We start from the raw sequence: 72089 nt of genomic DNA on the forward strand, positions 1-72089 counted from the left end.
ACAGCAATTCACTGAATTCTATATGGGATGCTTTTCTCAGATCTCCAAACTTACATCTGAGCATTTTCTGTCCAACCTACCAAACCTGGAATTTTGCAGTGGAAATCATTTTGATGTGTGTAAAATGTTTACAACAAAGCAAATAAGCTAGGTCCGAAGAATAACAGATCACTGAGGAAGACACCTAAGATTGTCTTTATTCTGAATATAACTGGACCATGTCAGTAAGCAAGTTTAAGATACAGTTTTAAAAGTACATGTTGTGTTTATGATCAGCTTCTCTTAAAGAATCAAATCTTCTTCTTGTACTCTTGTCAGATTGGTAAATTCTCAGCAATTTTGTCAAGAAATGTAGTATTTTTGTAGAGCAGTATGCCAGTTTATACACCTAGAATGACACACTTCTGCAGAAATCTAATATTGTTATTGGATCTTGGCAAAATCCAACAATTTCAGCCCAAGCTTTGTTCTCAATTAAAAAAAAAAAAAAAGAAAGAAAGAAAAGAAACAAAACAAGGCCAGCTCTTGATTTTAGATGACTTAAGCGAGGGCCTTTCCTCTAGAATTCCACCAACATAAGTATATTCAAGGATACAAGTTATACCACTAATACTAGACTAGTGATAGATTTTCAGAGCAAAAACCTTTTCATTTTCTCTAACTGAACTCAAGAATCACTCTGTTGTGATTTAGCTCCAGTCAGCAACTAACCACTACGCAGCCACTCGCTCACTCCTCCCCCCGCAGCAGGATGAAGAGGAGAAAATGTAACAAAAGGGCTGAGGGTCAAGATAAGAACAGAGAGAGACCACCCACCGACCATGGCCAGGGGCAAAACAGACTTGGTTTGGTGAGAGCACAGTTTAATTTGTCACATTCAGAGAGGATAACGAAAAACAGCCAGATCTTAAAAACACCTTCCCCCCTCTCCTTTCTGGCTCTACCTTCTCCTTCCCAGCAGTGCAGGGGGATGGGGAATGAGGGTTCCAGTCAGTTCACCACACTCTGTTTCTGTTGCTCCTTCCTCCTCTTCTGGGCGGAGGACTCTTCACATTCTTCCCTTGCTTCAACGTGATGTCCCTTTCCATGTCAGACAGTTCTGCACAAACTTCTCCAATGTGAGCCCTTCCTGAAGGATGCAATCCTTACCCACCGGATTGCTCCAGCACAGGATTTTCCCACAGAGTCATGGCTTTTTAAGGCACAGCCACCTGCTCCGCCATGGGGTCCCTTCCCACAGGAGATGGTCCTCCACAAACTCCTTCAGTCACAGGCGTCTCTGCTCCAGTGTGGGGTCCTCCACTGCAGCCATGCCAGGTCCAGATGCCCAATGAACCTCGGCAGTCCCAGCAGGATGAACTCAGAGCAGCAGGTGCACCAAGAGCGGGTCGCTTCAGAGCTCTCCAAGCTGCACTGCAGTGGCCACCTCCAGTCAAGTGGCTGTGGCCCAGCATAGGCAGCCACCCATGCAGGAGGCCAGGGGCATTTCATTTTTGCCGTGAACTGACACCAAAATGGCGCCTGTAGCTGGTATCCACACAGAACATGCACAGTTTCATAAATACAGCTGCATGTGGCCAGCTCTTGCAAATAAGCATATCTGCTCTCAGCTTGGTCAGGGCAGCACAGAAGACTGCACTAATCTACTGAAACAACATGAATTGGTCTCAGTTGAATTTGGATCATGACCCAATCTATGGGACTCATAGTGCAGCGGCGCTATCAGATTCCCTTCCCTGTAATCACAGGTAATTTTGTTATGATCTGTTCTTCTCAGAAATACTTCTTTAAGGCTTTTTCATGCAGTAACAGGCAACCAGGTGCTTCAAATCCTTCTGATCATAGGTGTCTAATTAGCATGTACCACACCGAGAATAGGGCAGGTTCCACTCTTTTCAGCTCCAGCTTACTTCCACTGCATGCTCATCCTGGAAAACATTCTCTCATTCTAGATCTAGTATCTTTATTTAGCAAGGCATAAAAAATTGGTTTCAATTCATGCTGTTAACTTTATTGGAACTTAAGCACATGCATACATCTTGCTGAACAAAGTCAAAGGCTAAGTGGATTAGGTTCTGACCACCAGTAGCAAAATTTTCAAATTCTAAAAGAACAAACTTAGTTCCACAGCACTGGATCATCCAGCCTCCCCTGTCAACTTCCTGAAAAAAGCAGATTGTTTAAAAGCTATTTTATAGACCACAGAAAGCAGTCTCTTCCATGTTTTCTTAGATTAAAAAAAGTGGGGAAAGAATCAGATATGCACATATTTTTTTAAAAAACCCAGAAGCCAGGAAAACAATAAGGGGGGGCCTTTGCCTAAGTCATCTATACATATTATAATTTTCTGCCAAATCATGTTTACATACTGATTTCTTGAAAATGCTGATTTTAAAATGGAAGCACAGTCAACTCCTAAACAGGACCGCAGCAGCAGGAGCTCATATAAATTCCAGTGAAGAAAGACTCCAGGGACTGGTTCTACAACTTGCTGTACATTTGCTAGATAGATGTTTTCCATGACAAGATTTAATTACTTCATAGAAGTCTAATTCATTAAAATACATCTATGAACAATCAGCCATAGTTCACGTTTGAAGTACAGGCAGGTTCGATTCTTCCACAAAAAGAATATAATAATAATAATAGAAAGCTGCTTCTGGAGCTGAGTCATTTATATTTATTATTGAAAATAAAGAGTCCTGTGCAACGATGCCAAATTTAGTACGGTGTGTTCAGCACATCAATACCAGACAATTATTTTTCTCTGCAGTCCAACACAGCAGTGATGCAATATATTGTGTGGGCCACTCTGGCTACATTTTAATTCAGGAGGCTGCTGGTCTGCAGACTGAGTAGGTACAAATTGGAAATTGGCCGAGGAGGCAGGAGGGACAGACCATTGCTGGTGACTGAAAACCACTTCCAGGCCCTGCCCTTGTCACTGATGTCCTCTGGCTGCTGCACCAGAAGGAGCATCTGCAGCTCAGACCGGCAAGCCCCACCGCCATGCATCCTCGCCAGCCCGTGGCTGCCCCGGCACGAGCGGCACTGGTTTGCTTGCCCCTCAGGAAAGAAAAGGGTAAGGAGGCCACCTCGGAGGGGAGCTAATCCGGGCAGAGGGAAGGAGAGTATTTTCAGTGGAGGATGAAGAGGCTGTGGATGGACACAGGTGCTGAGACTGCTGTGGTGCTCTGTGGGGTAGGGGAGAAATGTTCGTCAGAGACCTCATTTGGGAAACAAAACAGATACTACGACACACCAAGTCTAAACTTCTCGGGCCACGGTGGCTATAGGCAGCTTCCAGTGCCTGAGAGTATGTTCCCCATGCTGGTCTGGTCCACTTGCTCTTAAACCGCTTATAATATACCCAAGAGTTTTATAATGCAAACTAACAGATGAAAGCAGAAGGATACTAACAAATATATGTGACTTACAAAATTATCTTCAAGTGGTATCTTGTTTTCTCATTAGATGGTAGGTCAAAAATATCTGTTGCCTCCTGGCAATGTAAGAAGAGTACCACCAGTTAGATGCTATCAACGTGCTCTTTCCCCACCACCTCCCCTCTTCCCCATGTGGAGCTTCCTGATCAATTTATCACATATGGTTTATCATTAAAATCTGGCAATCTTCAGTGCATTTACATTTTTGCATCTCAAGCCTCCTTAACTCCCTGAGAAACTATAATGCTCACACTTAGCTCTCACATCATTGCTATTACCAATATAGCACGTGCTCCTTTTCTAACAGCGTTAGCTAGCACAGAATTTTATTCCCAGTGGGGGTCAAATAATTTACCGTGTGAAATTACCAAAAATTATTTAATACCATGAGATGGCAGAGTTGCTGAAAATGTTTTCTGGCCTAAAAAAGATAAAGGCAGAAAACATTATGAGTTAACATGGCTGCAAATCTTTGCTGCCTTGCAGCCGACGAGGTTCCCTTTGTTTAAAGATCCAAAGATTTTAAATGGGTGATGCACTCCTCTACTTTAAAAACAAATCCTGGACAGATTTTAATCTATGAACACATAACAAGAATCAGCTAACATATTGCAGACAGCATACAGAGCATTATTAAAAAATGACTAGGTACACAAACTTGTCATTACCAGAACGACTGACTCTTGTGATATTTCCTCTTTTCCCCGCAGCCCCAGGAGCCGCCACTGGACTGTATCAGAACTCAACTTTCAATTTCAAAAAGTAATAAAAAAAAGGAAATTGTTACAGTTGTGATTGACATTTATGGGAGAAAAATGGAAAAGTTAGCACCTTGAACACAAGGATGACTAAAAAAAATTCAATAGCTGTTCTATAAATCTTAAGTGATTATAAATCTCAAGAGCCTTCACTGGGGAGATATGTCCACCTCTTCTCACTCTGCCATCTCCTGTTGAAATGAATCGCATTTTCCTACTGACCAATGGGTCTTGGATTAGGTATCCAAGCACGAAGTGGGCTGCTAAAGAGACCATGGGTTCTTGTTTAAGCACTACAGACTTTCTTCTGCTATTATTATTAGTAAGTCATTTTTAACACCAGCTTCACGAGTGAGTAGGTTTTTTGAATTCAATATCACAGATGATGCTTGACCTCCAGCTCCACTATATCCTACATCAGATTTTCCTCCTCTTTCTCAGACACTATCTTAGCAACGGTGAAGTCATTAGCTTTTGCAAAGTGATCCAATTCCTTCACATAGCTATAAAGTGCCATAAAAATATCATTCTTAAAGCACGATGATACTTACAACAGTGGAAGAATATCTGCACTTTTTAAGACTAAGAAATTGGTCCTGAAAAGACTGACCACATCTCCACTGAAGTGAGGGACCTTTGTCCCTAAGGCTGTCCTTGACTGGAGATAGTAAAGGCGGGGAAGCTGCACAGTGATTCAGTGCTGTGAGTAAATATACAACGAGAACTTGTCTTAATCATCAGAAGTTCCAGATGTAAAGGGGAAATGGGTAGGGTGACAGCAAGCTGTTGCTGTAAGGCCCAGGACCTTCAGAGCAGATGGGGTAGCAGGAGAGCTACCCACCACCTTGTGTGTCAAGAAGGAGTGAAGCTTATGGAAAGTCATTTTAGCAGATGGCTTAAGAACTGGATGTGATTTTTAACACCTGACTTCTACTGAACAAAGCACTTTCAGACCAGTGCTGCTTGTAGATACCTTCTTTCAACAACACCACATCTACTAACTGCTACCTGCTACTACATGGCTACCACCTTTGCCTGCTGTCTGGGTATCATCTATGATCCTGATCTCCCTGGCTACAAAACGGACTGTGTCTAAGTCTTGCAGATTCTTCCCAGATAGTATTTTTGAATACCTTTTCTCCTACCTATCCATGTAACCCGAACTCTTCATACCTCAATTAATTCAAGTTTGGGCTTCAACAAATGCAATGTAGCCCTACTCAGAATGGTGCTGGTAGAAATCATGTCCCTCCCAGTCTGCTGTTTGTTTATATAACACCTCTAGTTCAAGTTGTCAAACATAAAAATTACTTGTTTGTGTTTCTGAGTCCCTTCAGAGCCTATGATCACACTGCTTGCACCTCGCATTCACCATGAGGATAACAATTCCCCCATTCACTAGACAGGGCCAGCCACTGGCATTCCCTTGTTACCGTTTCTGTAGAATTTCAGCATTCTTTCATGTTCTGCCCACATGCATGTGATGGCAGTCTTTTAACTACCTGCCGTCAGAAGATTATTTCACTGTCCATGATGCAAAAGGCCAAACATTGAAATCGTTCAGGAATCTTAATATGCCTAAATTCGACACTTATGATCAAGAGATGCCAATATAAATTTGTAGCAAACCATATGCTTGTCTGGTTTGAGACAGGTCCAGTGATGTTTCCACCAGTTCCTGTAATAGAAATTCCTGGCAAATGTTTTTTCTCCACAACACACTCAATCTGAAACAATCTAGGTTATTGGGAAAAGAAGGAGACTTGGGAGGCGTTCAAACTACTCAATCATTCTGACAGTTATGGGAGGCCAACTGCTGGAAAGATTTTGTGAGAGCTAAATGAAACTGTTCTAACAAGACATGTATAAGCACAATATGATACTCCTGCACAGAGCAGGCCGCAACCTTTAGATGCCAAAGTATTACTTGCATGTTGAGCAGGATGTTCCCTTCTAGTCTGCCACTTTGTTTTGCTCATTTTTTAAAAATTCCCTTGAATTCCTGGTAACACTAACACACTGAGCATTGCTTCACTGATGAAGGAACTCAAGAATACATTACTGATTTATTTATAGGCACTGAGAGATGGTGACAGATCTGAGAACAGAACTTACAATTTTCTGTTCCAGTTTTGCAAGCAACACAAGAAAATTCCACTTTTCCACAATCCCACTCTTAACTGCAAGTTATAACTTCTTTTAACTTTGCTCCTTCTTGTGATCCTTGCTTAGTGTATTTGTCCTTACAGGAGTGGAACTGATTATGGGAATCAGAAAGACTTTAGGCAGCTCAAACCACTAAACAGATAAAAAGATCAGACAAGAGTAGCCTGAAGTGCTATTAAGAACAAGTACCCTTAATGGGAACAAATACAGGCCATACTCTGTAATTTTCATTAGCTCTGGGTCAGCACAGAATCTAGTATAATAAATGTCACATATAATTTTTCAATACCCAGCATTCACTTTACAGCACTTGAACATTAACATTGAATATGATTTTCAAAGTTTGTATGGAGTTCCAGAGAAGTTATTGGGTTCTTAAATACTGTAAGCGATCTCATTAAATAATAAAACATTTAAATGTGTATGCAAAAGAGAACACAATAAACTATTTATATTCTCGGTGATTTTTCTACCTGTTTAGGTGTTAAACACCAAGTCATAGTCTGCAACATAGGTGCTCCAAAAAAACAGTCCCTGGCCAAACACGCTCCACCAGCTGCCAGCCAGCTCCTTTATAGTGAAGGAAAGAGTGCTTTGATCATGACATCCCAAATGGGGCTCCTAATTTTCACTCTAATGGTTCCATACGCTACAAAGAACCTGCAAAAGCACAGTCTCTGTCTTTTAGCCTGCACAACTTGAAGACCTGTCCTCTTGGGCCAGGATCTCATCCAAAGCATTGTTTACTATAAAACTTCCAAGGAAAACCAATGTTATTGTGAAATGGTCTTCCCTGCAATGAAATTAAATGGAGACTTTGGAGTTTGACAAGCTAGGGCTTATTACTGACTAAATGCTGATACATTCTGAAAGAGCTTTTTTTTTTTTTTATTCCAGAAAAGGTACTTGTTAGTTCATGAAGTATCTGAAAACAACAATTTAAGTTTGTTGCCTGAAGCTTGTCTCTCATTTGCTGCTTTGTGAATGTTTTTTTTAAGATACACTTGAAAAACAGGATAGGGATTCCAAAAGGTTTGCCTGTATTTTCTTTCCAGACTAATACACCGCCAGCTAACTAAGACGATGATGCAGCCAGTGACTTACTCTCTCATGTTTACAGTTATCCCAAGCTGCCTACAGCTCAAGAAATAATCAGGCTCCATGGTTGTTTATCAAAGCATTCAAAACATGAGGTCATATGAAAAATATTTTTAATTTTCTAAATACAAGTGCCTACACTGGTCAGTGTTTTTAGATACCTGTAACTACACTGCTTAGATAGAAATTTTTCCTTCTCATTAAAAGGTCATCTTTGCAACTGTTTCCTTTTTAATTTTACCCAAACTAAAACCCTAGAAAATCAAGAAGTGGAGGAGGATAAAGAAAGATTAGTTGTTTTCTGCTTTTTTCAGTGAAAAAACTAAAGGTAATAAGAAAGTGTTAGCAAGCAGTCAGCCTCAAAGCAAGCAAGAGGAGGTAGCTGTGAGCAGGTAAGCTGTGGAACTCCTTGACATGGGATACTGCAGACACCAAAAATGTAGACGGATTCAAAAGAAACTAGGCAGATTTATGAAAGACAAATCCTCTGTTCAGTATCCCAGAACAGTTAGAAACCATCTTTGCCTCAGATAGTCCATTAATTTCAAATCGGTAAGGGCTGAGAAAGTATTTCAGAGGAAGTATCAGATATGCTTTCTGTGTTTCACTTTTTCTTGGCATCTGCTTTTGGCCACTTTGGTCAGATCTAACACAGCCATTATTATTGTTACATAGAAGTTTCACATTTATTATCTCAGTATAAAGCAAAACTTAGACAGCAGGTCAGGTTAAAATATGATCTTACTGGAGTGATTTTTTATACAGGTTATTTTCCTAAATGACTTTTCTGTTCATCACAACACAGAAAACCTTTGGCCAAGAAAATCTGCTGCTGTGTGTGCACTTCTGAAGACTGATGGATTTGACTCACAGTAAGCCATTTGCGCAGCTAATTAGTTGGTTACTAATTTTTTATGTGTATGTCCTGAAGTCGGCCAAGTTTGGAACTCTGTATGGTGCCTTGCTACGGCCTAAGAGTTGCAATGAATTCTGGCATGGGGTTTCTGATGCCATGTGGTCCATGCATGATTGAAATTACATGCAACTAAAACCAGAAACTCAGGGGAAATGTTAGGCCACTTTAATAATGCATCACACTCCTAGAGACACAGATAATGAGTATCCTGAAAACCCAGCACACTAAAAATCAGGCATATGATAAAAGCGTATCTTCTCACCTTTTTGTTGCTCTTCCATGTATGTTTACAACACATCATTATATGAATTTCAGGAATATGACTTGTGGCCTCTAAAGCAAATAAGCAGGGCCCCACAGCACAGGAAGGGAAGTAAATGGACAGCTACACTTCATCTTCAGCTCTTTGTCCCCATCATTTAAATGCAAACTTCCTTCTCGTCATATGAAAAAGAGTATAAAATGGCTGAGGGACAGGGTCACATCCTTTACCATCACTTTGGCTATCTAGATAGTAATCACAGGGGAAGAGAGGGGACAGCTTTTAACAACATTATGACATTAACAACATTAGATTTGTCAGCACTCACATGACAACACAATGACTCATGTGACTGAAGTGATTTGAATTCACAGAGCAATTCCTCATTTGTTGCATTTCTGAGTAGAATCAAACCTAGAGGTTGCTGTCTATCTGCCTATGAATATGAACGTTATTACATAAGCTGGTCTTACTGGGAGCCAGACTTGACTATTTAGTATTGTTTTATTTCTGTGAGATAGGTATTGGCTTGAGTTGAAGTAGAGTAGGGCTGTAAGCATTTAACTGGATGGGTAACTCATTCTGCATAATGGTGTTATATCACCCTGTTTTCCCTATAAACCCAGAAGTGCTGTTTGGAGTAAAGACAGGTGAGAACTGAAGACTTTTGCCAGAGATGGAGAAGATAGGTTGAGTTATTACGAACTCCTAGGTAAAATGCTTCAGCAGAGATCTTCACAAAACCACAATTGGTCAGATCTCAAAACCATAAGTCACAAGACGAAAAGTAAAAGTTGAGGTTTGCTTTTGTCCAGCTTGCCATGAATGCAAAAAGCTTGATTTTCATCACGCCTCTTCCACCACCCTCAACTTTCTCAAGACAAAACTAATACTGAGCTGTAGGACAAGGAGCCAAGAATTGGAATTTCTCTGTGCTATTTCTGGTCGTTCTACTGACTTGTTAGAGGATGAGGTCATTGAGCAACAATGGAGGTATCAAGACTGCATGATGAAAAAAGCAAGAGATAGCAAGTTAGCACCAAACTATTTAGGCCTGGAAGCCACAGCTGAGAGCCCAGCCGCTAGCTAAAACTCCTACATGGCAACATACCAATATTTCTACATGGCACTATGCTACATAGTGCATTTCCCTATATGTCACACGGTTCTGGCAACACTTAACCTATATTCATGTGTTGCTGTCAAGCTAAATTTATCAAAATCAAGCGCTTTAAGTCTTTGGATGAAAGGACCTCCCATTGAGCAAGTGGAAATCATTACCAACATTATAAAATGAGTCGATGCTGCTTAGACTGAGAATTAAGTCCTCATAACGTGGTTGCTAACGAAATAACAATGGGAAAAGAAGCACTTGCCTTTCAAGTTAGTCTCTTATAGGAATAGAAAGACTGTAAAAAAGTATAATTGCTACAGTTTGAATCCTAGAGTGGACATTAATGAGATTAATGGAACAAATAAGATTTTTCCTTTATCTTAGTACAATCTGAGGAGCAATCCTGTCATTTTAGTAAGACATTCTCCCTTTTATTTAAAGGAGAAAAGCAGAACTAAGCAATGTAAAGAGAGAATCTTGTTTAGAAATATGGAACATAGATGAGAAAATGCTGCATTGACCAGATGTGTCTACAATGTTTTATTTAGCTCTTAAAATTTCTGTAGATGGTATATGGAAGCAGTGGGGTGAATACTGCAAGAACAGTTTCATGGAAATTGAGAGAGAGTTGGCAGAAATAATTAGGTCATCAACTAATGCCAGTAAACCTTTGTTTTTCTGGTTTGGGAAGGATAATAGTTACAGCTAAGAAAATTATCTTGAGAGTGTCTTTTGGGAAAAAAATGTAAAAGCTGTTTGGAAAATGAGAAAAATTATACAATTCTGTTAATCACAGAATTTTTATATTTTATTAGATTTAAAATCTGGTTTCATTTTTCTGTTGCTCTCTATACGTATTTCCAATACCTAGTTGGGTTAATATCTGCCAGAGGCAAAACGCCTGTGGCCATCTAGACTCATTTAAACAGAACAACAGAGACTGGAACATCATTCAAAACTGTCAGCTGTCCTTTTCTATTTAAAGGCAATGGATTATTTCATTTAATATTCTCCAATCCACATAAACCAGTTACTTAGCTTTTCTGAATGTAGTTCTCAACCCTGATTAATGAAGATTCAAGGACTTTATTTAGCAATCTTGTCCTTATAAGCTTTGCAAAAACAGTCTCTTATTTAAAGCTTTTACCTCAATCCCCTTTCAAAATAACATACTGTTTTATTATGGAAAGACAGCAGAAAATTCATATGGCTTACTATAAAAAATAATTGTTTTTCCTGTTATTACAGCACACTGTCTTGTAGCATAGGAGCCTGTTTCTTGTCAGTGGCTAGATATGCACTGTAGATATCTCTGATCAACAGGAATCTGTCATTTTAATTGACAGTTCACTTAGGGCTATCAGTTATTAAAAGCAGAGAGATAACATAGCTTAATAGTAACCTAGATCACAGCATCTTTTTTAGGATTGTTACCAGAATTTAAAACAGTATTTAAATCAGAAGAATAAAAAATCTGGACTAATATATAAAACTGTACTTCAGAAGGGCTGTTGTAAACACCCTCTTGCTCATAGAACACATCGAGATGGTGAGAATATTCTGCCACCACAGTCTGGGTTTGACTCCTTCTCCGCCATCAGCGTTCAGCTTAACATCGACACTTCACTCCTAGGCACCAGCCCACAGCTCTTGCTAGATTAATTCAAATGAGTTTAGATTCGTCTTTTCTGAACCATTTTCATGTGACCTCACAGTCAGTGCATTATGTTTCTACTTAGGCTGACCAGGCATATAAAGGAGCTCATGGTCCATGTTTAAGTTGTGTATCAACCTACAGGGCCAACTTTTGCTATCTCAGAACTCCGTCTGTGTTTCTTAGTCCAAAGACTTACGTGGAGTTGGGGTGATAAAGGTGGGTTACCTTTATTGGTAATGTCTGTAATGACCTGGGGCTGCAGGATTTCCTCCTCCAACACATCAAGATGATAAATAAGCTGAGGAATGAGTATCTGAGCTGTGCTGTGGTCCTGCTTGAAAAAATTTATGAGATTATTCAAATCCTATCTTTTCAGCATGAAATGGCATGTGCCAGAAGAACAGCACCTTCTCATTCGTGTTGAAATAGTGTTTTATATGTGTACACTATAATCAAGGCTTAGTCTTTAACTGCCAGTCACTGGGCTCCATTAAGAAATATTCTCATACACATGGAGCAAGGTATCTAACATGGACAAACTTCCATTAGCACATACTGGTTTCAGTATCATTATCCCTTAATATTAAAGTTTACTTCATTATTTTACCCCTAATATTTCATTCATTTTTTCTTTCATTTTGGCAATTTCAGTATTTTCTTTCTTTACAAAGTAGATCAATAGCACTCTTGTAAAGTAGGTTAACAAATTTCTCACAGAAACAGATTCTTTCATGAAAAAATAAATCTTACCTTAACCTTCTATTTTGTAAGCACAAATCTGTCCAGGTCTCGACAATCCTTAGAACATTCAGTATATCTCACTATGAGGTGTCTGCTGAGGAAAAATCGGTACATTTTCCACATAATTTTATCCAGTAAATACTTTGACAATGTCTCTGTATTTGCCCACTACATCATTTCTTTCTGTCACTCTTTAAGGTCTTTGACATTGGCATTCACAACACACAGACATTGATCTCAATTTATGTAGAAAACCAGCTACAGTTCTCTGAGGGCTGAATTCCAGTATTGGCTCCTCCATTTATGAAGAAATCATTCCTGTCTGGTCCCCACAGAAGGCCAGGACACATCTTGCAACTTGCATGTTATCAAGCATACAATATCGTGAGTGTTAAAACTTTACCCAGCTGGGGCCACTTTTGGACTCTGTGACTCTGTCTAAGCAGAACTGCTCATGGGAACTATGCAAGGTACAAAGGCAAGATCCTGCAGTCACCTTGTTGTAAAGAAAAAGAGGGCTCCTTTGGCACGGCCACAATGCTCCCACTGCTAGGCAGGGAAGAGGAGGAACACGTGGATGCCTGTCTCTTCCCACTACAGGCTTTCAGCAATAGATCCTTGCTTCCCTGCAGGTTCACTGCTATTCACTTCACTGACTCCCATTCCTCCCGTGTAAAAAGAGGCTATGTTCCTCTCTTCCAAGCAGATTTTTTTTGTTTTAACTCATGCTCTGGTATTCAGGTATCTGCTCTGATATTTTCATGAATTACTGTGGGAGATGCTACAAAGGGGACAGCATCACTAGAGCGGATATTCTGTCCTGGGTCAAGTAACACTGCACTGGGGTCCACACTCTTCCTGAGGGACTGTCAGTCTTTATTACTTCCGACTGCACAGGTTCTTTACACCAACTCAGGCATTTTCCTTGCTAAGGAGTGAAATTTCATCACAGTAAGTCCCCAGCTCCTGAAAACATATATCCCAGCCTGTTTCTTTGACAATTTTGAGATTCTTACTGTCTCCAAGCTTAAGCATCAGAGTCTTACTCCAGAAATACATTTCTAGACGCTACCTTTTCCCTAAGACAACAGCACTGTGTCTCTTTCTCAGCTGGCTACGTGCTTTTACAGTCTCTCTTAACAGCGTTTCTCGGACCTCTCACCATTCCCAGACTAAGTGCCTTGTACTCTAGGAAGAGGGTCTTTGCACAAGCATAAATTGTCTTCCCAAATGGTTATAAAATAGTCAGGCTGTATAAAAAGAAGAAAGATCTGTAGCTGCAGCAGGGGACATACTGCAGTGGTGAAACACGAGAATGGAATCTCCAGGGATAAAAGGCAAGAACTTGCAAAACGGTCAAATGTGTTGTGGCACCCACCAATTTTAGAGTATTTTTTCTTATTAGTCATTCACTTGAAATAGTTTGAACTCTTTTGGCAGTCTAATTCTTCTGTGCCTCATTGCAAATTTCTCAAATGCCACTAGTATTATTCAACATTGCTGCATCTAATTAATTGAGCTTCTTTGCTATGGGATATTTAACAAAATAATAATGCAGTAGGCATAATTATAACATGACTAAATTAATTTCTGTAATGTCAATTATACTGGATTACTGCAAATGTAATTCACACCTCTATGCTAGAGACCCAATATCACCCATAAGCCTGCTCACAGCATAAAAGGTACATGACACACAGAATGCAATGAACAAGCATGAACATTTGCAAACTTAAGTTGACAGCATGTCTGTTAACTTTAACAGTAGCAATTTGCAATGTTTAATAACAGACTACCACGTAATTATATACTATTATACTTGCACGGAATTTTATCTTTAAATTCATGGCTCTTCCTTTGTCCACCTAACCTGTTTCATCCTAGAAGGCAAGGAGCTTGGTCAAGAATGATTTGCCCTCATGAAGTCTCTGCTGGTTATTCTTCATCATCTTGCCTTGTGTCCTGGAGAAAGCACATGCAGTACATGCAGCCCATGCTCATGAATGTTTTGGAGACTGAGGTAAGTTTGATTAACCAATAGTTCTCTGGATCCTCTACTTCACATTTTTTTAAAATGAGCACAACAGCCTCAATCCAGTTGTCAGGGACTTCCTTGGTCACAATGCTCTTATGCATTGGATATAAGGATATAAGGTGATTTTGATTTTGTAGAAATGGAATTCTTCAAAGAGAACTGGGCACTTATCCCTCACCCTTTCATCAACCCAAAGTAATGGGCAAATATAAAGGTTAATCTCAAATGTGAACAACCAGCTGCACAGCCCTGCGTGATCAAACCTTAAATTCAACAGAAAACGTAACCCAACACACTCTGAGATCACACTTACCTGGGCTTTAACTTTGCCCCATGTGACCGGAAGGGACATGTTGCATTACAACAGACTGATGACTTTTTCTTTCCAGCCATGCCGAAGAGACACTAACATTTCCAAAGCAGTAAGGAACATCAGTGGTTTTATGAGAGGAATGTCATAATGACTTCTCTAATGAGTTAAGTTTACAAAATCCTTTTCAGACACGTGAACCTGAATAACTCTGAAGGAGTCTGAGGTGCCAACAGATGAGATGAGTTGTTAAATTCAGGTCTTATTCTGAGACAAACATTGGGCAACTCAAGGATCAGTAAGTGCCAGATGTTCAGCTACATAGCTCTAAGGCAGCTAGCAACTTGGCTACAGGCTAATGCAGATTGAAGGAATCCTCTGGACCTAATTTAAGTATGTAAGTTTCTTTTTGTTTCCATAGCCTTTACAAACATAGCAACTTAGTGAGGATTCTACAAATACTTTATTTTATTCTACCTTATTCTGATTTATTCTACGGGTGATTTCAGGTAACTGTCAATCAAGGTGGTCTGATCCTTCATGGGGATGTCCCTTAACTTTGACATACTCTAACACTAACAGAGTCAGCCCATCAGTCCTTTTAACACACTGGAGAGTCCAGGCAATAGATCATACCACCACTTAGCCAAATGGACTCTTTTCCCAGAGACTGCCTCCATAACGCGCAATAGAGCATCAGAGACCTCACTGGAGCCTTCTGGGGAACATGTAACTGCCAGGATAGAAAGATCTTAGTTATTTTGTCTTTCATTTTTCTTTCCTCAATTTGTAACTGCTTTATAACAAACATAGGTGCTAGGGATATTTAATGACAGCAATTTTTCCTGCTCGAACACAAACTGCAAACCCATCGAAAAAGTAAAGCAGATTCCTTGCACTGACATCAAGTAAGGCACTGATTGGATTCCTCATCTCTAAGAAGGCAAACTATTTTTTTAAAAAGATGATTTTTAATTAAACAGGTAATTCTTAAGAAGCAGAAGTTTTACAACTGGTGATGTTCTGAAAAGACTCATACTCTAACATAACACACTCAGGAAGCACCTGCCGATGCCAACAGTCCAAAGGGTAAAGTACTTATATATTGGTGATCTTTAAACAATGCTAAGCTCCTTGAACACAGCTCATCAACAGCGTTCAAATATGTCAACAAACACTTTGGCTTTTCTACTTCACAGATGAGTATCTTCCAGTTCCCTTACTCTGGGACAATGACACCTGCATTATGACAATTTGCACAGGTTTGAGACCTTTGAGACCTACCTCTTCTTTTGAAGACGCAAGAGTTAAATTTGAAACATACAAAGCGTTCAAGTGCTTCAAGTCAGTGGTATATGCCGGCTGCTGAACAAACATTTGCATCTTTTACTCTCCCTTCACATTTGCATGTTTTTCCTCACAATACCTCTATTTTTACTTGAATGAAAAAGGAAAGATTGCAGTGAAGGTTTATGGCTCAGAGAAGAGAAACCTTCACTGTTCAGAGCTTGAATACAGCCAGCAACCAATTTAGGGAACAAGGTCCATCAAACTGGTTTGGTGTCAAAACAACGGAGTACCACATCACTCTGGATTTGGTCAAAAGAAAATAGTTGAAGTATCAAGACCTAACTTGACAGGACTGCTGTGTACAGGAGCTGTTATGAAGACCAGCTATGCTCAGAAGCCAAAAATGCAGAGAAAGTCATGGTGAAAATGGAGTACAGGAACACAGGCAAGTAACTGACTTGAGAAGAAGCTGGGAGGAGTGCTGTCACACACAGGAACATGGAGAAGCGTAACAGCAAGCTGCTAGTCAGAGCAAGCCTAAAACGTGCTTGGCATTGTACAAGAATGGTAAAACCTTCAGTAGTTATCCTGCTTCAAAGAAAACCTAGGGTTAACAACAACTAGTTCGCTTAATCAAGCTAATGATTTTTCCCACATCTCATTGCATGTGTCATTACAATGCCAATAGGCTAGTGAGTTCTCACGGGTAATGCAAAGCCCAATCTACCAAATTCAACTGTAATGTGTCTTAACACTTGTAATCAACAACTTTTGACTAATATGACAAGATATTGTCCTTGATGTCTCAGGTGAAAGAATAATACAGGAAGTAGCAGGTGAAAGTATCAACTTGCATCAATTAGCAAGTGAAAATTATTTTTATTTCTGGAGATAACTAATGGCAAAAAGTTGTTTACCATTTTGATGCAGGTAACAAAAAAAAGAAAAAAAGATAAAATAAAAGGCTAAGAACAAGAAGCAATCAGAGCTATTGGTGTAAGATTGAAACCAGCTTTAAGGATAGTCTAACACTCCTGAAATAGCAGTGAGGACGAGGAATGCTGAGGAAAAGACAGAAGAATAAAGGAGGTAGGATATCACTAACATCTAAAGACTATTTTCTGGAGGAAATGATTGAAGCGTTCCAGGTAGACTTAAGCCACATCTGTGCATGATATAAGAAACGGCATCAACACATTTAATGAGATCATCCAGATTGCAAATATGTCAACTGTGTTACACACAAATCATTCACAAAAATTAGCTTACTGGTTCTGCTTTAAGAAGAATGGCCTGTTTGGCAAAAAGTATGTCTTTTTTCTCCTAATCACATCAAGTAGTCCAGAAACAAAAAAAAAGAAAAAAAAAACCACACCAACCAACAACTCCTCTACAAATCTTACAAGTTTTGTAGACAAATCTTGTGCATACAGATTTAAACATCTGTGCTCAAAAAAAGGTTCTTGTATGTCAGTGAAAATACACATGTGCACACTGAGTAAAATGAAGTTATCTCCACAAGCAGAAACCATTTCACAACTGCTCCATGGCTGAGAGGCAGGGAAGCATGAAGACTGGAGCTCAACTGTTGTTTCTCACATTCAAGAAGTAGGAGGGGCATACATTAGAAGATAGTAGGTCTGGAGTACACAAACAGAAATACATTATTTCCCTTAGTATCTAATTAAATTGTTGGTCCCATTACTACAGGATGCTGTGAAAGATAAATGGGTTCCACGACATTAGATGAACTCAGAGAACAAACAGGTCTGTCCCAGAATATTAAACATAACTGTTAGAATACAGCTGAGTCATGAAGTATCTAAATAGCTGTCTGCTGAAAGCTTGTGTGATATGCTTGAGAAAGGACCACTTCATACATGACCTGTTTGCTAGATCCTTTGCATCTATTTCTTGCTCCAGCTGGAGACAGGACACTAGGCTTGACAGACCTTTGCTCTGATCCAAGACGAAAGTTCTTTATCCACTATTCCTTCTTCTGGTGAGGCAGATCTGCAACTACTAACTTACTCATCTTCTAATATTCTAATGTCTTGGTTCAAAACATGACTCTAAAGATCGTCTAAATTAGTTACAGTAACACCTATAAGCTCAGAGGTCTATTATATATTTATTCTATTGAAGTCTGAGGGATTTGGGACTTCTTCAGATCCCTTCAATAAATAGGGAGTAATGGGTTCTTAAGAACCAGATCACCAGAAGTTAACCATTCTATGGTACAAAGGATTTTCTTAAGTCTCAGCAGTAACACTTACAAAAAAACTTCAGCTGTACTTCATTCCCATGGACTCCGCGTTCTCAGTCCTAACTGAGTAGAATGCCACAGTCTGTAAACTTCCATAGTATTTCTCTGTTCTCTTCAAGCTTTAATGTGAGTCAAACTTACAGATAAAAAAGAGCAAGAACAACACAGAGAAGCTGTAAAAGCCAACTTCCCATCACCTCTGCATTCCTTTGATAACCCTGACAACTTTTCTTGCAAATCTGCGCAGCCAAAAGGATGCTGATCTCATGACGTACGTGGAATTGTCCCTTGTTTCAGGCAGTATTCCATACTCTACACTGCGTGCATGTTTGTAGATAATTTGTTCCAGGATATATTACTAAAAAGAGTTCCATAATGTGATGGTGTTGAAAAAAAATAAATCACATATACAGAACAACTCAACCACACTACCGGTTCGGTCTTAGGCCAAATGCAATGAACCCATCTTTTAAGTTTTCTCATCAAAATTGCGTACATTTGTATTAGTTACTCAGTCTGTGTCTGTAGCTGGAGCATGTGAAATACAGCAAAGGCCTTGTTCAGGAGATTCTTCTGCTGTGAAGCAGTACTCTCAAAAAGTAAAGTTTAAGTTTTAAGACAATCCCATTCATGACTTCCCAAATTCTGCCCAAGCCTTATTATTTGAAACCCAAATATAAATTCATAAAAATAACATCTGATTAAATTAAAAATTCCTCACAACTCAAAGCTTTTATTCTGATAATCTTTATCTCCTTAAGAAAAGGATTCTAATTTTTCTAAGAAACTGAGCCTCCAAAATTTGAGCAAGAAATCTGGTTATAAAAAAAAATGAGTGTTTTTTTCCTCATTTAGTTTTCCTTTTTTTTTCAAGTTTCATTGTTTGTAGTGAAGCTAGAAATCTTTGCTTTCAGGAACAGGTGTCTGAGGCAAAATAGTGAACACAGCTTGCCAAAGTGAGAAGAAAATTAATTTTTAAAAACTTTATAGGAGAAGTGCCTGATTGCAGAGAAATGCAATTTTTATATTCATTTGCTTTAAACTAGTGTTAGTAAATTGTTAATAATACAGATTCTGTTCTATTTTTGCATCAATAATAACTGTTTATTAAGCAAAATACAGGTTTTGGTCAGAAATTACATTCCCCCCCTTTTTTTCTGAGAAAGTAATTTCCTCATTCTGATTTATGTTTTTGGTCATGAAAGCATAAGGTAACTAGTTACATTACCTATAGCTGTCCAACTATTTGCTCCTTGACAGAACAAACTAATAAAACATGAATATTTAAGCTGCACATATTAATTTTTGCTGTGACTGAAGTGAATAAAAAACACTCATTTATGCATGTTCTAAAATACCTTGCCATACACAGATATAGAAAATACAGCATCAGATGTCCCAGTACAATTCTTGGAATCCAGTATTTTTGGTAATAAATTGTATATTATTCCAAGGGGAATTTTATGCAGACAAAATCCTTGAAGTATTTTACAGCAAAGCACTTTTCATATATGTTAACACACACAGGCTCTGATTGAAGAGAGTCCGCAAATGAATCCAAGTTTCCTCGAGTTGCGTTGACAATCTGGATACCTCTTCCAATAGCTTTGGCTCTGATGAGAGAATCTTAAGATGCAACTGAAAATGAAAACATGCAGTCAGTGAAACAAATACAGATAACAAAAAAAATAAAGGATCAGTTTCTTCATTCAATTGCTACACTTTGCTTTCAGGAATGTCCCAAGTAAGGGAAGGACTCTTTTCCTTCAATTAATTCCCTCCATTTAATGCTGTTTCCCTTTTGCTAGTCTTTTACAAGCCGTTTTACTCCCACATATGTATTAGATGGGATAAAGCAGCAAAATGTATTAGATATGTTATTGCTTTACTAGAACTTCTTCTGCCACTGCTACCGAATCTATTCTAATCACACACTTCTCTAGAGGATAACTTTCTCCTCTTTTCAACTTGCATCACAAATTCCTCTTTAGGCTAGAAAGACTAAACGGATGCCCTGAGGTCAATCAGGATTATTATTTTAATTACTACCTGTGTTGCATAAAGCAAGAGGAATGATGCCAGCACACTCTATACTGATAGAGGGAGATTATATCTCTCCTTGGTAAAGCATAAAGAAAAGGAATCTCTCAATCTTGTAGGGAGGCAGTACATTATTACCACTTAATGAATGGAACAGTTATTTTCCTGGCTATGACTTAAATCGAGGAGTCTTGCTAAGCTCAGAGCCATTTTACTTGGAACACACACCAAAACATATTGGTGTTCACGTGTCACAGGCTGTTTATATTACCCTATTGTAGTTCAGATCAGGAGTACATTTCTGAGGTAAGCTACCTAGCTGTCCCTAACCTACCCTGCAAGAGCTAAATTTCTTTTGTATGAAACTAAAGCAGAAAGATTAATTCTAATATCAAATACTGTAACTATTAATCATATCCAGTCCACAGGACCAGAGTAATAAAAAACAGACTAATAACAAATAGACATGATAAAAAGCCCCTGGTGAACGAATATCAAGACCTCAACCCTAAAAGTTTCACCTGACAGATCTACTCCTATTTGTCTGTGCTACTCATTCTTGTGGAAGCTGCCCCATGTGTTCCATTTAACTTCAACAAAAGGAAATGAGCAAGTCATATTTGTGCAGCATTACACCTCATCTTTAAAAACAATCCTCGCAATATTGCTCTTAAGAGATACTTAGTTTAATAGACGCTATTACATGTGTCTGAATGTTTATAACGACTTTTTCCCTAGTAAACTGTAATCAATTGCTTTCCACAGTTTCATAAATCAGAGTATCTCGACGAGGTAAGCATTTGTACATCAGAAGGATTTCAATATTCTGTAGAACCACTTTCTCTCTGAGAGTGACTGCTACTGTATTTTATCACAATAACTTTCTAATTTACACACACCTGGCAATAATTTCATTAGTTCTGTGATGCTTAACAGGCAACAGAAGAAAGGCGGCCAACTGACATGGAAAGCAGAAGTCAGGCTCGCAGTGTCTAGCAGTAAGTCCAACAAAATGCCTGTTTTACTTCCCCAAACATTGTGTGTCGAATTCTTTTCTTACTTAGAACATAGCATATCTTAGTATAGCAATTAACAGCTACGAAGAAGTTAGGTACCCTAGAAAAATTACAAACAATTCTAAGTCACGAATACTAGAATAAAAACTGTCTGTTATGGTTCCCTTCACAGTATCTGGTTTTTACAAGTTTTTCTTGACTGTGACCAGATGAGTTGTCAAATTATTCAATACATTCAGTTAGTCATTTCAAAACCATCCCCAACAAAACTAGCTTCACATAATTCTTTCAAGAAGACAATTTACATCATTTTACTGGACAGCCACAATTTTAAACAAGACTAATGTAACATTTTACGAGAGAATTGCTACCTTTAAAAATAGTGCAAGGTATGCCTGAGCAAGTTCAAAGTTGTACTTCTTGTTCAGCATCATCCCAATCATTCTCAAAAAGCTTAGCATCACTTCCATTGAGCCACCACCTTCAGGGGACAAACCCCTTAGTTCTATCTCAATATTGGAAGGTCCCAAGCTCTTCAGTAAATTAAGTGGAGCTGTATCTGCGTTAAAGAGTTGAGGGATACATTATTAGTAACACGTGCAGAAAAATAATCTTACAGATCCTACATGTTTACAGCTTTATTCCAAAATTCTTAACCAGTGACTGTATGTTTCAAGTTATTGTTTTTTACTTTCTTGTTTTCCACAAAATGCTATCCTGCCTTTAATTTACTGTCTCATCATATACTTACAGAGAAGTACATCTCTAAGACAGCTGCATATTATTTGTTAAGTTCACCTTGAAAAATACGAGCAACATCTTTGTGTTTGTGCCACTTTTTTTCCCATTTCTGTCTTTTATGCCGAACAAAATTTCTTACTAACCACATAAGACTGTCATTTTACATCTCTTGGCAAAAAGAACGTATATACTAGGGACTTCAAGCTGTTACTGCAAACATATCCTAGAAGAGACTACTTTTACTAGGTTACCTTTACAGTGTTTACTCTTATTGACATTTAGGTAAATCAAGGATCATCTGATGCATCTAAGGTTATTATTACTTCTGTTAATTAACTCTTCCTGCTCTTCCTGGGACCTGGAGGGTGGTGGGGGAAATCTTTTCCCTGGTAGAAAAACATACAACCTACAAACTCCTTACTCCTCTTCATAAACGTTTTTCCCCAGGATTTCTACAATTGTAGCTGTCTTTGAGAATTCCACCTATTCGCTTTAAAAATGCAGAAATAAAAGTATGCATGGTTGTAAACACAGCTGTTGGTAAAAACATTTTTTAAAATATCTTCTAGTTAATATTTCTTTTGCTAAGAGGCTGCTAAGAAGGGCAACCTCTTATTCTCTTATATCATGGTAACTAATGGTATCAGACACTGGCATCTATCCTTAGGTGGTATAAATCTGTTTCTATCTGTATTTGATTTCTATGAAAACCATTAGCTAGTATAAAACGTAATCGTGATAGTAACAGTACTAAACAGATGCATTAACTCATTTTTGTGCTAGGACATTAAAAAAACAAGCATGGAACATACTATGAAGTTGGTACACATACAGTACGGAAAAGGTGTCCAGCTCCATCTATATTCCACAGTCCTGATCTGAGTTACAAAACCCTGTGTCCATCCCAATGGTAAGCCAGGACATCTTCTAGCATAATACTATTAATCTGCACAGCCTAGTCACCTTTAGAAGAGGTGCCTGTAAACTAGCAAGCACAGAGCCATGTTACACACCAGCAGCTTCCTGACTCAAGATCAACAGGCTCCCTGGATTGGGATTGGGCACAGACCCTGGAGCACACCTGCCTTACAGCAAGGAAGTGGCCTGAGGGAGGCCCACAGGAACACTACTGTATTGCAGCATGGAGTGCGCTTGATTCCTGGTACAACCAGCCTCTTAAGTGCTCAGTTGGGTTTCTAAATATTCACCTGATGTTCCACTCTTCTCTGAGCAGCTCTGAAGCAGCTTAATAGAATACTATCAATTGAACTACTGGAAACACAGCATAAAAACACACTGTGTTTGTGACAGACAATAAAGTTCTGCACACAAAATGTTTTCCTTGCAGTTGAGTAAGCTGGTCATCTCAGAAGAGTTTAAGAAGCGGTAGAAAAATCCCCAGAACTGCCTTGTGGACAAGCTACCAGTGACTGTCCACGTAGGTTTCCAAGCCAGCTGTATTAGCAATCATTTCCAAAAATCTAAAATTCAATGATTCCGTAGCAGCACAAGTTAAACAAAGAAAACAGCACGTACATTCCACAGGCAATTTAAGTGACTGAATTTCAAAATGAATTAAATGTTAAAAGAAATCCAACAGCTTATTTTTCTATCAATTGTTTCTTCTTAAGCTTTAGATGATCACTTAAAGCGATCACTTAAAGCTCTAAGTTTGCTGAATGTTTAGTGAAGTAGCCCTTGAAAACAGAACTTTCTAGGCAAATTATGTTTTCATGTTTCAGTGAACCACCAGACTATTCCTCATCAGATCATTCTCTTCCTTTCTTACCCTACAAATAACACACAGTACCTTTTCTGCGTGAGATCATCACAATCTCCAAAAAAGTGTAACAACCTTAGGAACATTATCTTCTTTATATGGGTTTTAGCCAGAACGGGGCTCCACACTGCAGAAATGCTTGAGTATCAATGGATCTTTGATCTAGGTTGGCTATCTATGTATTAGGCAGCTTTATACATAACAGGTCATTCTCTTCGCCTTTGTTACTCTACTATGCATATTTTTTTTTCTCACACAGGTTACAATTCTGGCATTAGAAATCAAATGTATAACAATGTTATTAGCATCTACTTTTTTTAGTGAAATATCTTGTTAACTTACATTCATTAGTGCTCAGGGCTTCTTCTAGATGAATGTAGAAATCGGATTTCTGTGCCAGTACTCCAAGGTTTACTACCTTTGACTAGACCATGAAAGTATAAGAGTGTAGATGAATATGCAAACATATTTTTACATCTCAATTAGATTCTTTTCCTACTTACATAATAAAAGTCTTTAAGAAAGAAAGCATTAATGTAAATGCATTAAAACTGGTACCTTAAAGTCTTTAGCAAGATTTTACTCAGCACTAAAAAGCATTTAAGATTTTCTTTTAAAATACGCTAGATAAACATTACTATACTGATTCTTGTTTTTACCTGTGTATCACTTTCTTCCTCTGGAGCACTGTATCGAGGTATAAGACCAGGAACTGTTGGGATGAAGAAAGGGGCTGACTTGGGAACTTTTGGTGGCTCTCTTGGTTTATTTTTTTTCTGTTAATTAGATAATGGAATTAACATCATCATCATAGTAAGAACATGTAGGAATTTTCTTTGTCAGAGCTTTATTTTTAAAATACTCGAAAAATCTAAGGACTAACTGAAAAGTAAGTACATAGGTAAAATGTTTACTACTAAACAAGAAGCTACTATTTAGAAGAAAAACAGCCCTCTCTCAAATCCTAGAAATTGTGAAAAGGACCATATAGTCTTCTACTGCAAAATCTTGAAAAATACCTGACAAGTGCAATCAAATTTTCTGATCAGGTAAATGTAGCTCATACAACAAGTGCAAATACATCTGGGCTGCATACTACTTTTTTTGTACATTCCCTCTTTTTCTGTTTATAGGAATGCCCAACATTTGGAGTGATTGGGAGGCATAACCTAGAACAGCTTTACAGGCTCTTATTAGCTGCATTGACGTGGAAATGTCTGCCCTCAGACAGTCATTTTGCATGTTGCAGAAATATTAATGGCAAAAATTATGAAACAGTTCTTTTTTCTCAAGATTTCTTGAACATCCAAGAGACTGGTTAAGACAACTGGCATTACAGGAGAAACAGCCCTTATTTTACCACTTCCTTAAAAAATACAATCCAGGTACTACAGTAGGTAAGAAATCGTGTGCCTAATATCATTACCTTGATAACATCGAGACTGAGGAGATTTTTCCACCTTGATTCAGGTAATGAGGAAAGGGTCACCAGCTGCTCTCCCAATTGCTCAGGTGAGACATATTCTATCATTTCATCACATGCTGCTTCATCTCCTGCCACATCCACATCTTTCAAGAACAGGTATCTTTTATGAGCATACATACTTCACATTTTCACGCGCAGCAAGTGAATTAAAGCGTTCAGCTAGAATCAGTTTATAGGACTAAAACGTTCCAAGTTTTGGGATGAAATCCTGTCTCCCTATCTAAAATAAGTACGTGCTTAATAAAGCAGTCATCATTAAGTATGTTCCTCACTCTTTTATGCGGTCCATAGCTAGGTGAGTTTCTCCTCCAGATGGAGATCTAAATGTAAGCACTGCTAAACTTGGACGTACAAGATCTCCATCTAGAGGCCTTCAGAAGCACAACTCTCTATTAAATGTATCAAAAATGCAATTCAGGCCTTTCTTTCACTGGGAATCTAGAACAGGAACATGGTAAGTCAGCTGAACCCAATTCTCTCGCCAACAAGACAATATACAGCAGAGAAACTACCACGAAGTACAGGCAGACAAAAACATTGCAGGGAAGTGGAATAAAGAACAATTTTGTTCCTGCTGCCAAACAGTAACATTAATTTCAAACTGCCCTCACAGATACCAAAATGGAAGGTATTTACACAAGCCTGGGATTAAAGAAAATCAGCAAATCGCACATATGTGATGTGGAGATCATCACAATGTAATTCTTTATGTCTGAACATAGAAACACGCTAGATTTTAGTAAATAATATTAGCATATGAGTAAGTATGCCAAAAATGGTAGAAGCAATAGCAACAGTTCAGAGAAAGAATGCTAAGACACAATGAGTTTTCACTGAGGAAGCAAATCATCTTCTATTTGAAATATAATACTAAACTGAAAACAAAACACCCTTTCATCTGAAGATTACCTTCTACAGGGCAGGTGCTAGGGCGTGTCACCATGGAAGGTTCATAATCTGCTGGAAGGGGCCGTAAAGAAACAAGCGAATATAGGGAACGGTTTGACCTGAAAAATATGACAGGCATTTTAAAAACAATTTTCAGCTGAACAGGAACAAGTATTTCAGACATAATTTTTACTGTAGTCTAATGCTACTCCACTGCAGCAATTCACCACATTCTATTCAGATTAGTTTTCCCCACCTACTAGATGAAAAAGAAATTAAATGTAGCAATACACATAATCTGCAAGTCTGCAACATGAAAGTTATGCTGAAGTATTATTGCCAAGAATGCTTAATACATATGGCATTACGAAGCATGATTACTTCAATCATTGCCAGTTACTGTATAACAAAATACAGGTAAAACAGCAAATTCTGAAATAGCAAAACTGCCTAAAAAGCTTGTTTTGTACTTAACATGTACAATACATCATGCGAACATAAACAATTCATCCTGCTTTCATTGAATTTTAGAGTAGAACTCTCAGCAAATTTTCTTGAGGTTTGGAACATGTACACAAGTCATTCTGGCAAATTATTTTTTCCGTCAATATAAACCAGGGCTACGTAAAAACATTTGTTATTGTTCACAACAGATCACTTTTACTAAGCATAGAAAGGTCTAACAGTTGAACTCTTGTCAGGCAAAACTACAGGCAACAAACGTAACCTGAGATCTACCTGCCTACCAAAAGGAAAAAAAAAACAAACAACCACTTAAAAGGTGTGTTACTCCAGTACTGGACCTAACCAGTCATTTGCTTTAAAACCGTGTCGGGAGGAAATTGAAATAAAACACATTTTACATCTGTACCGATCTGTCATTAATAAACAGAAATAGTTGCAACTTCCAAATTCTACACAGAAGCGTCAGAGAACATTGTATAGCAGGACAAGAAGAAAAGCCCTTCAGCAAGTAACACTTTACAAGCACTGACATTTCAAAAGGGGGAAAAAGTCAAATAAAAACTTTAAGAATGGCATAACAGGAAATATTTACAATAAGAAAGTCACATTTAGAAAAAAGATAATTTAATTATCAGAAAAAGTATCTTAACATCAAGAAATTTCAAGATTTACAAATCACAACAATACAGAATACCTGTCTTAATTAGAACCAGAGAAGACAAAACCCTGGAGACTATACTCTGCAAACAACTCTCTATTTGCGAGAAAGGCAATTAAAAGACTACTTGTCCATCAGAAATGCTGTGTAGAAACAGACGTACTACATACTCACCACAAATAAATTCCAAGATCATCCACATGTGTTGAAGCTAGAAAATCTCCTGTAGGAGACATAGTAAGGCTCACAGCTGCAGCGTCTACCAAAAAACAATCTATGAGGCTAAGCAGAGAAAACACAAGAGAGAAATTCTCAGCAAGATGAACTTGTTTATCTGTATGCATATCTGAATTACAGCACAAATACAACTGAGTGCAAGCAAGACACTGGAAATACATACACAACATAGCATATTAGAAGTATTTGAATACAACATATAACATTTAGCAAATGAATGGCACTGTGCAACAAACCACTTACCTCAATAAAATCATCTAAAGCTGGTACATTTATGCTATCTCCTTAGACATGTGCACCATCTGTGCACATTCAACTCCTTATGCCTAACACTAACTTTTTCAGTGGCCATATATTTCGTACTTCCAACCAGCTACATGCTGCTCTGACCTCATCTTTTAATGCTCTGCCATTAATTGCCAATTCTCTCTCAAGATACTTCCTATACACCTGGTTAACACTAGCACCTAATGTTCCTAAAGTAAAGAACAAACTGTGCCCTGCAAAGTTTTATTATCTGCAATAGTTTGTTTTGACCCTACCATGTCTTCAGCCCTGATATATCATTCCTTTCACTATTACAGAAAACTGAAAAAATACCACATAAAAAAAAAGTTAAAATATTCAGCAGTATGTGACTCTTTTAATAACTCAGTTTTGAGCCCTGGCTGATGCACACCTTTGCAGACTTCCACTCAAGCCTGGGTTCATAGCACTGCTTGTCGTTTTTTGAGGTATAAATTTCAGTTACTTCAAACTGTTAAGAAGCAGTTGAGTTTGACAACTAGCTCACTGAGAGAAACAAAAAGAACAAATGGAGAGCTTAAATACTTTGTTCTTGTTTACAGATCAAAAGCAAAAGTGAGAAGTGATGAGAGCAGCTAGTTCTACAACTCTGTTCTGTTCACTAACCTTAAAAAAATACTGATTTAACAAAGCAGTTTAAAATGTAAAATCTTGTGGGCATGTATTTTTTTAGGTACTGCGCACTCCTGTGATTGTTTGACAAAACATGTTAAAAATAAAAGCCATTTTTTCCCTGCATGGAATGTTTTATTCCTTCTGTATGCTGTTAGACACATGTTACAAGTAAAAACTAATCAGGTAAGAGCTGCATCATTCATCACTTTCAACACAAAATGTACAAACACTAAACATATAAATGCCAGAACATGTATCAGTTACAGGGATACATTTTGCATATAGATTGTACAATGGCTAGAAAATTTACCATAGATACTATTTCTAGTTTCAAATACGTCCTTTTACCACAATCTTTACCAGTAAGTGAGAAATTTTGTTCATTAAACCAACAATAAGAAACAACTGCAAAACAAAGTTAACGTTTTTTTCTAATTGTTGAATTTAAACCATAATTAAAATTACGGACTATGGGGGGAGTGGAAATCAATCCATTATAAGACAATGAGAGACATGCTTATAATTTTTACACAAAATGAATAGTAATTGCTAAACGAATCCTGCCTGGGGGCTGAATGCATTCACCTTTACACTTCCTGCCTAACTGCAAAAGTCAGACAATGGACAGGATAAAATTGCTGAGCTCACAATATCAACGTGTTTCGTCCACCATTCTGTCTCAAGTACCCCATTCAAACTATAAACAACCAACTTGTAGCTTGATTCCTTAATTTGTCTATGCAAGCTGCACTGCAGAAACAAAAATCTGTACAATGCTAAGGTTCCTGCTTGCAACTGTCTCTGCACAACTTGGCATTTTTTCCCCAATTCTCAAAAAGCCCTACACAAAAAACATCCACTAGGAACACTTATATTATGTAAGGACAGTTAAGCAGCATTCCCAAGTAAAAACAGAGTAATAAGTAAATGGTACGACATCTATTAAAGTCAGTTGGCATTTTTCGTAACCTAGGACTTAGTAATCTAAAAACACGTTTTCCATCCTTTTATAAGGATAATATAAATGCTTCATCTTTACAATGCACAGTTTATGATTTGATTCTTCTATTTATGAGCAAATACACCACAGTAGAAGTAAATCAAGTGTCTGGCTTTTTATTAAAAGCTGTTCTTCCTTTTCAATAGACTCCTCTACCTAGAGTTACAGGAAAACCTTTCCTTTCAATTCTGGAAGAACAATTTAACCTAATTGCTTTCAAAACCAGAGTTGTGTCATTTCAGCTTGACTGGAATTTCTTGCAGTGACTTAGAGGGAAGAGACAAAATATTTCCTTATGCATGACATGCAGACAAGAACTACTGTTAGGTTACTTCTAAAAAACGGTATGAATGGATTCTTCCTGCAAAGTGTTATGTTATTCATAGAATCATGGAATGGTTTGGGTTGGAAAGGACCTTAAAGATCATCTAGTTCCAACCCCCCTCCCATAAAATGAAATATACGAGTAACATTTCTGAAGTCTTATAATTAAGGTCACAATTTTTGTAGGCATATCGCTTTGGAAGGGAAAGAGAGTTAGAAAGAGGAAGTCCAAACAGTGTTAATTTCCCTTCCATTTATACGGGAAAGAAGACAGTTACTGTCCATCCTGTCCCATTTTAGACTAGAGTCATTCATCACATAAGAATAAGTCCACTGTTTGCTGAGATTCAACACACTTTTCACAGTAAAATGAAAACTTTTACAGTATACAAAATTAATTACCAAACCATATCAACAAACGTAATCAATCCAAATGAAACCATTCAGCCCCAGGTATTACCAGAGCTGCATAGCACTATGTTAAATTACTAAAATTCTATCTCATGTGCTGCTAAAAGAATGCACTGGCAGAACTCAAAGTTATTTTTCAGCCTGTTTTTAATGGGCTCCTGAACTTCTTGTGTACATTTACGTACTTCTTGGACAAATTTCATTCTGGGGGAAGACTACTCACAATGGATCATAAAAAGAGTAGTTTTGGCAGTTGCAAGCGTGGACAAATGAAAAATGTAATTGAAGTAAAGTCTTACTGTGTTGCTAAAATGAACGTAAGTGAGAACAGGCTTCTGAAAGGGGGTAGGTTTAGATCAGATATAAGGAAGGAATTTATCACAATGAGGGTGGTGAGGCACTGGAACTGGTTGCCAAATGAAGCTGTGGATGCCCCACCCATGGACGTGTTCAAGGTCAGGTTGGGCAGGGCTTTGAGCAATCTGATCTACTGAAGGATGTCCCTGTCCATGGCAGGGAAGTCAGACTAGATCTTTGAAGGTTGCTTCCAACTCAAACCATTCTATGATTCTATGAATACTTCAGCATATCACAATACACCTTAAGCAATTTCTTGCCATTTAGATTGAAGTGCTGCTTCCAGACAAAGAACAAATTCACACTCATTCACACTACATGAAAACTCTAGGTTTCATCATTAGATATTCAATACATTGTTATTCTGCATACCCAGAAAAAGGCAAATACCACTAGCATCACACACAACTAAAATACTGGGTACTGAGCTGTTACACCATGTACAACTTTGATTATCACACAGTACAGGTTGGTGACAGATAATCAAGCCAAAAGGCTTTTTGCCACTTAACATACAGAAAAGAGATTATAATAAATTTCTGCTATATGTTTTTAAACTGACTCACCATCCAGAGGGAAGGTCCCATGTCTTAATGGTACAGTCCATTGATGAAGTTATTAGCCAACGACCATCAGGACTGAAAGTCTAAAATAAAATAGTCAATTCAATGGCACAACTGACAAGTCAGTCCCTAGAGGAGCTCTTGTTCTATACAGTTCAAGGTTAGATTGCTACCCAACACCAGGACGAAGTGGTCTGGCCACACAACAAAACTGACATCACCTTACTGCAAGTGAGAAAAGGAAAAAAATGGAAGCTATTTTGAATCAGGTTTAAATATATGACACAGGATACATGTATCTGGTTGTTAGCAAAAGCGCTTTGGTCCTCACTTTAATGTTGTTGATGAAAACCACTGAGCATAAAACTGAAGAAATCAAATAAATACTTAGTTACCAGCATTCGGAATTAAATCAGAAGCTAAAAACTGTTTCAATGAACATGACCAAGTATTACTACACAAGATGTAAAATAAGGACTTAACAGTGCGCCGCATAATCTCAGATCTGTTTACACCTTTTATTTAGCTGGCTCACCTCTTCCACATATACAGTTAAGACTGTTGCACAATTTTGCTCCTCAGCATGGTTTTCGTTACTCCTAATGCTTTATTTTGTTAAAGTAAAAATTAACTTGTTGCAAAGTTATAGTGAAATCCCAAAGCATGCTAAAAATACAAGGCCATTCGAACACTATACATTTTAACTTAAAAACCCAACAGGGCCAAAACTGCTGTAGGGCTGAACTACAGCTTTACTCTTCCGCAACTGAACATAATACTCAGTGACTTAATGCATGCAGAGAAATCCACTATCTTTAAAATGAATTAGGTATATGTATATGTCACCTGTTACAGAAAACGAGTTAACAATTACCATATCATTAATCCGTCCATGGTGTCCTGAGAACATCCTGACAATCTTCCTGGTTTCTACATCCAAAACACTAATACTGAAGTCATCAAAGGCGATTCCAAGAATACCACTGTGAAGAATCATTAGCACATATGACAGTGAATACTCAGAGACAAAAAACCCAACATGCTAACATTGCTCAAAAAATCTTTTATCATGAGATAATCTCAGATAAAAAGTATTACATTCCTTCAGTCTAGTAAAATATCTTGTAGTCATTTTGTTTTGTCGACTTGTAGTCAGTTGTATTTCAAAGCACCAGAAATTTAAACTTTATCGGAATATCTGATTGCCATCCTAGACTCACGTACTTACAGCAAAACAACTGCACGTTTAACAGCTTCAGTTTCTTACCTGTCTCTGTGAAGCAGAATTCCACTTGGAGAAGAAGAAAGCTCAGTGGAGTAAACTAGATCTTTAGTTTTGAATTTCCAAAGTTTAATTAATCCTTCACTACCAGCTGTGATTATCAGCTGGTTTAATCCATCCACTGCTACCCCTCTAATGGCCCCCTCATGTGCTGCAAATCAAGGGAAAAGAAAAATTTCAGAATTTAAACACAGCATAGAAATCAGCAGAATGCCAAATACTATTCTGTACGTTTTCACCTAACTACACTAAATGAGCAGTAAGCATATGACAAACAATTCTAAAGCCACCTGGCAAGTCTGCTCGATATTAGAAGTTTCTTTATCGGTACAGAAACCAAACTGTTTTCAAGTAAGCACCTAGAATACAATACAAAAGTTGTGAGTAATTGAAGCTGAATATTACCTTCTATTTCTACTTTCAGTTTAGGGGGCTTTCTTTGAATGTGAGAATTGAGGGACTTACAATCACTTACGGAATGTCTTCAGCAGCCTGACCACTCCAGACAAAATTTACAGTTTCAGTTCTGGCACAAAGCGCAAGAGTTTTCCTATGCTACTTTATGCGGCAGTGTAAAGATAAGCCATAGCTCCTCTGATTTTGGATTAATTTTATTTCTTAATCTATGCCTAGGGCTACTGGCCAGTAACTAAACTTATAAAATCCATCCCACTATCAAGGAAGTGATGTTATTAGGACACTACATGCTCACTATGCTAGACGGCTTTTAGAAACTCAGTAAGGTTTAAGGGTTCATCAGGACTCTTTCCTTGTTTCTACAACAGAAAAAAAAAAAATCAAATCACAAGGCCCCTGTTATAAATTGCAGACTTACAAAGCAACAGCAAACATACATGAGGATACATGACATGAAATACATATATGTACACAATCATCAAAAGGAAAAGTCTGAACACTGTCACATTGAGTCCTAAGTTTGCAGATGGGTAATTGAAAATAATCGTATATGTAAAGAACTGGACTGGCTTCAGATTCCAATTTCCCATGCATGTGAAGTATTCTTCCATTTTTAAGCAGGGAGCACAAAATAGATAGGAAAATTTATCTCAGAGATAGAACCCTATAACAAGAAGCCAAGTGCTGGAAATGTGATGATCTCAAAAAGAGCTGAGGCCAGAGGATCTCGGTTTAGTGCTAATCATTTTGGTAACTGACAATTTTGTGTTAATTAAAACCAAACATATGCTAACATCAGAGGTGTTAAAACTAGTAGGGATCCTGTCCCTCACAGCAGGTTTTCAGATTACTTCTGATTACAGTGCAAGACAGGACAGTGTAGGGTAATTAGAGAAACTGAAAAGATTCCCAAATTCAACTCAGAAGCTATGTTACATTTCCTAGATGACAGAAAAACAGGTTGTTGCTGTTCTGTTAAGAGTCTGTGTTTTAAAAGTGCAGCAATTCTTACCTCTTTCTTTGCCGTAACGCCCTCTGTGAATGCCAGACTGCATGTTATACACATCTACCTGTCCAGTTGACAGCCCAATTACAGCAAAATTCCCACATGAGGTAATGTCTACTGCCTTTCAAGAGGGAAAAAAAACAAATGATCCACCTATGAAAACAATTCCTCGTGTATCTAATAAGCACAGTTGTTAGATGTCTAATATAACAGGTATACAAAATACTAATATGTTTTTATTAGACTTCTTCATGGAAAACTGCACAGAACAAACAACAGATTACATCTTAAAAAAGTAAAGAGAGAAGCTCTTAATAAGCAAATAGTTAACAAGTAATAAATACGGCAGCATATGCTTATCAAGGATAACGAAATATCATATCTAATAATATTAACACTGTATCTAATCAAGACATCCACAAATTCAATCCCTAAGATGAAGTCCAAGCATGCCAACTGCATGCCTCTTTCACTGCCCATATTGCCAATGGCACCCCAAAATAGAGTAAATTCACACAGTTTAAACAGTAAGAAACAAAAAAAACAATGGTCTAGATGTCTTTGGAAAGATACAGTCCAAAGAATCTACTGGTTCAAAGAAAACTAGGTATTTTCAACTTAACTGATCTTGTCTACCACTTAACTACTAAGCATAAGATCAGAAAAACAAATTATCACAAGATACAGTAGTAGTATGAACACCTATTACAGGAAATAGGCCACAGTAACTGCTTGTCTTGCAAACTCATAAGCCTCAGGAAACATTTGTATCTCTTTCATTGAGTGTACGACTTTCATTGTGTCCAGCTCAAGCTGTAAAGCAATTTAGAGTGAGTATCCTGTCTGCAATTTGGAAATACACCTTTCTGTGTTGCCAAAAAACAAGTATCTTCAGCAATTTGCATTCACAAAGCACGTTTATCATCACAGGCATATAGTCAACTATACATCATTATGACAGATTAAATGTTAACACCAACTACCCAGCTGAATCAGAAAATAAAATCTGTGCTTAATCTGGATGTTTAAGGAAAAAAGGCATATGCAGCACTTTTCCTAAGACAGTATGTGTTACAAAACAGCTAGTAAGACACATTAAGCTGGCAGAAAGCACCCTGCAAGGCAATTAAAACATGTATAGCTGGGGCTTTTTCATTCTAAATATCGGTTCTGTACAAACAGAAATCAAAATTTTGGGGTGTTTATACTTTGGGGGTGTTTATAGATGAGAAGCTCAACATGAGCCGGCAGTGTGCTCATGCGGCCCAGAAGGCCAACCGCATCCTGGGATGTATCAAGAGAAGCGTGGTCAGCAGGTCAAGAGAGGTGATTCTTCCCCTTTACTCTGCTCTTATGAGACTCCACCTCGAATACTGCGTCCAGTTCTGGTGTCCCCACCATAAGAGACACATAGATCTGTTCGAGCGTGTTCAGAGGAGGGCCACAAAGATGATCCAGGGGCTGGATGATCCTGTCCTCTGCTACGAGGACAGGTTGCAGGAGCTGGGATTGTTCAGCCTTGAAAAGAGAAGACTTCGGGGGGACCTAATAGCTGCCTTCCAATACCTGAAGAGAACTTACAGGAAGGCTGGGAGGGACTTTTTACAAGAGTGTCCACTGATAGGACAAGGGGAAATGGGTTTAAGTTGAAGGAGAACAGATTTAGATTAGATCTTAGGAAGAAATTCTTCAGTACGAGGGTGATAAGACTTTGAAATAAATTGCCCAGAGAGGTTGTGGATGCCCCCTCCCTGGAGGCATTCAAGGCCAGGTTGGACAGAGCCTTGAGTAGCCTGATCTAGTTGAGAGGCGTCCCTGCCCATGACAGGGAGGTTGGATTAGACGATCTCTAAGGTCCCTTCCAGCCTATGCCATTCTAGGATTCTATGATTCTATGAAAACAGCACATACTGTAAAGGTGAAGAAACATTATCGTAAATAAACTTACTGTTGCATATATATCAATAGGTTTGTGTTTGCTGAATTCTTCTGGCCTGAGTTTATGAGCTCCCATGGAAGTTTTCTGATAGTTCCAGGTTGTACAGGTTATATAACCTTGATGGCAGGCAACAATACTATCCCAGTCACTTTGATGTGCCACCTCTGCAACACAACACATACTCCTTTTAGAAATGATCATTCTGAAGTCGAATAAGCTCTTCTGATATCATAAGAAAGAATAATTTGAAACACCTTTAGGCAGAACAGTTCATATTTAGTGTTCTTGTTGGACAGTCAAAGGCTACCATTTGGAGAAACCACCTGGCAAATCATTGTGCATACGCTAGCGTAACTGAAGTACTACAAAAGCGCAAGCATTTTTTTGATATGTTACATTTCATGTCTTTGTGTATTTTGCCTATGTGGTTTGAAAAGCATATTTAAACTTAAATAGTTCACATTGCTCAATCTGTACACACTTCCAGATGAGTCTCTTAACTGTTTCTTCAGCTGCTGAAGCAGCAGAAGCCATTAGATTAACAACTTAAGCAAGGTTTAAGAGCTATGTCTGCTTCACATAGCAAAACACTTTTCTGCATTAGCAGAAATATTGTTCCTCAAAAGCTCAGTACCCAAGCTTTGTAGTCAAATATGGTATGTGGGGATCTAAATAATGAACAAGTTTGCTCTTTTCCCGTGGAATTTATACATTAAAAAAAAATGAGAGCTTGAAATTGAGTATTGCTAGAATGTCAAAGAATAAAACAACCAGATACAAACCGTTTCACTTCACCAAACAAAGAAAATATAGCAAAAAAGAAACAACTCTAATTAAAACATACATAAATAAATGTGTTCTTTTGTCTCCATACACACTGTAGGCAGTTCTACCTTAAATCAATTAGGCAGGTCTAATGTCAATCTAAAAAGCCCATATATAGATATACACACCCCCACGTATTTGCAACAAGTATGTACAGATAGCCTGTATCACTGAAGTTTGCAAATATAAATACTGTATGTAGTCAAACAGCTACACAAAATTGTAAATCCAAACCTTTCAACATATGAAACAAATCAACCATCCTCAGAAGACAAAAGAATAGCTACGCTTAAGACAAAGCAGACTTAAAGTGTGAAGAGGATGTCATTAATTTAAAGAAACACATTTTGATGAAGCGAAGATAACTGCAATTCTGCCTCAAAAAGTCAGGTTCACAATTTGCACACTGAATTACAAATGAACAGAGTAATTGAAATTTGGCTTTGTAAAGTGACTCAAATAAAGGAACTAGGGAATCTAAATCAACCACTATAACTAAAATTTCCTCAGCTGACAAAGATCTTCATGCGCCCTAATTGCTGGTTCTCCAGCCTAGAATAATATGTACACCAGAAGATTCTGGCTCCCGTGTTGGAGATTCTCAAGGCAATGGCCACTGGAACAGAAAGATGTTCGAAATAAAATGCTCTATTTTGAAATAATAGAAAAGTTCACCAAGTAAAATATCATTTTAAACTGTCACTCAGCAGCTCATGCAGGGCCACAGAATTTCAATAATCTCATCTTGATACAGCATGGGCTTTCAAAACAGTAGTGTCTTGAGGGTTAAAAACCAAAACAAAGTCATGATGAGCTCTGTCATCTATCTCAAAGACCACTTACCTGAAGCAAAGACTGTAATTGGCGGAAGTGCCATCGTATCAAGCTTAAGGCCTTTCTTTTTTGATTTCTTTTTGTTAATTGAACCTTAAAAAGAAGAAGTTAAGTGTCTCAATCTCATGGCTAGATATGAAAATAATGGTTTTAAAAGGATTGCTTACTAAATGTTAAGGTTCTATTAAACTTAGAAAAATTTGGCTTACACTAACACGCGTTGCTGTTACATAGGGAATAGGAATGTTAATAGCATTCCTGTCAAAATTCATGTGATGCTGAGCAAATCATTAGCCTATCACATTCACAGATGTACTACTCAACATGTTTGTTCCAGGACCTTGTGCTGATATCCTGAAGAAGTGTCCCCACCACAGCTAAAACCATGGTCATATAGATATGACTACATAAAGCAATATGTAACACCCAGTCCTTTCAATAATCAAAGAATCAGGAATTTCAAATTTATGCCCAAAGGACATATATAATCCATTAAGCTACATTTGTCTATTCAAGTCTAGCTAAATACATATATATATATCTCAATATACAGACACAGGTATTTAAAAGTAAGAATTATTTTAGTCTTTCTGAGCCTCGCTCTCTGAACTGTACAAGAAAGTATCCCTTAACCACGGCATTGTGTGGAAGATGTGCTTTTAAATTAAACTCTACATTAAAACAAAGGAAATAAAGTCAAGAAATATTAATCAGCTCATCATTTAGTCAACTGAATAGACAGGGAATAGGGTAAAAAGTTGTAATTATGCATGCTGAAATGTCAGCTACTGCTTTACACATTTTTAATACAGAAATCATGCCCAACGTTTCCCACAGCTGAATAACATACACTGCCAGGCTACAGAAATTACTTTTAAGTACAAACAAATCTGAGAGTACACTTTATATACATCAGAAAGGACTGAGTTTGCAAAACAAATGAGGTGAATAATTTTCATGTAACAGTTAAAGTGAAAATAAGGCTTACCTAATGTTTTAACTCCTGTTTACATAAATACTTGTCAGAGCTTTTTTCACCAATATTTATTTGTACTTTCACTGAAGTACTTACCATGTCCTAAACTTTTATTGAACTTTTCATGCACTGTTGAAAAAGACTGCAATGTTCCATCTTGACCTGACAAAATATTAGCAGAGAGCAGTGAAGGGCAAAAACCAACTTTCTATTTACTCATAAGCTATCTGAACAAGAAAAGCAGAAGATAAGCACTAAGAAACCTCAAACACGATAATAAAGTATTTACTAAAAATTCTGGTCCAAGAAAAAAATAGTGACAATTTCATTACTTCAGAGTAACTGAAGATTACGTGAAGAGTCTCTATTATTCCATCACTGAAGTGCTCTGGGCCACAAAACAGTCTGATCTAGTACTTAATTTCCTAATGGGTCTATTTACAGATTTTTAAACATGCTAGTTTCTAAGGAAGGGTAGTCACTTACGCATTTTGACACTTTTAGATTAATATCTTGGTAACAAGTGACCTTGGGAATACATATCACAGACATAATTGAGCTGTAACAAATTACAAAGACACTGCAACTCACAAAGATTGCTCAAACTGGTGAGAAAAGTGGAGTGGCTCCTCTAAGTTACTAAATGCATCATGCTGCTTATTTTTTCCCTGTCACAACAGAATTTCCCTTGTTATATGTTTTCATTTTGATCAGCTGGTAGTTCCTTGGGAGATAATGAAACACCTTTTATTCATTGAATGTAGAAATACGGATGACAAAAGCAGCTCCTAAGCTTTTCTACTTGTAAGTACTTTTCAGCCTACCCGCTGGTATAGGCTCCTCTAGGGAAACGGTGAAACAGTTTGATACAGTAATAAATGATACTGTCCTCACTAATCACTATGTTTCATAAACACACACACTTAACACAAGAAATATAATCTATTGTATGAATAAAACAAAGACATTTGGCTCTGCATGTTCTCTTTATCGCAGCAGGAAAGCAGAGTGAAGAATAAAAATGAGAATTCATACCTGCACTAAGAATTTGCTCTCCATTTTGCCCATGGTATCTGATTTTTGTTGGTGGTGCACTATGTCCCATTCGGCTTCTCAATACACGTCCTGTACCACCAGGTCCATCAAAAATCCACACCTGTCTCCCAAAAAAAAGAAAAAAACAAAGCTGATAAACATTGCCTTGCCAATAATTACACCTCTTGGCAGTGGAACAGGCTTAGCCGGGAGCTGGTGCAGCAAACTTCACACATTGGCTTTCACCCTTGATCCTAAAACTCTGGAAGTTTCTACCATGGCAGCTGATTGTTTTCTGCTGTTCATTCTGCCTCTCCACCAAAGGCTAACAGCATCAGAGGACAGGCAGCACAAGGGACTTTCATCAACAGCAACTGCTCATGACCCAAAACATTATAAAAATTGATCAAGACCGAAGACAGTGCACCAGGATACAAAGTTTGTTTCTGAAAAAGTGAATACAAAGTTTTGTTCTTTAAGGCTATCACAAAGCAATAAATGAGGGAACGACATCATGGTAGCAAATCCTTAAACGGCCCCACTACAGATCAACTGAGAGACAGCAACTTCAGTAACTTGAGTTTTGTTGTACTTCTTTCATTTGAGAACTGCTATTTCAATCCAAACTAAACATTTACACTTTGGAGGACTGCAACCGGAAAAAAATGTAACAGCAGATAGCAGCAGCTATTGTAACTTACCCGTATCGCATTATCAGCACCATTAGTAATAAGAAGTGGCTCTCCAGGGACAAACGACATACCAGCTACTGCTGTGGAATGGGCATCTCGCATCTGACACATGAGTTTCTTCTCTTCTAGATCCCACAATGCAATGTGTCCAATTGGGCTACCAGCTGCCATTACTGGGTGTCCATCTGCATAGGGTGGGGAGGAGAAGTTCAAAAGGTTTGCTTGTTGACATACAGCTCATTCTTATTGACTTCCCACATCTTAAAACTGATGTAAGAAAAGGCTACAATCGCAAGAAAAAAAATTCTCAAGCTGATTCTAAAAATATGGTATGTTTTAACCCAAATAAACATTCTATTCTAGAATACAATGTTTCAAATAGAAAAGAAACTAAGTTCACTGATAATAAAACCAGATTTTTTTTTTGTATCAGATAATAAATATATTTAAATCCTGCAGCTAATGCTAGAGGTTCTGCTTGAAAGTACAGGAGATATTGTACCTGTACAATTATCAAAAGTTACTCTATACCTCAGATTCTTTCTCAAACTTAGGAGCCTTCATGCTTCAGCATGTGAAAGCTATTGCATCATCACTCTAGAAGTTATCAGTCCTTTTTTAAATCCTCTTAAGTTTCTGGCTCAACGGCTTGCAAAAATAAAATTCCAGAAGTTGATTATATGTTTAGTCAATCATTCTAAACAATAATTAAAAGCTCAATTCACAGAATTTCTAATTTTGTTCTATTTGCTCTATCCTGTCTAATATTAAAGAGATAAAAACATCATAATAACTTCTAAAAACATACTAAAAATACTCAAGTAAGTTTTAAAACTTTTCGTATCAAGACAAAATTCCACTAAATATTCTGCATAATTGGTAACTAATCTTTTTGCTTCAACAAAAGAAAAAGTCAGTTTCTAACATGCAATTACACACACCATAGATAACTAAATCAGAGAGGTCTAGGATTTTATTTTTCAGTAAAGCTTCACAGATACGGAAACTTGTCAAGTTCGTTTTAACTTAAATTAAAAGCACTTCACTCAAAGACTAAAATGCATACATGAGTTCAAAATAACCAGCTTACATTTACACTAAATTTCCTAACTATAAAGACAGGAAGAGAGAGAAATTGGAGAATTTCTGAAAGCCTTACATTCAAGCAGGCAATGCATGTTATCTAACTTTATTAACATTTTGAGTTAAATAGCTGACACTAAAAGGCACTCTTTTGACTTCTTACAAGCCTTTCCATAAGTCTCTCCAGTAGCATTCTCCTCAACAGAGTCTGCATCAATTTATATTCTGTTAAGATTTGCAAGTTTGTCTATTCAAATGAGAGATTACATTCAGTATCAGCAGCTCTGCAGGCAGGATCAACATTGAAGTAACTAGCTTTAGTAATTAGCACATGCTCGTTAGAAGAAAAAAAAAAAGCTGTGAACAGAAACAGTGTTCCCCAGTAACATCTGTTCAGTAGTCATCCAACATTCTAACTTTGACGGAAGGCAGAACCAAGAAGTAGGTTTGGATACCAACTTACAGTGTACTGATTACCCTGCACTAACTCTTGATAACCGTGTAATGTGTTAGCTTTTGTCAGATCATAAACTGTCTTACTTTTCCTTGAAAAAGAAGCACTGTATGTCACAATTCCTGTGCAGTGAGTCAGGACACAAGAAGGTGCTGTAAAGATGCATGATGTCCCTTACTTGTTTGTAACTTTTCTAGATTATCTGCAGCCTTTGAAAACTAAAAATCGCAGCCCAAATTTTGATTCTGAAATGCTTTATCAAATCATATTTTCCTACCTTCCACTTAGTTTTAGTGATTTTATACATATTTTCCTTAAAAACACTAAGACTTACCTGTACGAAAAGATATTGCTGTGACGGGACCCCAGTCTTGCTGAAATTTCATCAGAGTTTCATCAAACTTAATATTATGTATAACGATATGACCAGATACAAGACCAACTGCAACAACATCCACTGCTGGGGCCTGCAAGAAAAATTGAACAGCAACTGAAATGAAAAAGGAAAAGCTTGCTGCCACACCACCAATACCAATACATACAAGACAATGTATCTAAGCCCAGGACAGACAGTAAAGAAACAAATAAGGCATACTGCGTGAGATCTTCTATCTATATTACCTTAATGAGTGACTGAACATCTGATAAATCTAAAGAAAAAATGAGAGATGCAAGATTCCATGCTTAGTCTCCATTAGATGAAACAACTCTGTTTCCAGAAGCTGGAACTCCTTTGAAAAACACCCTACTTTTAAGTTTCCAGTAGTTCTGGTAGACCGTTACACACTCTGCCATCCCACATTTACGCGTTTTATCCAGGACAACTGCAGACCATTGTCAAAGCTGTCACTGATACTACCAATAAGTTTTAATTAATTTGCATATCTATAAAAATACAGCAAACACAATTACAAAATCTTCTCTTGGATCAGCAAAATCTACATTTAATTAACCTCCAAAGCAAAATAAATTTAGCAAAAAGCTACCTGTGTAACAGAAGTTACACACTACACGTGCATCTCGCAAACAAACTGTTTCTGTGAACTCATTACATCATTCCGTGAACAAAGACTACAAACATGACGAACACAAAACAGCTAAGACACTAAATGCAACAGAACTAGGACTAGAGGAAAGGCAGATAATAAGCCTTCAAGTCTACCTCTCTTCAGTGCCTAAAATGTTCAAGAGTGTTATTAAAATTACCTGAGAGAATACAAGTCATCTTTATTGCTGTAATTTTAGGCAATAGTATTTTGTCAGCTATTCTTGACCAGTTATGCAAGAAAATAAGGTATCAAAAATACTAACCTGTTCAAGAGCTGTGATTGCTAAGTGCCATCCTGGAAACGAGTATAAGAGTTTGCTGGAAAACAAACAGAAAACATAAATCCTTGGGGATTTTCCAGAACAAAATGGATGCTTTATATGAACTTACACAGAAAAGTACGTCAGCTTTCTGTCTTTATAAATCAATTAAAAGGAAAAAAAAAAAAAAAAACACAAAACCAAACCTATGACACTAGTAAGTAAGGTTAAGAGTAAAACTTCCGGTTAATTTTTATTTTACACAACATGAATAGGGAGGAAGACCTCTTCTATGCCAGTTGCTCCCCCTGTGTTTCTGCTCTGAACACACCTCTTCAGAATTCTTGACATCAACATAAAAAGCCAGTCTTGGTCCAACTTCAACAAAAACAAATCTTTCATTTGCAGAGTGACTTCCCTAAATGAAGACACTAATGCACATTATGAGCACACTCCATCTTGTTTCTTTCAGAAATGGTAACAGCCAAAATGTGAAGCAGAACTGTTCACTGACAAGGGAATCATGCAGTACTTATTAAGGGTGAAGTTATGAAGATAGCATTTAAGAATAGACATGATTAAAAAACTATTCCACCACCACAGATAGAGGCTGTCATTCTTAAAAGACTGCTAGCAGCCATGTGTTACCAGTTCTCACTTTCCTTTCTTGATAGAGACCATCAAACTTTCCCCTCAGTTCTTCCAATTTATTTTTTTGTCTAAATGTGCCCATATCTATCTAGGAAATAATCTATGTAGGGAATCAACAGTCAAAACCAGAAATTGCTTAAGCCAGCAACATTGCTAAAAGACCAGTAACAATCCCGTAAGTTTTTCGACAATTAAAAGAGAAACCAAGCCATCTAAAGAATACTTTTTGTCATCTAGGATGTATTGCATCTCAGAAGCTGCAACAGTCATTGAAGAGACATAAGAGTACTATAAGTAGAGGCATTTACTTTTCTGTACTTACAAGTTATTCCTGAGTTATATAGCATACATATATCACGTCCAAAACATTAGAATAAAAAAACAAAAACCTGAGCAGTGGCATCACAGAAAGTATACAGTAGTTATGGGAATAAAACACTGAACTATGCCACCTCTAATTAACTTGTTAGTATCAATATGTTAACACCTATTAGCAGTACGCACATCAACATGCGGGCAAATTCACTATAGCTGTAATTTTCACAAGTTCAAAAAGCAGCTGATCGTGGTAGGCAAGAAATACTATCATGATGGACAGTGCTCTACTGGGACATGCTCAGAAAAAACTACATGTCTACACATCTCTTACTTAAGGATCAAATGCTAGTAACTACCTTCACACTACCTGCCAGCACTTCTTTGGACCCAAAACAACTGAAAAATTAAGCCTGGAAGAAGGGAGGCAGAAGGCCTGAACACGTATTTACTACTATTTTAATTATTTTCATGGGAAAGCTATGTGATTCCAAGAAATTATGAAAAAAAAAAACACCACCTGTAACTAAAAAAAAATTCCTGAACAATCCCAGACATTTTGCAGGGAGAGTAAACAACACGAAACTTGAAAGGCATCAGCATTCAGGGAGTAGCAGCATTCTTTGTTCCTGGAGAGAGACCAACTGAAAACTTGTGCCAAAAGACTCAGTAAAAGATTCCATATTCAAAACCTACTGTACTTAAAAAGTGACTCGGACAGTGGGATTGAGTGTACTCTCAGAAAGTCTGCCAACACCACCAAACTGTGTGGTGTTGTGGACACACTGGAGGGAAGGGATGCCATCCAGAGGGACCTTGACAGGCTGAAGAGGTGGGCCTGTGAGAACCTCATGAAGTTCAACAAGGCAAAGTGCAAGGTCCTGCACGTGGGTTGGGGCAATCCCAAGCACAAGTACAGGCTGGGTGGAGGATGGATTGAGAGCAGCCCGGAATAGGACTTGGGAGTGCTGGTGGATGAGAAGCTCAACATGAGCCAGCAATGTGTGCTTGCAGCCCAGAAAGCCAACCGTGTCCTGGGCTGCATTCGAAGTAGCGTGGGCAGCAGATCAAGAGAGGCAATTGTCCCCTCTGTTCTCACAAGACCCCACCCGGAGCACAGCATTCAGCCCTGGGGTCCCCAACACAAGGACATGGAGCTGCTGGAGTGGGTCCAGAGGAGAGCCAGGAAGATGATTCGAGGGCTGGAGCACCTCTGCTATGAAGACAGGCTGAGAGAGTTTGGGCTGTGCAGCCTGGAGAAAAGAAGGCTCTGGGGTGATCTTATTGCAGCCTTCGAGTACCTAAAGGGGGTCTACAGGAAAGCTGGAGGACTTTTTACAAGGGCATGCAGTGACAGGACAAGGGGCAACGGCTTTAAACTGAAAGAGGGGAAATTTAGATTAGATATAAGGAAGAAATTTTTCACTCAGAGGGCGGTGAGGCAGTGGAACAGGCTGCCCAGACGAGCTGTGGATGCCCCATCCCTGGAGGTGTTCAAGGCCAGGCTGGATGAGGCTTTGAGCAACCTGATCTAGAGGAAGGTGTCTCTGCCCATGGCAGAGGGGCTGGAACTAGATGATCTTTGAGGTCCCTCCCAATCCAAACCATTCTATGATTCTATGATTATTTGTTGCATATGGAACTACTCAGAGTATGAAGTACATCCAAATTACTAAGAACCTTACTTGGATCTTATATTCCACAGCTGTAAGCTCCCTTGTTCACTCCCAAGGAGAATTTTATTCAAATAGGTGCTGGGATGCAGAACTGCAGAAACTGCAAAAGTGGCCTTATCAAAATCCACTTGAAGATACTCCTCTGCAAAAAAGTAAGAAACAATGTTAATGTGGCTACCCCTACAAATCTGCAGGCTTGTCTTCCCTTGGCAAATATGAAGGCAGAACTGACGTTTACTCTGTACAAATCCCTTAACCGGTGTTTCTTGCATTAAGGGATTAGCTAATGTGTAACAGGACAAGCTAAACTTGTTTACGCTGTAACATCTGTTGGCTTGAAGGTATGTTTTTTCCCTATAAGCGTACTTAGCACAACAATGCTGGCAAAACTGTAGTGATTTATATCTTTCTGAAGGATTCCTGCTCCTGCCTGAGCAAAACACCTTATCTGATTAGCATGCCTTTTGTTTGTTATAGCAACTTCAAATCTCTAAAGCCTGTCTGCAGCCACTTTCAAGACCCGACATCCAGGGAATGACATTGGCCACACCAATGAGAACGCCTTCTAAAGAAAAAAATTCAGGGCACTGAAGCAGCATTTCATAAGGCACTTTACAATGGCACGAGAAGATGCTGACACAATCAAAAGATTATTTGTAAGCAATTAGTCTTATCAAGACTGGTAAATATCAAGGAACTAGAGGATTTCAGAGATGGTGCCAAAGCTGCTGTATCACAGTCTTTACCAGAAAATGGAACACTAAAATGCAATTTCCACACAAGCATACCTCTTTACACCTATACAGAACCTTACCAGGTCTCTGCATGTGGTGCAGGATCCATTCAAGGAAAATTATTGCAGGATTAGGACTTCAGATTACCATTTAAGAAGCACTATCATTTAAGGACTTTTTAAAGAATAAGCTAGTTCTGAACATGCACATTTAGAAAACCCCTTTTTTTCAAATTACCGAATGTTTAACAGTGCCGTCCTATAAAGTAGTAACAAAAAAAAAGCATCTCTCACCTTCTGACTGTATATTCCAAACAATAAGAACATTATCAACATCCACAGATATGACATGATCGCCAAAAGGCTGTAGAAGGTGTATTCTTGCTTTGTGACCTTCATAAGTATGAACTACCTACAATTTCAAAATAGGAATGTTTTCAATATAAGCTGTTTAGGTAGCTTATAATGTTAATATAATTCTTGAAGACAGCTAACACATCAGCAACAAGTTCAAATAAAATACATGGAAAGGCCATACAACTTTAAGCGGAAGATACATAATTTTCTCTGATATTTAAAATTGTTGCAAAAATATTTTAACTATTTTTAGTTATTTACTTCTAACTAATTCATGTGATTTAACAATTTAAAGTAACTACTTAATTATTATAATTGATACATAAAACACAGGTCAGCTGTTACAGAATTTGCTCTTACATTCTCCAATTTAAAGCTTTTTATTCCTCCTTTTACAGTTTTGTTTCCCTAAAACTGCAGATTCTAAACATCTATGCAAACAGACATTTGCAGAAAATTAACTGCCTCAAAAACATAAACACTACACAATTGTTTTGTATTGCTAAGTAATAAGTAAACTAATAAAAACCTCTTTGTTCCTGGCAAAAGCATGGAGAATATTGTCGTATGAAGCAAATATCAACATGCGGTCTGCTGCCAAACATGTAATGTCTTGTGGCAAAGCATTACCTGTTAATCAAAGAGAAGAAAAGTTCAACAAGTTTCCGGTTCATAACAAAAGAGAAAGCCTGACAGTGTATTTATTTAGCATCATGACCCACCAAGAAAGCTCTCGTTCTGTTCGATTTGTTAGAGATATGCACTCATTTCAGATGAACACAAGTATTACCATAAATAACACCACGCCAGTAACAACAACATAAGTAACATCGGACTGATAGATCACAAGGTGATTTTTGAAAAACACTTAATAATAAGTTACCGAATCATCACTTTAAGTAAAGGCACATGTTAGCTTTGTGAGGGCTTAAACAGAAGTTACTCCAACACCACACTTCTGTGGACTCTGTTAGAGCCCCACAGCCCATTGGACTGGAAACACAGATGATAAACCAAAGTCCTAGCACTAGCAATGCCTATTAGGTTAAGCCATCCTGCAGACCTGGAAGCTAGTGACCCACTTGTGCACTCGTTTCCTGGTTTCCTCTAAAGACACCAGGAATTTACCGCTCTAAGACCACCTTGTGACTGGTTCAGAAAGAGTATCTACTATTGTCATCTGCCACTTAACTAGTTCAAATGGTAAAGGAGTTAAAGCTCCATACCACGTTTAGAAGCTGTTGGTGTGGTCTCGAACGGTAGAAAACTGAGAAAAAATACTCTAAGGGAAAACACTCTCCCTGTAGGGAAATATACAAATGCAAACCACAGCGCTTAAAGATTGTACAGAGAAACACCAGTTCAAAAATCAGTCACTGTGGGAGCACGCCTGTGACACAAACTCAACCACGACCACACAGCCGCCTTCCACACAACGTCGCTGTGTACTATGAACTACTCTGACACGAAGAACCCTCTGCTTCAACAGGAAGAATGTGAGAAGTTTCATGTGTTTGAAGACAACTTCCCATGGTGCCTCTGAAGTGACTCAGGACTACAGACAGGTTACGCATCCCTGGTACTCCACAAAAGCTGTATGCAAGTCCACTTAGGCTAAGACAATTTTAGGCACATCCCAACTAAAAAGTTCAGAGCACCAACCACGTAACATCAATAAATCAACAACACCGCACTTTATTTTCTCAAACACAATTTTGTACGTGAACATCTCAATTTCTCAAAGAGCTTGAATGATTATATCTGAAAGAAGATGTAGCCCACTGAACAGGATTTCACACAACAAGCAACGTTTTTACAATTTTGTAAGCTGAAAACAGAAGTTACGTTAACGTGTTTACAGCTGTAACTATTCACTGCTGATCTTCTAAATCTGGTACTGGTTGTGTGAGTTATTTATTCTCAAGTTTATAGGTGTTCTGTTAATGAAAAACATTTTGCTTTATGAGGTCTGTGTAAAAACTTCGTGGCATACAGAAGTAAAAGCCTACTTTTCAAGACAGCACGCATCTCAGTGAATCATACAAACGTCAGTGCGAAGGGACCTCTGGGAACCATCTAGCTCAATCTCCCACCCAGCTCCTCCCAAAGATGGATTATCACCAGTACTAGATGGGGTTAACTGCAGCTGAGTCTTGCAAACTTCTGGCAAAGAAGATCACTAAAGCTCTACACTGCACTACAGTTCCCTCTTAGTCCGGGCCATTTTTCCTAACCTCCACCGTGACACTCTCAGGCTGCAATCTATGGCTGTTGCCACTTGTTACTGGCTACCGTTTCCACCACAGATTCAGCTCTGCCATGTTCACAACCGCCCTTGAGTAACAGGCGGCCTCTAGGTCGTCCCATATTTCTCCCTTTGCAAGACTACACAAATGCAGTTACTTCAATGTCTCTTCTCATACTGTGTGTTGTAGGCCCCTGAAACTCCCAAGTTCCCCAGTATCCCTCCTGAACAATAAAGGGGAGCAGTGGGAGCGGGAGAACCACACTAATGGGGTATTGCAGTCCAGGTATGGCCTATGGCCTCATCAGCACGAAGCACAGGAGAGTAACAGCTTTCCCTGATCTCCTGGCTACATTCCTAACATAGCTCAGTACACAGCTTGCCTTATTCACAGTTACTGCATTGTTGGTCCACGTTCAACCTGGCACCAGCACAGCCCTAGCTCCTTCTCGGCAGGATGCCACACAGCCAGTCAGTTCCCAGCTTGTTCTGTCCCAGGTGCAGGATTCCGCACTTGCCCTTGCTGAACTTGGAAAGGTTTCTGTTGGCCCAGGCCTAGCGTTTTGCAACACCTCCCTGGACCGAGGCTCTGCCATTCTGAGTGTTGGCTACTCGTCCTAACATACTATCGTCTACAAATTTCTACTAAGAGTGCACACTGCCTCATCACTCAGGCTGTTGGTGGAGGTGCTGAACAACATGGGTCCTGCTGTTGACACCTAGGGTGCTACACTTTGCAACCGTCAAATGGATGTCAAGCTATCAATTCATACCCTTTGCTTCCAGCAGTCCAGGCAATTTTTAACACTCCCTGAAGACCCTTAGTCCCATATGCACCTATTTTGTTCCCGTCATTATTTTCCTCCTATAACACAGCCTCCTAGTAACCACAAAAACAACCAAAAAAAAGAATCTGGAATTAACAGTTTTATTCACTGCTCCCTCCTTAAGCCCTGGGGGTGTTCTTGGAAGAACAAGATAACGAGAATGAGAGGTTCACAAGGTATATCCCTAAGAGAACTAAGTTACAGTTGCAACAGCAGGCTTATTTCCAAATTGATATCTGATATTTCTGAGACTCCTTTCAACACGTTTCAGTGTAAATATTAATACGTACGATTAATTTTCCGAGTTGAGAATCAAGTGTAGATGTCAGATGTGTTAAGAAAAAACAAACAAAACCAGAATGAATAATCTGCGTGTACTTACTCACAGCAACAATACCAAGCTTCTTCACCTGCAATGAAAATAATAAAAAGGCACTTTTAGTGATTGGTTGCAATGAATTTGCTATAAACAGAAATCCACAATTTCTAGGAATCAACCTAGATAAGGGATTTGCATGTCTCATAAGGCATGAAAACCCACAGACAGCAAGTCAAAAGCAATGGGACAATATATTTGCCAGAAGACAACAATTCAGCAGCAGTAAGTTGCGCTTCTTAATATACTTTACTCTAAAGCAAAGGAAACTGAACACGTTTAGGTACCTTGCAGAGCTTGGGTAAATTTCTTCAGTAACAGCCATCTTTGCCCAGTGATGATCATTACTATTTTAGCTCAAAGTCTGCGGATAATATTGTCAGGAGTGAACAAGAAAAGACTATCATAAGGGCACAGGAAGATCTATGCTGTCTGCGCTCTGCTGTTCACTATAACCACTTGATTCAGCTCTGTTTTGTTACTGTTTCTATACACTGAAAACACTCTTATTGTACGGGAAGAAGTGAGTCAGTATCACGGGCTTTCATCTTGCAGAAATGAATTACATTAATCTGCTGCCAGACAGAAGCTTTCATGTGATCTAATGGATTTTAGAACTGTAGCCCTCAAACGCTACGCCAAAGCCATCCAAACTGCAGATGAGATTTGCGTTATCTGGCAACGAAGGAAAAGCTGTAGCGTCTGGGCCCTCCTCTGTCCGACGGACGGGCTGTACTGCACCCGTTGGGGCACAGAGAAACCTGCCGGGGCACTCCGCGTGGCTGCGTGGCTAACCGAGCCCGCTTCGCCCTGTTTAACAGCAGCCTCTCTCCCTCCTTCCCCTCCTGCCCTCCCTCCCCCGCCGCCGAGCAGCCCCGCTCGCCGCCGGGGCCTGCTATCGGGGCGCCGCGGTCCTCCTCGCACGCCCCCGCCTCGGGACAGCGAGGCCGTGAGGGCGGGCGGCGGGGACAAGGCGGTGGCCCAGCCCGGCCCGGCCCGGCGTCCGGACGTGCCGCCCCGCGCAGCCCCGGCCACTGCCGGGCCCAACACCGGCCAGCGGCGAGGCGGCCCGGCCGGGAAAGGAGAGCGGGGACGGGAGAGCGGCCGGCGGCCGCGTACTCACGTTGTAGGTGTGGACGCTGCGCCCGACGGCGGTGGCCACGTAGAACTCGCGGTGGCGGCCGTGGTAGCGCAGGACGTGCGGGACGTGGCCGCTGAACCGGCCGAGCACGCGGAAGCCGGCGAACAGCCCGCCGCCCTCACGCGCCATCGTGCGCTCGCGCGCCCGCCGTCCGCCCGCAGGAAGCGCCCCCCCTCCCGCTTCCGGCGCCCCTCCCCTCGCCGTGCACCGCCGAAAGCCGTCCCCGCGGCGGCCCCGGTTCCGCTACCGGGGCGGCGGCGGCGGCGCCGGCGCCGTCCCGCGGTCTCGCTCCGGGCGCGGGTTTGCCCGGCGAGTTGCGGAGGTTTTGCGCGGTGGCGGGCGCAGGGCTAGGCAACCCTCCCCCCCACACCCCCCACCCCGCCGCCGAGGGCGCCGCGGCGGCCGCCAGGGCACGCAGAGCGCCGTGACCCACGAGCGCCTGTACAGATATTCTCCACAGCCACGACTGCTCCGGGTTTTTTTATTCTTCTTTTTTGTTGTTGTTGTTTTATTATTTTTTTTTTTTTTGTCCCCCCCCCCCCCCCCCCCCCCTTCCCCTCACAAAGCACCAGGCCCGCCTCAGGCGCTGGCCCGCCGCAGAGGCACGCAGCGAGGCGGCAGAGATCGCGGTGAACGGCGCAGCCCGGCGGGGCCGCACCCGCGCGAACGACCTCTGTACTTCCGAAGGTGCTTGGTTTTTCCTGTTTTTTAATAAATTATCTTTAAGAAAAACAAACAAACCGCAGGATGATTTCGTTCGATGACTGCACGGCGGACAATAAATATTCAGCAAAGTCTGGTGGAGGGGGGAAAAAAATACAAAAAGCCACCCCCCAAAAGCCACCTATCCCAAATTGAAGTAGCTTCTCCACACCGCCATCAGCTCCCGGGCTTTGCTGTCGTCGCACGGGCTTCGGCTCGCCTTTCCGGCGCCGGCGCCCTGCCACGGCACACGCGTTAGCGGGGTTTTCGCGGGGCTCCCGGCGCCGCTGCCGGCGCTGCCCCCGGGCCTCCTGACGGCAAGGCTGCCCCGCCGCCCCGGCACCGGTCCTGCACCCACCTGTGGAGGTTGGTAGCCGAGGCAGTGCCGCTGCACGACGCAGAGGGTCAGATGCCAGCGCTGCGGCTGCCGGCCGCATCCCCACGCCCTCTCCAGGACGCACTCCAGCAGCCGGCCCGCCCGCTCTGCCCGCCGGGAGCCCTGCGGACAGACGGATGGTCACGACCCCGGCCCCGCCGGAGCCGTCAGCCCTCAGACCCCTTTCCCTTCAGCGGCTTCCCACGCATCCTCAAAAAAAGGTCGTCCACCCAGCCCTTCTGCCCTTCTCCCCTCCCGGGTCCCCATCCTCGCCCCCTTCTCCCCGCTTTCCCCCCCTTTTTCTCCCTTCCCCCCCGTTTTTCCCCTCTCCCTCGTTTTCCCCGCTTTTTCTCCTTTTTCCCTCTCCTCTCACCCTTTTCCCCTTGTCCCCCTCTCCCTTCCACCCACCCTCCCCCTTTTCTTTTTTCTCTCTCTCTCTTTTTTTTTTTTTTTTTTTTTTCTTCTTCCCTGCATGGAAAGGGAATGCCACCTAGCCGCCAGGGAAAGCGTGCACCCGGGCGAACCTCGGACTGCTGCGGACCCGCCGGCGGGGAGGGCGCGTCCTCGCAGGTGTGAAAATCGAGTTGTAGCTCCTGGAGAGAAACAACAACAACAACAGGGGATGCTCGTTAAAGCGCCGGCCCCTGGCGTCGCCGTCACCGGCTGCCCGCCCGTTATAGATAGGCATCCTTACCGCCCCGGCGCGCCGCCGCCCTCCCCGGAGCCGCGCAGGGCGCGGGCGGCTGCGGGAGTCGGGCGGCGGCGGTGGCGGTGGCGGTGCGAGGCAGCCGGTGCCGGGGCTGCGGTGGGCTGCTCCTCCCGAGCGAGCCAGCGGCGGGGCTGCTCGCACGGTGCGCCGCCCCAAAAGCCGCCGTCTGATCTTTCCGCTAAGCGCCGGCTGCGCGTGTGAACCATCCGCGTAGCTTCTAAACCACTTATCACCTTCGCAACCGTGACACCATCTTCAGCCTCGGTGAAGCACTATACAACCGACTTTCAGTCCTATGGGTCTGCAAGGCGTCGGGAAGAGTCGGGTAGCGCTCTGGCAGCAGCCGCCCGGGCTCCTGCTCTCCGTCCCTGCCAGTCCCAGCTTCGGCGAAGCACATTTTAGGAAGGTCGCCGGAAGAGAGTAGGAGATAACTTCCCCGTCCTGTTTCACAGGCACCGGTTTACTAAACTAGCCAACTCCCGGTTCGCTAATCGAGATTTTCAAAAAGAAGCTGCCGGCGGTCAAGGGTAAAATCGTGGAGGCAGTGCCGTCCCGACAGTTTCCCTCCGATGCCACCAGAGAAACCAACCTCTTTTGTAAAGGTCCTTTCTGGATCCAAAACGTTTAGCAGATCCTTTTGTATCCCGCCGTGGTTACAGAGGCTGAAATTGTAGGGGGATCCCAGCGGTAAGTCGGCGATCTGAAGAAAGATGACCAAGCCACAAAAGACTGTGTAAGAAAAAGCCAGAGGTTAATTCTCCTGCACCGCTACGTCACCCGACAAGGCACGGAGGACAGATCTGAAGAAAGGGATGCTGGTGCTTCGGGAGCACTAGAAAAACTGGTTGGTTACCCTTGTGATTATCCATGGTGTCTTTACACGTTGTTTTTCTCCTGCTGGGCTTCGGATCGTTGCTGGCTTCATATATGTACCTGTACGCCTACGGAAATGAAGGTTTCCAATTCCATAACCGGGGCTTATTTGGATGTCTCATGCACCTCTTTCCAGAACTGTAAATAATAATTATTCAGGCTTCAAGTTGTGTCACAGATTCGGAAAGAAAACCGGTATAATGAATGATAATCAAACACAGCATTCAAACCCAAACCAAAACAAAAGAAAACAAAAAACTCCACGACAGCCAATCTTGCGTGAAACAAGTGTGCATAGCCCTCCCCATAACTGCGTGGGATCCACCTTCCACGTGGACTCTTGCAGTTACACGCGATTTTCTCTCAAAGGTGAGACGAAGCACCCCAGGGCTCCGACCTGCAGATGGGCTGCCCAAGGGTTGGACGCTCATACCCTCCATACCGAGGTCGCAGGGGCGTCTCTAGTGCGTCGTTTTAACACGCTAGTGCGGGAGCGGGGGGAGATAGTGGTCATTTTCCTGTGCAGCCTACAGCTTTTTTTCTTCCTTCGAAGATGAACGTTTTTACCTTAAAAATAAAAAACAACAACAAAAAAAAACCAAAACCACTTTCCCCGAGGCGCCCCTTCGCTTGCACAGGCTGCGGGGAGGGCAGCCGAGGGGCACTTGCTCTGCCGTGGGGACAGCCTAGCTGACAGGGCAGCCGGCTGTCCCTGGCACTGAGGACCGCGACGCCCGGGACATCGGGGGCCAAGCTGCCCCGAGCACCGGCGAGGAGGATGCCCGGGATGTCGGGAGCCAGGCTGCCTCGGGCACTGGGGACCAGGGTGCCCGAGAGCCGGCGGAGGCCGGCGAGAGGACGCGCGGCACCGCTGCCTCCCTCGCCCCGAGAAGCCCCCGGAGCCCTTCCTCCGAGGGCGGTCAGCACCGGCGCCTCAGCCACGGTCCCCACCAGATATTCCTTGTTCCCACAAAAGTGGTTCGCGGGAAGTGCCCCGGGAGCCGCTGCAGAAGTCCATGTCGGGGCTGCGCGGTCCGGGCAGGGGCGCGGGGCTCGCACTACAGAGCCGCGCCGAGCCCAGCCCGGCCCGGGCCAGCCGACCCGAGCCGCACCTAGCCGCTCCTCCCGTCCCGCCGCCGGCGCGGCTGCGGAAGCTTTAAGCCCAGCCTCAGCTCAGTTTCAGAGAAAGTTCGTGTTCGTTTTCGGGCAATGCTTCTCCGACATGAGTCATTAGGGAAACCCAGGAGGACTGTCACCGCGGCGGGAAAACGGGCTTTTTTGGCCGGCTGAGCTGGGGACGAGCCAAAGCAGATTAGTCAACACCGCGTGCCTGTCCGCTTGAGCGGGTTCCCCCCGCCACCCCCTTCTCCCCGCTCCCAGGTCTCTCCCTTCGCTCTGCATTTTTTGCTTCCCGTCCTGCGTCCGGCAGCCTCGCCGGCCGCTCCTGCCCCGGGTCGCCCAGCGGGACGGTGGGAGCTGCCGGGCCCCGGCCCGGCTTGGCCGAGCCCGGGAAGGTGCAGAGCGGGACGCGGAGCTGCGCAGGCTTCGCCGCTGAGAGATCCCAGTCGCTGGTTCTAAGTGTGGCCTCAGGCCCGTGACTCTGCGCACGTGTGCATAGGTGGATATAAACCTAATTCTGGTCGAAACAGACGCCCATGCCTTAAAAGCTACTGCACGGATCGAGGTGCAGTTGCAGAGCAGGTGCGCTGAGCTTTAGCGTGGCTCGGGTGGCCGTTAGCACTTGAGGAAGTCTTGTCAGGATGCTTGTCTTCATCGCTCTCACGGTGTTGTCAAACAAACGAACAAAATCCCAGTTTCCAAAAGGATGTCTTGTTCTCACATTCCAGAACCTGTTTGGGTTTTCCTAACTTTCGAAGTCGTGTGCCTTCATCTTTCTCTGTTGTTTTTGTTTGTTTGTTTGTTTGTTTGTTTGTTTTTTTCTGAAGTTGCTAATGGGCTTCCTAAAAGTTGGGAAGTTAAAAAAAACCCGCAATTATTCTAAATAGCTTTGTGTTTCTCGTTTTACAGTTGCATAAACGAAGATGCACCCTAGCATAAAGTAAGTCACTTCAGTGAGTTTTAGTGTACTCCTGAAAACCAGCGGCTTAATGATGAAAAGCCTGTTCCTGCCACGAATTCAGTGTAATACTGACCTAAGGAAGGAACTTAGGACCAAGAAAATGTTATTTTTACTTTCAATTATTCATTTGACTTTGCTGAACAGGACACAACACTGTGAATAGATAAATAAATGTGTTTATTTGTACTTATTAAACAGGACGTAGTAGTCCTGCGTACAGGTAAAGAACACAACTTGTTTTAATGCAAATAACATGGTGTTTAAATTATTTTCCATCACTGTTAATATGTGTATGCTTTTATTTCCAAAGATGTGTCTCTGAAGTTATCAGTTTAACAAAGTTGCAGCAGACGCTGGCAATATAATCAGATCAGCAAATAAAAAATGTGTTTTTTAAAGGAAGTAGAAATGTATATGGCTATAAAAGGCAATTTGACATTCAAAACATGCTTGTAAGTAAGTTCACGTGAAAGATTACTAAGAAAAAAGGAATTCGCTCACTTTTTCTTTAATCACATTTTTGTACATGAAAAATTCTGTGAATAAACAATATCTGTTAACAACTTTGCTGGTCTCTCATTTCCACGCAGCAGTAACCTCAGAAATGGCAAATTATGATGAATATGTTTTAAAGTTTGCTTTCTATTTTAACTTCTTCAGAGATACATGTTCAGTTACTGACATAAGTACTAGAGAGATGGGGAGAAAAAGAGGAATTTAGAAAAATCTGTCCTTTTTTATAACTATAGCAGTTCAAAACTTTTAACTTTTACTTGCTCCAGCCATAAGAATGCTGAAGCCTCACTTCTGTCAGCACCTTTGACCTGAGCAGTTGGCCAAATTTGAGAGATTTGGAAGCGGTTTTCATTAAGAGAACTAGCGTGTGACAAGAAGACATTTTTCTGATTAAGCTTTATACTTACAGTAAATTCACTTTCTTCCCTAATCCCTGCTGCCCTGGTTGCCTTGAACACCTCACATTTGTGACCATGCTTGAGCAGCAGAAAGATAAGATTGAGAAACAGCTATTTTCCCTGCAGGTCGAGACAGTATCTGTGTGGGTGGTACTGCTGCCAGCCCTCGCTGGGAGAGAAAAAGTTCGAAGCCCACAAGAAGTCACTGACTTTGGAAGATGTTTCTGATCAATATTATTATATTACTGTTTGACTTGTATTCGCTGAGCCAATTTTTAATTGTTACATCTTGGTACATGTAGCTGAAAGGCAAACCTTACTTTTTCTTTTTTCCTACATGTGAGCAATATATTCCTTCCTAAAACACCTCACTGCTACGGAAATGCCGTCATATCCAGGATGTTTAACATAATTATATTTTGTATATGTAGGATCTGGGAATTTCTTAAATTATGAAATTATGTACTTGGAAAGGAGAGATGGGGGTGGTGGTGATTACCTGAGGGAAGCTGGGGAGGTGGGAAGGAAGTGCGTTGGTGGTTGAACACATGCACGGTGTGTGTCACAGCCCCAATGCCCAGCACAGGCTGCCCTGGGGTGAGGCAGATGCACACAGCCTGTCTGTGACCTGCCCACTCTCTCCAGCAGCCACATGCACAGGAGATCCTCCATCTGCCTGGATAAATGCTGCTCAGGTTTCCCTTTTCACGAATCGAGCTCTGGCTGAAGAGTTCTCTGCTGGCCCTTTCACAGGTGCAGCAAGCACTGCACACTTCTGTGGTGCTCAGCTCTGTCTAATCACTGGTGACAGCACCCAGCCAGCAAACCAAAAATGCCCTACCTGTAGCAGCTTGGGCATATGAATGCGGCCATCAAGAAACCTGTACTTAAGAAAAGATGAAGATGATGTTAGAGATATCTTTCATGCACAGAGCATACAGGTAAAAGCTCCATGGCCTCACATTGTCTCATTTGTTTTTGTTAAAACAATTTTATTTCAGAAAATGACATAAAATTTTTTTGAAGTATCATAGTTTCAAAGAATCGTTTAGGTTGGAATAGACCTTTAAGATCAACAAGTCCAATCATTAACCTAGCATTGCCAAGTTCACCAATAAACCATATCGCAAAGTGCCCTGAAATAAATAAATTTTTCCTAATATCCAATTTAAACCTCCCCTGGTGCAGCCTGGGGCTATTTCCTTTTGTCCTATCACTTGCAACTTGGGAGAAGAGACTGACATCCACCTCACTGCAACTTCCTTTCAGGTAGTTGTAGAGAGTGATAAGGTCTCCCCTCAGCCTCCTTTTCTCCAGACTAAACACCTCTAGTTCCCTCAGCTGCTTTTCGTAAGGCTTGTGCTCCAGATCCTTCACCAGCTTCGTTGCCCTTCTCTGGATACACTCCAGCACCTCAATGTCTGTCTTGTAGTGAGGGGCCCAAAACTGAACACGGTATTCGAGGTGAAGCCTCACCAGTGCCGAGTATGGGGGCACAACCACTTCCCTAGTCCTGCTGGCTGCACTATTTCTGATACAAACCAGGATGCTGTTGGCCTTCTTGGCCAACTGGGCACACTGCTGGCTCATGTTCAGCTGGCTATCAACCAATATCCACAGGTCCTTTTCCACCAGACAGCTTTCCTTTCACTCTTCTCCAAGCCTGTAGCATTACACAGGGTTGTTGTAACCCAAGTTCAGGATCCACGCTTTGCAACATAATGGAAATTAGAAGTGTTTCTACATTCCCATCTGATGCCTGGACCCTGCTCTTCCTGGTCCCAAACACAGAAGCTTGACTGGTTGTCTGATGGGTGTTTAGGAGCTTACCTTCTCAAACACAAGCAGCAGCTAAATGCTGGTGATGACCTCTCATGCCACTTGGAACAGATGTATGTATCCTTGTCAGGAACACCCAAAGTTGGATGGTGGCTGGCAATGAAAATACAGCTCTGAGAGAGTGTAGCAGCTCTTGCCTTCGACATTCCTCAGCTTCCCCCAGAGATCAAAAGACATGTCAGCAAAACACAGGAGTATATCCATATTACTGGGGAAAAAAATCTAACCTTTTTGATCTAACAGGCCACAATCATGGTATTTATTTGGATAGCTGCTGACCACACTATCAGCACATCAGCAGGACTCAGGCACGCCGGTCCTGAGATGAATACAGAATATCTTTCTCCCAAACCTCCCAATGCTGGTGGCTTCTACATCGCACGTAGAAAACGCCAGGTTTGAACACCAAGTCCCACAACATCAACACCTGGCACATTCTTTCTTTTAAGAACTTCATACAGATCTTAACATTATTCTCAGGACTATTTGTTTCTAAAATTAACTTCCTGGCTCTTTAGGAAAGTGAACAGTCATCAGGAAGAGAAGCTTCAGCACCAGGAGCCAAACTGATGGCCATCTTCCTTTAGCAGGATCCAGACTCTCAGCTGAGGTCCTTTCCATCCAGGCTGACTAAGCATATTAGTGGAGATCTGTTATTCTCTGTGCAGGTCAGTTGCTGGAAGGAATAAAATACACATTCCCAGGAGGAGTCACACTGATCCGTTGCCAGAAGAAGACTGCAAAGACTCAGCACACTTGCAGTTGATATTAATACCCTTAAGGGACTGCAGTCTGTGGGTTAAACACATTTGTCCCTCCTGTCCTACCCACTGCCATCCCCTGTTCTCTTGCCATGTCCGTTTCATCTGTCCAAGCATCTTCTCTCTCCACATCTCCGACGTCAGGCTCTGAGTGTTTTATGCTTCTGTTCTTATTCAGTCCCAACAATTTTCCAAGTCCACCCTTAAACGTTTATTTTTAAGCTTTTGCCTTTCCTTCCTTTTCTTCTTCTTCCTAGAGAAGAGTCTACCTGCTATCAAACTTCTCCTTTGCTTTCTTCTACTCCTCATCTTTCAAGATCCTATGAGAAGTTATGAACAAGTGCGTTAAGACATCGATCGCATCTACTCTATTTCACAAATGCTAAAATGGCAGAATTGTAACCATGTCATGATTTTGGGAATTCTCGGCTCATCTGACTTAAGGCGGTTGAGATACTTTAGTCTTGTGTTGTCATACCTTATTAACATGTTTAACTTTCTTTGAAGTGTAGATTACATTTCCCAAGTTAATAAGTGATCATTACAATAGTGCTGTCATCTTTTTTACCCCTTTCTTTCAGTAGTACTCCAGTTTAACTCCACTGTTCTTCTGTATCAAATTTAATATACTTTAACTTACTGTCCCTACACTTTGGAATGTAGTGTTTAAGGACGAATTGAAAAGAAGGACTTCAATGAAGTCCAGTGTGCACGCAAAATCTGAACAAACAGAAGACACCATTTCAAACTGATAATAAATAACCCTCAGCGTGCCTCTGGAGTATAATGAACCTGCCTTGCATCGTAATTGGATACCCACTGGCTGTCATTACAATTTGATACGCCTGATGATATAAGAAACACATTTCACATCACCAAAGCAGGATTAGGAAAATCAACTCACCTTTTACTCCTCAGTCATTTTTCCTTACAACTCTACCTTCGAAGCCACCAAATTTAGCTAGATCAGTCAAAGATTTTCCAGCTAGCAAAGATCATGAAAAATCAGTTCGAAATATGTCACCAAATATCTGGGGTTCATCTCATCCAATGAAATAATTATTTCAGCAGAAACCCAGTTCAATTATTGATGTTGTTTGTCAAGAGAGAAACCCTGAGGCCCTTGTTCAGCAAGGAGAATTGAAAACTGTATTCTTGAGAAAGTCAGTCTCACCACTATTGAAAACAGTGAAACCAAAAGGATATCCTTGTCCTCGATTAGTCACTGGATCCACAACTTCTGGAGAAGGTGAAGAATGATATATGTCCAACTGGAAATGTTGATTGCTAAATAACATTTCATTTTTTTCTGATACACAACTGATAATCTTTAACAAAATAACAGCAACCTATCTCTTCTGCTATATTTGCTCTTTCATGCACTTTGCTGCTTACTTCAACTTCATGCAGTGATGGTTTTATAAAATCTTTCTGAACATTTCAGTTGCACACTGTTTAACAGGAATATGGTTAGACAAACACTGCCATGAGTTTGACATTATCAGTGTAATTAAAGGGTACTGTGAAGAAAAAGATAAATTTGTAAGATTTTTTTTTCACAGGTATTAGTAAAGTAAGTACATGATTTAAATCACATGGGACTGAATGAGAATATAAGATCTACATTAAACAGGAATCATAGAATCAGAGAATCATAGAATGGTTAAAGTTGGAAGGGACCTCAAAGACCATCTAGTTCCAACACCCCTACCATGGGAAGGGAAACCCTCCACTACACTAGGTTGCCCAAAGCTTCATCCAGTCTGGCCTTGAACACTTCCAGGAATGAGGCATCCACAGCTTCTCCAGGCAATCTCTTCCAGTGCCTCACCACCCTCAGAGTGAAAAATTTCTTCCTTATATCTAATCGAAATCTGCTCTCTTTCAGTTTAAAGCCATTGCCTCTTGTCCTATCACTACACACCCTTGGAAAAAGTCCCTCTCCTGCTTTCCTGTAGGCCCCCTTCAGGTACTGGAAGGCTGCAATAAGATCACCCCAGAGACTTCTTTTCTCCAGGCTGAACAGCCCCAACTCTCTCAGCCTGTCTTCACAGCAGAGGTGCTCCTGTTCCTCAGATCATCTTTGTGGCCCTCCTCTGGACTCGCTCCAACAAGTCCATCTCCTTCTTGTGTTGGGGTCTCGTGAGAGCTGAACGCAGTATTCCAGGTGGGGTCTCACAAGAGCAGAGTAGAGGGGCAGAATCACCTCCCTCGACCTGCTGGCCACGCTTCTTTGGATTCAGCCCAGGATACAGTTGGCTTTCTGGGCTGCCAGTGCACATTGCTGGCTCATGTTGAGCTTCTCATCAACCAACACTCCCAAGTCCCTTTCCTCAGGGCCACTCTCAATCCATTCTCCGCCCAGACTGTACTTGTGCTTGGGATTGCCCCAACCCACATGCAGGACCTTGCACTTGTCATTGTTGGACTTCATTAGATTCTCACAGGCCCTCCTGTCAAGCCTGTCAAGGTCCCTCTGGCTGGCATCCCTTCCCTTCAGCGAGTCCACAACACCACACAGCTTGGTGTCATCTGCAAACTTGCTGAGGGTGCACTCAATCCCACTGTCCATGTCACCAACAAGGATGTTAAATAGCACTGGCCCCAGTACTGACCCCTGAGGAACACCACTCGTCACTGGCCTCCACTTGGACATTGAACCGTTGACGACAACTCTTTGAGTGCGACCATCCAGCCAATTCCTTATCCACCAAGTGGTTCATCCATCAAAACTATGTCTTTCCAGTTTTGAGACAAGGATGGTGTGCAGGACAGTATCAAGTGTTTTGGACAAGTCCAGGTTGATGAAGTCGGTTGCTCTTCCCTTATCCACCAACGCTGTAACTCTATCATAGAAGGCCACCAAATTAGTCAAGCACCATTTGCCCTTAGTGAAACCATACTACTGAGGTATCACATTCACTACGGGGAGCAACATAACCTTAGTATTACAAACAGCTTGCTACAAAACAGTTTCTTATCTTGCCATTCATGACTGAAGCTCAGTGTTGACAAGCGTGTGCCTTTGTGCTGATTAGGTAAAAATTTGGAGCAGGTCTAGCCAGTACTGGAAGGTTCAGATCAAAACAGGTTTAAGCTGTTGCACTGCTAGATCCACAGAAATCATCAGAATTAAGCTGCTTCATAATTACCTGATCAGTTTTGTACCCAAGTACAATATGCTTTACTTTTTGTTAAAGGAACCTGGCATTTAGCTGAACTTCCTCTACCCCTACTCTCGAAAAGAACAATGTGCCAGAAATCTTCTTTATGTAAATAATGCTGAATTATATTTGGCCAGGAAAGGTTGCCAAGTAGAGTAATGGAGAGATGTAGTACAGCCCCAGGGAAAGCAAATGAAAATTCCTGCTAACTAGAACCTAGAGGATGTCTAACTCTCACTTTACTCCTGATTTTACAGTACCTTCACTCAGAACTGCAAGCCTCAATGCTGCTGCTCAGCCGTTGCGTACCCATATGCATCCCTATATAGGGTTACTCACTCCCTATGGGAAGCCCTCTACCCTGAAGTCTTCCTTAATAACATCTCTAATAATGTCAAAGACTCCTCGCATCTCATGGCCTTGGATTTCCATCTAGTGCTGCAAATGACCCATGGTCTCAAGACAGCCCAGGGAAGTTACAGCACGTGGCAGCACCTTACAGGAAACTGTTTTGGGCTGCCCTACTTGCCAGCCTGAGACAGTTGGAGGAATACCTACACTGAAAGCGTGACAGTTTGTTTATTCATTCCTGTGCTCCTTCCTTGTCAACCCAACAGCAGAGAGCGGCAGTCTGCCCATCATACACCCGGGGAGAGCAGCAGAGTTTCCCACTCGCCCTGGAGCCCAGAGCAGTGGTGCGAGGAGCTGCTGCCCCCCCTCCAGGGGCGACAGCTTCTTTGGCATCACTCCTGGGGGGACTGGAGCCTGACATGGAGCTTTTGCCTCCTGCCAGAAACCCCCGGCTCCTGCTGGTACTTCCTTCACCTGGTAGCGTGTTCCAAGATAGGCCTATCCCAAAGTACTTAATACTAAAGTGTTAAATTGGATAAGGTAACCTGTAGCTTGTGTGAGGCTAACAAAGCTGGAGTCCAGGTAAAATGTGCATATCCATTTCATTTTATTCATATAGTATGTCCTGTTCAAAACTTCACGTCCCCGCCGATTCCTGGGCACGCACCATGTCTCCGCACCGTCCCGAGCCACTCCCAGTGCCCCAGTCCAGCCACAGGCAGCCATGCATTCTCAGCCTTGCTGCCATGCTACCTTGTCTTGCTCTCTCCAGAAGTCTGCTTTCAGATAACCCACATGTCTCCCACCTCTTTGTCTTTAACTTTCCTCTGACTTTTCTGTTTGTGTCGTCTGTTAGCACAAGCCTGGCTGGGTGAAGGGCAGAGGGTTGGGGACGCCGTGCCTCTCGCACCCATTCCCAAGCGGGAAGAACCAGTTCAGACCTGCTGCTGGTGTGGGTCGGTTGCAGTTGTGGCTTGACTGGAGCATGACGTTTCCCACATGAGCTCTGTGTGATTAAGAAACATAGCGTGTGGTAGACACAGAGAAACAGAAGTTGAACCTAAGACGAGTTTAATTTGGCAGAAAGGATGAACCCTGAGGTCAGGCAAAGAGCTCAGCTCTGCGCATTGTCTTGACAGCTGCAGGGTGGAGGTGCCCGGCATTCAAAGCAGGGTGTGAAGTAAGTGGGACAGACAGGAAAACGAGACTTTGAATTTAGATCTGTGCTTAAGCAGTGCTAGGGAGAAGGTTCCTCCCTGCAGGGAGACAGAAACCTCATTCCTGGGGACCCTCGGGAAGCATGATGGGAGACACACATCAGCATGGTGCCGACTGACTGCAAACAGCCTGACGGGTGGCCATGCAACAAAAACACCCGCGTGACGTACCGCTGAGTAACCCTGCATCATCTGCTGTCACGGTGAGGGGGCCGTTCCACTCAAAATGAAGTGGGCTCTTTCCCGTCACAGGTAGAGGAAAGGGAAATCATGGGGATTTTTTCTGTCTCCTTCCCCATGGCACAGAAGATGTTAGATGCCTTACTGAGAATTGCCCTTGGATTGTAGGGCCTTCATCCACGTGAATTTAAAGCCAAATATTTTTTCGACTGCAGCTACTCTGTGCCAGCTCATAGGCAGAGAGGACTAGGAGAAAACTGGGAGCCAGTTCCTGCTGCAAATGGGATTGGGGTCTGCTAGGTTAAACTAAACTGGGCGACGTTCTTACAGATTAGATAAGCAGATTCAAAAAGGTTGCTACTGTGTAATGTCTGATTACTCTTTCAAGTGTATTGCTGTTTAATGTTTCCTGACAAAAATTATGAGTAGCTGGAGCCAGTGCGCTTAGGCATTTTGAAGTTATAATTATTTGTAAGTTGGCAAACAATATCTTAATCACGCTTTTAGGGGCTGTTCTGAAAAGAATGTAAAGCCCTCTGGCATTGACGTTCGTGTAGAACTAGCCATTTTGGTGGCACGTGATTCAAAAGACTGAGCCAACCTTTTTCCTCGTCTTGTGGGTCTTGATCCACTGTGTTTTATATAGCATGAAATAAATCAAAGCGGCTACTTTCGACTCCAGTATTGTTTTAAGATTTTCCAGTTGTGAGAAGAAGATGGAAAAGCAGCAAAGCCATGATTTGTGGAACTGGAAGGGACCCTATTTTCTGAGACTCCATGTCAAACAGGTGCTTCACATGCTGTGTGCCAGCCTTCAGTGTGTGCCACGCAAGCACTCACACAAGAATAGCTTGATCAGAGGCTGATTGACAACAGGTATTTTGCTTTTTCAGCTCAAAATACTCTTTTACTAGTAAAAAATAAAAGTGAATAAAAATAAAAAAGAAAAAAAAAGCTAATAGAAACTGAAATTCATCCTGATCCTATTATATTCTGTATGCATATATGGTACGAAACATTAATAAATAGAAGTACAGTATATAGATTTTATAACTTCACTTCAAAGCAAGAAATACTAGAAATGTTGACAAATGCTGTCCAGAAAGTAACATATTTTACCAGGAAAAATAGACTGCAGAGTATAAATTTAAGTATATTGCTTCCAGAAAAATATGGTGAGATACATAACTTCCAGAATAAAACTCTAGGAGGTATTGGGAATTTAGATGTGGTAACCTCTTCAGATAAACACATTTTTTAAAAAGTTTTGTGAAGGATGAGCCGTAATTTTCTATGAGTATTTTCTAGTTTCTCAGTTTACAAGTTATTATCTTTGTACTGGAGATGAACAGTATATAACTCCTATTTAGATGAAAACATTTAGATGTTAATTGCCAAGAAATGTTTTAAACAGATATTTTGCACATCGAAATGCAATATTTCTCATTTATATAATAACAACTGCCTGAATGATAAGATTTGTGTCTCTTAGGAGAAAAAACATAGGTGGCATGAGTCAATTACTTCTCTTGTGCAGCTCTATTTAGTTCCAAGAAACATATGCACAGTCTCATTTTCCCAGAGGCTGTGGAAAGGTGGTGTAGAAAGAAGGAAAGAAGTGCTGGTGCCTCTGCTCTTACCTCACGATAGCGGTCAGAGCAGTATCCTGAACTTGCTAGTTTTCCAGCTGTCTCAGAATATCGTTGTTCTTGAACCTCAGAGAAAGATGTTCAAGAAGGTCTCCCTCTGGTTTTGCACTAAGAACCAGCTCTGTGGCAGTCATTGTAATTTTGTACCTTATCCCAACTCTATCCATCTTTTTCTGTTAAACTATAAAGTTGACATTCCTAGTGGTTTGCAGATCTGAATTTTTTTTTGAAACATAGCTATGTGCATATTTAGATTTCATGTCATGGTAGGCTATTTCTACCAACTTGAAACTTTGAAAACCAGCTCATCCTACCCAATGTCCTTTAGAAATGCAAGTATTAAGCTAAGAGTAGTTACCAAGACTATTTTCAGTCTTCGAAATGGTAAAATAAAAATAGTTTAAGCCATTAAAGCAGCTACAGAGACCCTGTGCAAAGGTTTTGCAGCAGGAGCAGACATTAATGGGCTTCTGTAAAAACTCTATTTCAGGAGTGCCTGGAAAGCTGGCAAGTCATGCACGGTGTCATTCTTCTTTTTATTGATAAACATACGTTCTCTCCTTGGTACTTGCACATCAGATTTTATTTTGGAACCATTCCTGTAGATATGCCTGTAGATATTGAAATCTGTTGTTAGTCCTTCTCTCCTTTATAATTCTCCCTTAGATTTTATGATCTTTTATGATCTTCTCCTCAATATTTTCCAATTATCAGAAAAACTCAGGAAATTAATGACAGTCTGGTTCAGGTACACAATAATGTCGATGGCTAAAGTTCCCCAAAATAGAAGCTGTAAAGTGGGCTTAAAATACTTCACCGTTCTCCCTTGCTGACTGCTGATGACGTCATACTTTGTCTTCACCATTAGAGCGATTTTCTCAGTGTGAATCAGCTGCTTCTAAACTACATCCTTCACCTATGGTTGCAGAGAAAATAGCTATAGACTTCATTATAAAACAAATTTCCTGACACTTAATACATTATCTATTAACTGTATTTAAGTCCAGACAGCTATTAGCTCAAGTAGCATAAACTCTGGCATTTTGTACAAATTCCAGAGGGCCAAGTTTTGCACACAGCTTTCCTACAATCAACAGGTAGAAATGCTCAGTCACGGGGAATCTCTGCATAAGAGCTATTGGGAAGTCAGTTTCAAAAACCTCATTTTCAAACCATTTCAAATCTTTTCCACACCATTTTAGTATATCTGACCTAATTGTGTGTACCTGACAGTCTTGTGAATTTTGTGAATTCTTGTGAATTTTACAAATCTACCTATTCTTTCAGTAATTGGCTTCTGTTTAACTAATAAAGTCTAACGCAAATAAAGGGCAACTGTTTTATTCTCAAACTTTGGTGATTTGATTAGCTGTTCCTGGTATCGAGTGTTTTGTTCTGGCTTCTTCTCTACTTTGTTCATCTTTTCTTGTGGCCTTTTTTGGTCAGCATTGCATTTATCTAGCCTGCTCTTCCTATATCTGCATGATTCCCAAGCTTCCAAACCACATTTAATGTTTCTAAAGTTCCAACAAGGCAATGGACAGGAAGAAAATCTCCCTTACTAGCCCACATTTTGAACACAAACCCGAACTCTCAGGGTTCAGAGCAGTCATCTTCCATCACATGCATTAGAAAGTACTTCTTTCTCTTCCTGGCTGCTAGGAGGAAAAGCTTTATGTCCCATGACAGGCCATATAGCGGTCCAAAAGGCCAAGATTTTGTCTTTCTTGCACCCAAGCATCATACTTTGCAAGTGATGATTTTCTTCAAGTATTTGCTGAAACCTGGAAAAAACAGAAACACGGGTTTCCTCATACCCTCCTCTGTGGTATGTAATTATATTTATCTTACTTGTCCAATTAGCGCTTGTGGAAGTCAGATGTCTTGTGGATCCCAAGACATTTCTTATGTTCTTAATGCAAACGTCAGGATTAGTCTTCTTAAAGTTTTGCCAGTTCATCAGCATGTAGATTTACTGTCTGGACATCTCTAGTGCTTTAGTAACTCCTTCATGTGGGCTTTCTTGAAGTTTTTGAGGAAGCATAAAATATCTGCCTAGTCTGTGTCTAGGACACAAACTGAATAAAGACATTGCCATTTTAGTGAGGCACGTCAAACACGCTTTACCACAAACATGCCCTTGTGGCAAATGCAGACAATGGTACCCTGGACTGCATTAGAACAAGTGTTGCCAGCGGGTCAAGGGAGATGATCCTTTCCCCCTACTCAGCACTGGTGAGGCCACACCTGGAGTACTGTGTCCAGTGCTGGGTTCCCAAGTACAAGACAGACATGGACATACTGGAGAGAGTTCAGTGAAGGGCCATGAAGGTCATGAAGAGACTGGAGCATCTCTCCTATAAAGGAATGGTGAGTGAGTTGGGAGTCTTCAGCCTGGAGAACAGAAGGCTCAGGGGAATCTCATCAGTGTCTAGATAAATACCTGAAGGAAGGGTATAAAGAAGATGAAGCCATGCTCTTTCCATTGGTGCCCAGTGAAAGGATCAGAAACAATGGACACACACTGAAACACAGGAGGCTCCCTCTGGACATCTGGAAATGTTTTTTCACTGTGAGAGTGACCAAGTGCTGGCACAGGTTGCCCAGAGAGGTTGTGGAGTCTCCATGCTTAGAATCATAAAATCATAGCATCATCTAGGTTGGAAAAGACCCTTAAGATCATCAAGTCCAACCATTAACCTAGCATTGCCGGATCCACCAATAAACCATGTCTCAAAGCACCACGTCTACACATCTTTTAAATACTTCCTGAGGTGGTGACTCAACCGCTTCCCTGGGCTGCCTGTTCCAATGCTTGATAACCCTTTTGATGAAGAAATTTTCGCTAACATCCAATCTAAACCTCCCCTGGTGCCACTGGGGCCATTTCCTCTTGTCCTATCACTTGCTACCTGGGAGAAGAGACCAACACCCACCTCAACACAATTTCCTTTCACATAGTTTTAGAGAGTGATAAGGTATCCCCTGAGCCTCCTTTTCTCCAGTCTAAACAACCCCAGTTCTCTTGGCCGCTCTTCATAAGACTTGTGCTCCAGACACTTCACCAGCTTCACTGCTCTTACTTGGACACACTCCAGCACCTCAATGTCAGTATTCAAGGCGCAGCCTCACCAGTGCCAGTTACAGGGAGATAATCACTTCTTGACCAAGGCCTGTCTCATCCCGAACTAACAATCCCGAAAACAGATAAGTCCCGATACCACAATCCCGGACAAGCAAGAGGCCCGAAAATAGAGAGCGAGACAGAGAGAGCACTCTGAGAGTCCGAAAGTGAGAGCCCTGGAAGAGCAAAGGCCCTTCTTTCCAGCTGACCCTCATTTTTATACTGGGCATGACGCTGCACTATATGGAATACTAATTGGCCAGTTTGGCCCTCAATCCTAAGTCTAAGTACAAATCATAAGGAGAGTCGTGGACCCCCTGTCCCGGCCATGCTCCCCCCTATCCTGTTGTGCTCCTGCACACTGGCAAGAACATGGCAAGCTGAAAAGTCCTTGAGACCTCAGTGCCAACTATAAACATCAGTGCGCTGTCAGCGTTCTTCTCGGAGCAAGTCTCAGATTAAAACCAAAACACGGAGCTCTTCTAGCTGCTAAAAAGCTCTTCTAACTGCTAAAAAGCTGTTAGTCCAGCTAGAAGGCTGGACTAACTCTGTCCCAGCCGAAACTAGGAGACTTATCCTTTGTCACTATGTTTCCCCCTGCATCCAATAAAGGGTGGAGATTCTCTGTATCTCTCCTTTTGTTGTTAATGTATTTATAGAAACATTTTTAATTGTCCTTTACAGCAGTAGAAGAAATAAAGTTCTTGTTGGGCTTTGGCCCTTTTTTCTCCCTGCGTAACCACACAACATCCTTGTAGTCCACCTGAGTTGCCTGCCCCTTCTTCCAAAGGTCACAAACTCTCTTTTTGTATTCCTGGGTTCCAGCCAAAGCTCTCTCTTCAGTCAGGCCGCTCTTCTTCCTCACTGGCTTGTCTTTTGGCATATAGAGATGGCCTGCTCCTGAGCCGTTAAGATTTCCTTCTTGAAGAATGTCCAGCCTTCCTGGACTCCTTTGCCTTTCAGGACTACCTCCCAAGGGACTCTGTCAACCAAGCCCCTAAACAGGCCATAGCCTGCCCTCCAGAAGTCCAAGGTAGCAGCTCTGCTGACCCTCCTCCTCACTTTGCCAAGAATTGAAAATTTTATTATTTTGTGATCACTATGTCCAAGACAGCCTTCAACCACCACATCACTCAGAAGTCTTTCTTTGTTTGAAAATAACAGGTCCAGTGGGCTGCCTTCCCTTGTTGGCTCATTCATTAGCTTTGTCAAGAAGTTATCTTCCACACACTCCGGGAATCTCCTGAACTGTTTCCTCTTAACTATATGATAATTTCAGCAGATATCTGGTAAGTTGAAGTCATAAAATCATAGAATAATAGAATCATAGAATCATAGAATGGTTAGGGTTGAAGGGACCTCAAAGATCATCTAGTTCCTACTCCCCTGCCATGGGCAGGGACACCCTGCACTACACCAGGTTGCTCAAAGCCTCATCCAACCTGGCCTTGAACACTTCCAGGGATGGGGCATCCACAGCTTCTCTGGGCAACCTGTTCCAGCATAGGAAATTTTCTCATCACATGTTTAACCCAGGCCCCAGGGAGGCAATAGATACCTGAAGATATTCAAAACACGTCTGGACACAGTCCTGGGCAATGGGCTTCAGGTGGCCATGCTGGAGCAGGGAGATTGGACCAGATAGTATCCAGAGGTCCCTGCCAGCTTCAACCATTCTGTGATTCCGTGATTCTGAAACTCTGTACACCCTGAAAATAGTGACTTCTTTTGAGTTTGTGATGTACTGGTTTATGTATTTTTGACTGATTTTGATAGTTGTCATCTTAGCCTTGATTATAACACACACCTGAAAACTTGATGCTTCACTCTGGCAGAGAGATCAGAAGTGCTTGAGCTACCCACCTAGGCTGTGAAGAATGGGACAGAGACCTTTAAGGAACAAGTCCTACGTAAGTCTTAGGGCTAAGACAATGTTCTATTTGAGGGAGGCCAAAATACCCAACGTCTTTTGGGCTGAGAAGAGTAGATCACTCAGGTCCCCCACCTGAACAGCACATTCAAACACCGTCTGCTGCTTCTTCCTGCTCTGCATGAATGCTGGCCGGACTAGCAAGGTCTATTCAACTGCTTTTTGGATAAGCCTAGTCAATCAGGCTACCCCAAGAACAGTGGACCATTTTGGTTCGTCTTTCCAATTTTGGACTGGTGACAGGCTCTAACCCCAGCCTCCCAAGCATAGTGCTTCTGAGCACACCTCCAAGTCAGTATTAAACATTTAGGGGAATCTGAGCTTCAGAACAGGGAGTCCGATTTCATGGACTGCCTTTAGGTGGTGTTTAATACCAGACAATCGAATTATTCTCTCAGTGGTGGGCATACCAACAGTGGTACCTGAGTGGGCCACCTGATCACACTAAGCTGAACTTTCCGAGCTTGGCTTTTTGAGGGTCTTCAAATATTTTAAAATAAATTGAGTGAGAAATTCACGAGCAAAGCAGGAATTTAGAGGGTAAAATTAACCCCTGGTATCAGAGATCTCAATCTTTTTCCAGTGGTTAAAAAAACTCTATTTATCTCTAGAAAAGGCTTCATTATAAACTATACCTTTCTGACAGAGAGTGTATTTGTTATGGTTTTGTTAAATGCTTTGCTAAATTTGATAAAAGTTAGTGAAACAGCTTGAAGTGTATGCAGGTTATGTTTAGACACTGAAAAACTAATTATCATAGCAAACGAAAAAAGAAATATACACTATTTTGATGTGTACCTGACCACGAAAATGTTTCAGATAAACTGAAGAAGATAAAAAAAGTGTTTTCCTGGATAATTTTCCTCACTTAGATTTTAGAAGTAGATGTGGTTAACTTTGAAGAAAAAAGTGTGTGCCTGAGCAATCACTGGCCTGAATGCAGCTGTATGGGAGAGAAAGTACATGTTAAATGTTTAGACATTCTCCCATTCCTACATCAGAACAGACATCCAAGTGTGTCATGCCAAATATTGGGAAAAAAAACGAAATTTAAAAAGTCTAGGTGTTGCCTTTCATCAGTTTCCAGACATGGCTGCTTTTA

General features: G+C 41.0%; 1 protein-coding gene across 2 annotated transcripts; it reads right to left on the reverse strand.

Moving 5' to 3' along the window:
- Positions 1 to 19184: 19184 nt before the first annotated feature.
- On the reverse strand, positions 19185 to 51247 carry WDR36 (WD repeat domain 36). Of its 2 annotated transcripts, XM_086628880.1 has the most exons (23): positions 51101 to 51247; positions 49984 to 50011; positions 47059 to 47159; positions 46467 to 46584; positions 45449 to 45581; positions 42801 to 42855; positions 41824 to 41956; positions 39962 to 40137; positions 39261 to 39381; positions 38322 to 38387; positions 37259 to 37342; positions 35600 to 35754; positions 33658 to 33772; positions 32214 to 32379; positions 31821 to 31929; positions 30950 to 31029; positions 27308 to 27415; positions 26032 to 26129; positions 25063 to 25205; positions 24296 to 24412; positions 23979 to 24060; positions 21487 to 21674; positions 19185 to 19697 (listed from the first exon to the last, which is right to left on the reverse strand). In XM_086628880.1, exons 1-23 carry the CDS (start codon positions 51245 to 51247, stop codon positions 19548 to 19550), a joined length of 2673 nt encoding a protein of 890 aa, XP_086485006.1. In that variant the 3' UTR covers positions 19185 to 19547. The 2 variants fall into 2 exon arrangements, with proteins under 2 accessions (XP_086485006.1, XP_086485007.1); XM_086628881.1 differs by lacking the exons at positions 49984 to 50011; positions 51101 to 51247 and having other exon boundaries at positions 23979 to 24054; positions 47059 to 47153.
- Positions 51248 to 72089: the final 20842 nt, after the last annotated feature.

Source organism: Tauraco erythrolophus, chromosome Z, assembly GCF_009769465.1.
Source record: "Tauraco erythrolophus isolate bTauEry1 chromosome Z, bTauEry1.pri, whole genome shotgun sequence".
NCBI lineage: Eukaryota > Metazoa > Chordata > Aves > Musophagiformes > Musophagidae > Tauraco > Tauraco erythrolophus.

Bases quoted from the DNA above. Each gene is read 5' to 3' on its own strand.
- WDR36 (XM_086628880.1), bottom strand. From the start codon at position 51,247: ATGGCGCGTGAGGGCGGCGGGCTGTTCGCCGGCTTCCGCGTGCTCGGC. The intron at 35,755-37,258 runs GTAAGTGGTCTT...GTTGTGTTGCAG, and splicing joins AATTACAGTCTTTGCTTCAG to AGGTGGCACATCAAAGTGAC. The intron at 31,030-31,820 runs GTAATTGTTAAC...ATTTTATTTTAG, and splicing joins ATGGACGGATTAATGATATG to ACTTTCAGTCCTGATGGTCG.